The sequence below is a fragment of the Miniopterus natalensis genome, chromosome 18 (assembly GCF_054644295.1).
Source record: "Miniopterus natalensis isolate mMinNat1 chromosome 18, mMinNat1.hap1, whole genome shotgun sequence".
Classification (NCBI taxonomy): domain Eukaryota; kingdom Metazoa; phylum Chordata; class Mammalia; order Chiroptera; family Miniopteridae; genus Miniopterus; species Miniopterus natalensis.
In genome coordinates, this window is record NC_142098.1 from 39,580,744 (window position 1) to 39,641,691 (window position 60,948).

The following is a 60,948-nucleotide window of genomic DNA, read 5'->3' on the forward strand; positions in this document are numbered from 1 at the left end:
AGGCTGTGTGGGGGCGGTACCCAGCCTGTTTTCCACCCCTGCCCCCCCCCCCCAGGTGCTGGCACTGAGGGGCAAGAGCACAGCTCAGGAACTCAGGAATGGACTGTGTGTCCTGGGTCCTTCAAGGTGACCATTGTTCTTTTCCCACCCCGTCTCAGGGGTGGCCTAGACCCTACACCCTAACTGAGCAGCCCGTGGGAACTTGTCCAGGTGGAATTCCAGACGTGTCTTTGAGCCTGAACCCAAGCCCAACCCTAACATAAGGGCATAAATGAGAAAGGGAGGGCTTTCCTAGGTCCACCCACTGAATGCTTGCCACAATTTCCATACATGCTATGTAGCTAATGTAAACTTTTACTCTGTAAAATATCCTGAACAATCTTTTCTTCTTACTACATTTTTTTCTGCTTTATTTATACTGTTGTGTAATATTTCACACTGTGTTATTATTCTGATTCATGAGACCTGTTCCACATTGAAGGACAATAGAGGTGGGATGCATTTCTTGGTGCATCCATCTGGGCTTATTGCATTCATTCAAAAAAGATCCACCGAGCATTGACTCTGAGCCAGAAACCATCCTGGCCTCTGAGGACCCAGCATCAACAACACAGCAAAATCCTTCGCAGAGGCTCTCGGTCCAGTGGGTGGAGACCTCAATTAGCAAAACAAAAACTTAAAATAGGTAGTTTGGGTTTTTTGGGTCTTTCTTTTTATTAAATTTATTGGTTAATGAGTTTATACAGCATGAGGCAAAAGTAGGTTTACAGTTGTGAGTATGCAAAATACAGAGCTTATTCTTGTATTATTATTTATTGATTATTGTATTACCTGCCACATGAACAACTGTAAACCTACTTTTGCCCCACCCTGTACAGGTGTCAAGTGTACATTTCTATGGTACATGATCTGTATATTGCATTATGTGTTCACCACCCAAAGTCAATCTCCCATCGCCATATATTTGACCCCCTTTACCCTTTGCTAGCCTCCCTTCCCTCTGGTAGCCACCACACTGTTGTCTGTGTCTATGAGGGTTTTTTATTTTTATTTTTGTTTGTTCATTTGTTGCTGAAGTTTTATATCCCACATATAAGTGAAATCATATGGTTCTTGCCATTTTCTGTCTGACTTATTTTGCTTAGCATGATATTATCCAGCCCCGTCCATGCTGTCACAAATGGAAGTATTTCGTCTTTTCTTATGGCTGAGTAGTATTCCATTGTATATATGTACCACATCTTTTCCTTTTTTTTTTTTTTTAATATGTCTTTATTGATTTCAAAGAGAGGAAGGGAGAGGGAGAGAGAAACATCAATGAAGAGAGAGTCATTGATCGGCTGCCCCCTGCAGGCCCCCAACTGGGGATCGAGCCCCAAACCTGGGCATGTGCCCTGACCAGGAATTGAACCCACGATCTCCTGGATCTTAGGTTGATGCTCGACCACAGAGCCACCCTGGGTGGGCTGTACCACATCTCCTTTATCCAATCTGCTATCAGAGGACACTTAGGTTGTTTCAGATCAAATAGCATAAACAATTTTTGCACAACACTAACAATTGTGCATAATTATTGTCCTGAACAGCTTCATTAGTATCTTGCCTACAACAGTTTATTGCTTACATAAACAATCCAATAATTTCAGACACGTTCAGTCTTTTCACTGTTTTGCTCTGTCAGCTAATGTTGTGATGAATTCAAACCTTGCCCAACATTTCGGCTTTACTAGGATTACTAGGTCAAAAGTGCTGAATAAATCTCTCGATTAACCTTCCTTCATAAACATGGTAGCAACTCACAGTTCCACTGGCCCAAGCTGTGGGTCTCACCGCACCTTGACCAGCACTGAGGTTTTTATGTTTTGTGTTTTGCTTGTAGATTTTAGATGTTCGATTAGAATACTGTTGAGGTTTGAATGTGACTTTGAAAAAATGGTCAAGTCAAATATGGCTGTAAGTCACGGATGTCTTTATTTCTGTGACGTTCCTGTTCCGGGCACAGGGACGGAGAGAGGGGCGTTTGGAGATTAGGAATTCTTTCTCATGGTTTCATATATCCACTTGCTGAACCTGCAGACGCGGGTGTAGGTGACCGGGCCGAAGGGTGGTCGACAAGGAAAATAATTGGAGGACACCAGGCCTTGCAAGGAACCCTGGCACATCAGGGGGCTCCCTAAGTCACCCTGGGGGGGAAACAGCAGATTAGCTTGGGGTTCAGAGCCGCCAGCGCTGAGGTCTCCTGAGCCCCGCGGTGATCTAGTCTGGGTCCCGCCCTGTCCAATGGGAAGAGAGGCATCGTCTCTGTGGACCAATGGGCGAGCAGGAACGAACGCTCCCAGGCCCGGACAAACCAGGTTCCTGAAGACATTGGCTGGAGCCGCGGCCAATCACAGCGAGGGGGCGGAGCTTTCTGGAAGTCAGAGCCCCATCCCTGTATTTTCCACCCTGAAGCCGGCGGCCGGGAGAAGGTGCATAGTCTCCAGGGGGTCGGTCCATTTTCTTGCTCGGGGCTGCGGGCCGGGGCTGTCCTCGAAACCAGGGGCGGGACCAGCGACCCACTTCAAAGGGTCCAGCGCAACATGGGAAAAATGGGCCCACCAAGTTCAAGGGCATGAACTTTTAGTACAGCAAGGAAAGCACCAAGTGTGCTCCGCTCTCCAGTGCGGGGCTCTGCGCAGTCACGGGCCAGGCCCTCACTGGGGGACACGGAGAACCCCCCCTGTTCTTTAGAACGCGCAACCCTGTCCCATCACCCCCCTATTCCCAAGACGCACCCCCCCGTCTGAGAGCCTGGGAGCCACGAGATGGGAGAACGTTCCCAGGAGGCGAAGAGTCAGAGAGAGAGACAGAGAGACAGAGACAGAGACAGAGACAGAGAGACAGATAGACAGAGAGACAGAAAGACAGAGAGAGAGAGAGAGACAGAGAGACAGAGAGAGAGAGAGAGACAGGGACAGAGACAGAGAGACAGAGAGACAGAAAGACAGAGAGAGAGAGAGAGACAGAGAGAGAGAGAGACAGAGACAGAGACAGAGAGAGAGACAGAGAGACAGAAAGACAGAGAGAGAGTTCCAGGGAAGGAAGGGGGGCAGAGGAGCGGGAATATTGGGGGTGAGCAAAGAGGCAGAGATGAAAAAGAAGCAGAGGCAGAACACACACACACACGCACACACACACTCTCACACACACACACACACGCACGCACTCACACGCACACACACACGCACTCACACGCACACACAGAGCCAGAGGGAATATCCAATAGAAGATACCGAGGGAAACAAGAAAACAAAAAGAGGTGTGCGGAGAGGCGAGGGGAGACGCTTCCCAGAGACAAGAGGGGCTTCCAGAAAGAGGAAGGGGGTCCAAAGAGGAGGGGGCTCCTTCTTTCCCCAGAGCCAGCATAGGTGCAGAGACAGCTCAGCAAGCCAGACCCTAGCTTAAGGCACAACGTCTCAGCGATTGCAACGAGTATTTTAATGCGGTACCTTGACAATAAAATTTGCCAAGAAAAAAAAAAATCCATGACAAACAGGGTATTTTAATCTTAGATAAAGTTGGGGCCATCACCGTGCTTTGATGAACCATCAGGAGCCCGAGGCCAGTGGAAAATCCAGTCAAAGCCGACTGCTATTTGTTGAAAATTCTATTTTTGTTCGCATGGATTTTTTTGGAGTAGATTAAAAAAAAATGTATTGCATTAGGATATATTTTATTTTGGTCACTGAGCTTTTGGTGTCCCCTTAAAACTGGGGCTTCCAGCCGGTGCCTCGCTGCTCTTGCCTTCATTTTAGTCCCATTTTTCCAACTCCAGTCCCTAACCTTCAACTTGGTGCTTACCCCCAGGGCCACGCCAGCCCCCATGGGCTCCCACTCTGACCCAGGCGGAGAACTGAGTAGACAGAGCCGGGGAAATGAACCTGGGGGGTGTGAGGGATGGCCCAGCACCAGGTCAGGCTCCCAGGCCCTGCATGGAGGGGAAGCAGGACCCAGGGCAGGGGAGGAGGGGACTCACTTTGCAGGCCAAGGAGTCCCTGTTGGGAGGCGCAGCACAGATCACGTATTTTTTAGACAGGACACGGTGAAACTCCCTGCAGTCCTCGTAGGAGATGAGGTTGACATTTGAACACATGAGCTCTGTTGAAGTTCTCACTGTTGGGAAGGTAGGAGGCAGTCAGAGGCTTGGGTTGCCGGACCCTTGGGTGCTGAAAAAAAACGGGGGTTCTGGATCTTGAATAAGGAGAGGCTGGGTGACTCGATGCTATGGTCACGAACTAGGACCTAACTATGGGACTCCTGGGTTTGAGGGAAGACTTGTGGGCCTGAGGGTGAAAAAGGCTGGGGACCACGGCTCTCATATCTGTAAATGGAGGTGAATGGGAGCCAGAATTTTTGTGTGAGAAGATGGAGGGTGCTGGGGGCCTGGCTACTTGGGTCTGGAGAAGGAAGCACCTGGGGGCAAGTAGTCTTGCGTCTGATAGAGGTGAGGGATAGGTCCTGGATATTTAAATATCTGGAGGTGCATCTAGGACCCAAAAATTCTTGGTCTGCATGAAGAGGTGACTGGGGTTCTAGACTCCTGGGTCTGTGAGGTGGAGGTTTGGGACCCAAGGATTATGAGTTAGGGGAAGGAGGGTTTAGAGCAGGGTCTTAAATCTGATGGTAAAAGGCCTGGTGACCTGGACTCCTGGGTCTGAGGGAGGAGGGGCTTGAGGGTCTGGGATCTTGGGTTTGTCACCTGTATCCTGTGTCTTAGAAAAATGGGAGCTGTGGGCACAGCCACAACCTCACCTACATCCATGGAGATGCTGCCCCAGCCAGAGACAGTACAACTTGTCTCAGGCTGTTTGCAGCTGGAGGGCACATTGACTATCCTCACGGAGGGTGACAGCTTGGCTGGGCTGCTCAGCTTCACAAGCATGATGTCATGAGTGTCTGTGGCTGTGTCATACCGGGGATGGATGAACGACTCTGTGGCCCTGATCTTCTGGGCATTTCCATCAACCAGAAGATCACTGCCCATTTGCACAATGTACTCACTTAAAAAAAAAAAAGCAACATTTAGAGGGAGACTGACTGAGAGAGGGGCATAGGGACCCAGAGCTAGAGGGACAGACAACCACAGAGAGGTAGACAGAGACCTAGAGTGTAGGGGAGAGAGGCACACACACAGATGGAAAAACAAAGACCCAGAAAGAGGCAGGGACAGACACCAAGAGTGAGAAATGGAGTCCCTGTAGCTCTCCTCCCACATACCTCATGTAGCAGTGGGCGACGGTGAGCACCCATTCCTTGTTGACCAGCACTCCTGCACAGTGGAACGCACTGTCCTTAAACAGGGCCACCTGCCAGGGTTGGAAGCCTCTTGGACATGGATATCCATTAACAATTACTACTTCAGCTTCCGGCACTGGATGGAGACATGGTGAAAACATCGGTAGCAGGCATCAGGGGAAGACAGAGGTCACAGCAGGATTCCCAAGACAGTGATGGAGAGAGAGAGACAAACAGAGATACATGGAGAAGGGCAGAGGCAGAAATGGACCACAGTGAAGACTCAGCTGCAGACAGAGATGGAGAGAAATGAAGGAAACCTGCTCAGAAACCCAGGACAATGTCTGGCTTGGAGGCAACCCCAGCATCTGATGGGAGAGACACTGAGGGCAGGAAGCAGCCTGGAGGGCACCCAGACCCCGGGAGTCAGGGGGAGCAGGAAGAGAGGGGCCACCGCCGAGGATCTTGTCTCCATGGGAGGCAGCTGCTGCAGGGGAGGGGTCCTGACTCAGGGACTCCTTGGAGAGAGGGGCCCTGGGGAGGGAGGGTGGGGACTGTGAGGCCAGGGGCAGGGGCAGGCCTCCCAGGCCAGCCTCACCTGCTTGTCTAGCAGATCCCAGGGCTAAGGACAGCACTAGGATCAGCAGGGGCTGGAGAAGTGGACCTGCCATGAGTCCTCTCTGAGCCTGTGTGGCTGCCACGCAGGGGAAGGGCCTCTTCTGCTGGGGCTGGAAAGACAAAGAGCTCAGGAAGCAGGAGTCCTGGTCCCCAGCCCCTTCTCCTCCCTCAGACCCAGGAGCCCCAGTCTGCACCCACCTCCTCCCTCAGACCCAGGAGCCCCAGTCTGCACCCACCTCCTCCCTCAGACCCAGGAGCCCCAGTCTGCACCCACCTCCTCCCTCAGACCCAGGAGCCCAGCTCCCCAAACCAATCCTTCCTCAGACTCAGAAGTCCAGGCTCAAGACTCCTTTTCACTCTGAACTCAGGAATTGGCTTCCTATTTTCCCCTGTCCATATTCTGTATCACAATTTCTTTTATGTCAAAGACCAAAAAGTCTAGACCTCAAGCCCCTCCTTATCAGAACCCAGAAGTTCAGGCCTCCTACTCACCTCCACTTAGGAACAAGAGTCAGCTGTCCCTGCCTCACCACAAATGAAACTTCCTCTCACCTGTGGTCAGCCTGGTCTGATCCGGGCTCCAGGGTGGGTTGGAAGTCAGCAGTGTCCAGCCCTGTGCAGAGTGGCCGTCTTATAGCACACTTGCCCCGCCCCAACCCCGAGACCTGGGTCAGGTGCAGTTAGCTCTGGGACACTCCTACCTGCACTTGCTCTTGTCTGGACCCCCTGAGGCAGCTAAAGCCGCAGACCCGCACTCAACCTCCACTCTCACTCCTGAGGAAGGGGCGGCGCTGCACCAAGGGGTTTGGCCCAGCACCTTGTAGCTCTACCTTTCCTGGTGGCAGGTACCAAGGGAGGAACCAGGTGCTGGTGCTGAGTGACAGGAGCAGGAGTCAAGGGACAGGACATCTCGGGGCATGGATTTTGTCCTGGGTTCTCCTCTGTGACCATTTTTCTTGCCCTCACCCTGTCTCAGGGGTGGCTTAGACCCTACGCCCTTACTATGAGCAGCCTGTGGGAAATTGTCCAGACTGAATCCCAGAAGTGTCTTTGAGCCTGCACCCAAACTCAGCTTTAACACAGGGGTGTGAGCGAATAAAAGTAGGCTTTCCTAACTCCCCCTGTTAAATGTTTATTATCACCTAGTCTGTGACATCTATAGATTTCCATACATACTATGCATTTATAACAAAAATGTCCCTACAACCCTGGCTGGTGTGGCTTGGTTGAGTGTTGTCTTGTGCACCCAAAGGTCGCCGGTTGGACTCCAGGTCGGGGGACATACCCAGGTTGTGGGTTCGATCCCCAGTTGGGATGTGTGCAGGAAGCAACCAATCAGTGTTTCTCTCTCTTTCCCTTCCTCTCTCTCAAATCAATAAAAACATATTTTAAAAATATGTCTGTACCAAGTATTATTTAATGTAAACTTTTCTTTATTCAATAAAATATCCCGAACATTTTTCCCCGTAGTAAAGTTACATTATTTCCCCTTTATTAATAATGTTGCATAACATTCCACACTACAGTATGGTTCTGATTTACGTGATTTGTTTCACATTGAAGTGCAGTTGAGTAGTTTTCATTATAATAACAATTTCTCGGTGTAGTCATCTTTGCTCCTTGTACTCATTCCAGAAGCATCCACTGAGCATTTACTCTGAATGAGTAACTATTATGGCCTCAGAAAACACAGCACCAACAAAACAGCGAATATTTTCTTCTCACTCACATTCCAGCGGATGGAGGCCTTCAGTAGAAGAGTAACTGAAAGTAAATAGTTTGTTAGGTGGCAGTAAGTCCAATGAAGGAAAATAAGACCGGAAGGAGGGGTAGGAGATTATTGGTTTCCTTCACTCTCAGAAGCACCCGGGGTTACAGGGTTAGATAAAACCCTTAGAAAGGCTCTATGTGAAGAGGGCATTTGAACAAAATCTTGACTAAGGTGGCGGATGCCTGCATGTAGCTGCTGGGGATCAGCAGAGCTGACAGGAAGGAGCAGGGGAGGGGCGGTCTAGCCCCTAGCAAAGAGTACTTTTTGACTAGAGTTGAATGAGCGAAAGGGAGAAGGGTGGGCGATGAGGTCAGAGACATCACAGGACTCATGACACAGGGATTGAGGACCAAGGGTTGAGTTTGGCTTTACTTTGAGCAAGGCAGGAACCATTGCCAGGTTATTGCCAGACACCCAATTTCTCAGAGTAAAATTGACCCCCGCTTCTAAATCAGTCCCCAAAATACGATCCATTCATCATCCGAGCCCAAATCTCATCTCAGTCCTGACCCCTACCTAACACAGTTCCACCTCTGTCCCATACTGTGACCCATAACATATATTGTTGATGTCTACCCAAGCATTCACTCCCCCCGCCCTTGTCAGGAACCTTTAGTTTGGATGGTCTGCTATCCTTATGTGACTACAAATAAGCTTGACTGCACCAAGCATGGGAGCCCATTTCTGCTGTCCAGGGATCAGTTTATAAATGGACATAGGATGCAGTTCTGGCCGATGAGGAGTGAGGGGAAGACCACTGGGTTACTTCTGGGAACTGCTTTCCTTTTTCCAAATAGAGACATGAGAAGAGTTTTTCTTTTACTCTGTTAGATGATGTCCTTTCTGGATATAAATCCTGAAAGCGAGGCAGCCCTCCTGGACCCACGGAGGAAAGTGGCCAGTCAACAAAGCCATAGCCCTGCAGATGAATAAACAGGGAGATGGAGATAGTCAGGGTCTTTGATGAGGTTGCTGAGCTGGTGCATTAATGCTCCATGGTGCCCCTTCATTTCATGTCATTTTCTGGCTTCCTTCCTGGTTTAAAGATTTTTTTTGTTTGTTTTTTGGTTCCCACAGCCAAACTCTTCCTTATTGAGACCTCAATGTTGAGTCCAAATCTCACTCACATCAGATCCCAAATCCAGTCTTAAACCATGAATGTAAACCTAATTCTAGTGAGAATCTGCATGTGGAATCTGAATTCACCAGCCCTGTTTCCAGGTGTAGCTCATTCTCCAGACCTCCTCTCAGACCCAAACCTTTAAACACTTGTGAAATACGTATTGAGCACCAGCTATATGCCAGGCTAGGCTAGGTGCTGAGGATACAGTGGCGCTCAAACCTGGATGCACAGAGCCCTTCCTTCAAAATACTGACAGTCAGGTGTGAAAAATAAAATAAAATGATTGATACATAAATGTAAAATTACAAGTTTAATGTGTGCTCCGAAGTAAAGACGTAGAGGATTGTGAAAGCACTTCCCGGAGGTTTTGAACCAGGAAGTTACAAAGAACTGAGTAGAAAGAACAATAAGCATAAACTAGAAAAATATATAAGAACTTGCAGAGCATCATGTAGAGAAAACAGCAGGTGCAAAGGTCCTGAGATGGAAGACGCATACAGATGGAGCACAGAGAACAGAGGGTGTCTGGAACCAGAGAACGAAGGACCTTGTAGGTCATGGTGAGTTGGGCTTTACCTTGTGGACAATGATGAACCACTTGGACTTTATTCAGAGGAGTGACGTATGACATTTGTATTTTCAAAATATCAACCTGGCTGCTCTATGAAGGAAGGTAAGACGTGAATGTGGAGTCATGAAGGGGCCATTGATATTGTCCAAGTGAGAGGTGATGCTGACTGGATGGAGATGGTAGCAAAAGGATTCAAGATGTATTTAGGAGGGAAAATCAACAATCCACGGCTATGGGTTGAATGGAAGTTGTGAGGGAGATGGAGATTTTAGGGCTTCAGTGTCTCTTGCTTGATGGACATGGGTGTCATTCAATGAGAGGGCATGGCCAGATCTGGTCAAGAGCTCATGAGAGGGTGAGAAAGACCCCAGTCCTTGATTTCAACCATAATTCCAAATCCAGTCTTTACTTTGACACAACTCTCAACTGCGATTTTTACACAAACCTGCGTCTTAACTTGCGACCTCAGTCATACCTAACCCTAAGCCTCAGTACTTTCGATCCTTGAACAATCCAATTTATACCTCAATGTGGCAACTACTTACTAACCAAACTCCTGACTGCAAATATCAACTCAAGCTCTATCTCTCACATCAAGCAAACTTGATCATGACTCTTGACTTGAACCCTGAACCCTTAAACATAAGTCATGCTCGGCCTTGACCCAAACACTAGATGTCACCATTGCCTCAATTCCAAATCTGACCCCAGGCACAACTCAGGCTGCAGCCTGCATTCCTGTCATATCCCAGGGAGTCCACATTGACATACTTCCCATTAAACCATCTCCATTTCACATCTGACACCAGTCCTAATACTATCACCCCAATCCCAGCCCTATTCTCATTTCCTGCCCAACTTCAACCTGAAATCTCAACGTCATTTTCGTGCCCAACTCTAACCCCCCAACCCTTCATCACCTCTATATACCACCTCGGCTCTACCTTTCACAAAAACTCTAACATGAATTCTACAAACTAACCATGTGCTAACGTTGATCTTATACTGATTAAATAAATCCAAGCTAAGTTCCCAAACCTACTTCTCAAGGTATTTCATTTATTTTAAATAAAATGATGAAAGGGAAATGGATGGCAGGCGAGAATTCTGCAACTGAGCCGCCCATGTGCACTTGAAACCTATGTAACCTTATTAACCAATATCACCAATACATTTTTTAAATTTTTTTAAAAGAGCAATGAATGGGCATGCAGCAGGCACTGAGTTTTTATAGCTGCCTTACCGCTTCATCCAGAGAATAAAGCAGCTTCGATCTCCTGTTGTACCTCCTGTGTGACGTGTCAGACGCTTGTCGGACCTTGTCACTATTTCTCACGCAAGTCCAAGTGACAATTGTCTTCCTTATTTTTATAGATGAGAAAACAGAGGTTTTAAAAAGGTGAGGTAACTTGAGCAAAGCCGTTCAGCTTAGGAGTCAGAAGGGTCAACATTTGAATGCTGGGAACATTTGAATGTCGCAGCCCATTCTCCGTGAAAGAAATTTCCCCGGGGAAACCCTCACATACTCTGAGTCTCATTTGGCTGAAAACAAATTCAGAATCGCAAGAGTCTGTGAATGATGCTGCTAGGGGGGCAAGGGTAGAATGGAAATATGATTTTCATGTGTTTCCTACCCTTCTCTCCCTTTCCCACCCTTTTATGAACGGAACATGTAATTGATTAACCAACTGTATATGTTTAACTGAGAGTTCTGGCTAAGGTTTTGTTGCAGTTCTCAGTGGACCAGGCGAAAACAGAGACTCTTCACCTAGCCCCGAGCTTGCTGACCTGGCCGCCAGGCATGCGGAGGCTGATTGACTGGGTCTCAGAGACACAGGATGGCTCGCACCTGATCTCCGCCTGACCCATTTCAGGGACCAGCAAAGAGGAGTTTCATTACGACCCAAGACCCCCACAGGGACTCAAATTCCAGGACTGAAAACCACCAGAAAGCCGCCCCTTGCACTCCCTATCCCCGTTTCCTTTCCCCTGAACCCCCCCCATATAAGCTTTCTCCTAACAAGCTTAAGGGGGAGGTGGGGGTTAGAGTTTTTACCGGTAACCCTCCCAGATTGCTGGCATCTAATATAATTAAACGCACACTTATAATCTGCTCCCTGTGTCTGCTTTTTGGCTAGGTGGTGACAGGTAGTGTGAGCCTGGGACTCACTTGACCAGTGGTTTCAATGCAACCAACCCCACTAGGATAGGGGCTCATACAGGCTGACACCTGGGGCCTGTCAGAGCCCCACAGGTAAGCGTCGAATTAGTGACTGGAAGTAGAATTTATTTTTCTTCCTCTTTTTAATAATACATTTTTATTTTAGTTTTCAATTACTGTGGACAGTCAGTATTATTTTATATTAGTTTCAGGTGTAATACATAGTGGTTAGACAACTTTACAAGGTACACAGTTTCCCCCTGACAATTCTGCTACCCACAGAATTCATCTTTCTGATCAGCCTTTAAGCAATAGACTTGTGGGGAAAATCGTCTACCAGGCACCTTCCTGAGCCAGGAGCTATATACTCACATCTCATTTAATCTCCACAGCAGGTTTTGGAAGGAGGGGTGCATTCATTCATCTCATCATTTACTCATCCAACAAACTCACTCAACAAATATTTATTGAGCATCAACATGAGCAATAGAAACACACAATAAATAAAATAGATATACCTCACACAGAGGAAACCAAGGCCCCCTCCTGCCCCCAAAATAGGAACCAAGGCTGCCAGCCTGCTCCACTTTCAGACACAAAAGTTAAGGCCCCCAGACTCTCCTCTATCAGACCCAGGAATCCAGGCCCCCAGGCCCTCCTCCCTCAGACCCAGGGATCCAGGTGTGCACCCCACCCCCCCAATCCCAGGATTGTGGGCCAGCAGCACCCTCCTGACTCCGTCCAGAAAGATCAAGTCTTCAGCTCCATCTTCCCTCAATCCAGGAGTGTGGTTCCTTCTTATTATTATTTTTTTAGCACAGTGAAAAGCTTTTATTTCATTCTTAACAATGCTTAAGTTGTTTTTACAAAGCAACTTAAATATGACTATAAGAAACCTAGAAGCACTTTACTTTGGTACAGTCAGTACGTTTAGAAAACCTCCGGTTGACTCTTTATTTTCGAAGGTTCAATGTGAACTGAGCAAGACCTCCAGGTGTTTTAGTTGAGTAACAGGGCTACTCAAGGAAATGAGATGGGAGGTCAGTGTCAGCACAATCTTGCTCTGATCCACGAAGGTGACTGCAGTGGCCTCGGCGTGGCTTGAAACGCGGGGATGCTATCCTCGGTCAGAGGCTCGTTGCCTACTATGCTGGCGCTTATAAGGCCTAACCATATAACCCTTTCCTGATTGCTGATTTCCGCATACATTTTTTTGTTTGTTTTTACCAATTCCGGACTTTTCAGAAAATGGCCTGTGACAATCAAGAATGGCCATTCTGCCCTGGCCCATGTGACTCAGCGGTTAGAGCGTCGGCCTGTGGACTAAAAAGTCCTGGGTTCGATTCCTGGTCAAGGGCATGTACCTGGGTTGCAGGTTGGACCCCCAGCCCTGGTCCAGGTGTGGGTGGGAGGCAGCCAATCTCTCTCTCTCTCTCTCTCTCTCTCTTTCTCTCCCCTCTTCCTCCCTCCCCTCCACTCTGTCTAAAAAAAATCAACGGCAAAAATATCCTCAGGTGAGGATTTAAAAAAATGAAAAGAATGGTCATTCTGACTCAGGCTGCTTTTGGTGAGCTTCTGTGAGAAGAATTGCAAAATTGAGGTTTTCTTCCCATTCTTTCATTCTGTCAGAAATGACGGATGTGAACAAAATCTTAGAATTTTATTAGCCAATGTTACCCCAATACATTCAATAAAAATTGAGTAAAATGTAAATCAGAGCACCCCCCTCCCCCCCACACACACACCCCATGAAGAAGTGAAGCCGCAGTGAGAAGCTGCTGCCAGGCCCTCCTGTTCCACTTGCAGTTTCCCAGAGGGAAGAGCCCGACCGACAGCCGCGCTCCTGGCGGGGTTTTGGGTCACAGGACACTCTGTACGCATATTTCGGAGACGCTGGAAGCCTCCTGTCACCAGCGCGGACTGGAGCAGATGCCCCACTTGGCGCAGGTCCCTGCAGGCCGGAGCAGCAGCCGAGAGCTCTGGAACACACCGGGCGCTCCCTGGAAGACAGCGCTGGGTGCGGTTTCTGGGTCTGCTGCTCCTTGAAGAGAGCCTGGGGTGCCCGGGGTGCGGGCACTGGGACGCGACAGCCAGGGCCTGTCAATACCGAAGCCTGACCCCCCGGAGGAGCAGGAGGAGAAGCAACCTGAGGGGAGCAGGCCCCGAAGGAGAGCAGGCACCCCCTGAACCAAGACCCCAAATTAGCACCCTGAAGCGAGCAGCAGCAGGCCCCTGGTTTCACTCTCCAGGGGTGTGAACTTTTTTTTTTTTTTTAAATTTTATTTTAGACAGAGAGGAATGGGGGGAAGGGTGTTGCTGTTCCATGTGCTTATGCATTCATTGGTTGATTCCTGTTTTATTTACCTATTTAAAAATTTTGTTGTTGTTAATCCTCACTTGAGGATATTTTTTTCCATTTGAGAGAGACGCATCAATTGGTTGCCTCCTGCACGTGCCCCGACCGGGCCTTGGGGATCGAACCTACAACAGAGGTCCATGCCCTTGGCCAGAATTGAACCCAGGACCCTTCAGACTGAGGGCCAATGCTCTAACCACTAGCAAAACTTGCCAGGGCTGGTTTCTTTTTAAAAAATATGTGTTTGAATTGATATTAGAGAGAAAGGAAGGGGAATGAGAGAGAGGAACATCCGTGTGAGAGAAACATTGGTCGGCTGCCTCCTGTATGGCCCCTGACTGGGCCTGGGCCCTGACCGGGAATCTAAGCAGCAACCTTTTGGTTCACTGGAGGGTGCTCAACCACTGAGCCATGCCGGCCAGGGCCGCTGGTTGATTCTTGTATGTGCCCTAACTGGGGATGGAGCCTGGAACCTCAGTCTATCAGGACCACGCCCTAACCCACTGAGCTACCCTTTCAGGGCCAGGAGTGTGATTTTTAAGACACTTCTTACCCAGACTCAGGAGTCCAGGCCCCAAGTGTCTCGTCCCCCAGACCCAGGAGTCTGGGTCACTAGCCTCATCCTGTCTCTGGATCAGTGACAAGTTGAAGGAATGTCTGGGGTATTTGGCCACCCCCCCCCCATAAAGCTCCATCACCTTCTCCTCTCTCCCCAGCATGTGACTCCAAGTCAATATTCAATCTAAAACTTTTATAAGTAACAGAACACGGAGTTGCACTAACTCCGGAGACGCCTGGCCCTGCCTCTCAGCTCCTGTGTAAAGTCTGCGGGTGGAATCCTTTGCAATGACTTGGGATCGTCTTGCTGAATTTTTAAAAAGTAAAGCCGGGAAATCTCTAGGATTGGCTAGAAAGTGCAATGGAGAGCTGCGTGTTTCTTTTCCAGGTGATGCAGGTAGTTAGCATCTCACGTAGATAGTTTACCAGGTTATGCGGGTAAAAGATACCGAGGAATGTCGGCGTCATCTCCTCCCAGTATCAAAATATTTGATCTAGAGATCTAAAAAAATGATATCATTCTGACATTTAAAGTATGTTATTACTTCAGATGCACAAAAACAGTGGACAGGGCTTCTCAAGGTGAAGGTTAACCTATCATACAGGGCTCAGGATGTGACTTCCCGCAATGACCCGCTCAGTTAGGAATTTTTATGATCGGAACATCTCGTTTGGTTACTTTCAGTTACTGAGCTTGTCAGACTTGCCAGATGGTCCCATTCCTGGTCCTATTTCTTTTCATCTTATCAGGCCTCGAATATCTCCTATCCCCGCTCCTCCACCCTTCCTCATATTGTAGAAATTCTACAGTCGCTGATTCCCTGCACAAAGAACATTAAGACCCCTCTTCGCACAAAACATACAAGCCAAGTCTCCGAGACCCTTTTCCCTCAGACCCAGGAGTCCAGGGCCTCCTGCCCCTAGAAGAGTCTGGATCTCCACTGAGGTCCTCCCTTTGGACTTTGGAGTCTGAGCAGGTATCCCTCATCCTACTTCACAGTGAAGAAATTGGGGCTCAGCAAGAGAAACAATGTGATTCACCAGGAAGCACCAAAATCAGGATTTGGGTTGCTGCCTGTCTGACTCTCACTTCTAGGGAGACTGTGGGAGGCTGTGGAAACATGCAAAACATGGCTCTGTCCCTTTTCCCTGGACGAGTCCCTTTCCATCTCTCAGCCTCACTTTCCTCATCTGCAGAATGGGGATAACTAACCAACAGATTTTTAAGCTCCAGAAGGGCTTGAGTTATATCTATATTCTCCATTGTGTGTTGCTAGTGCTCAGAGTGGTGATCAATTAATATTTGTTGAATGAATTTGTTGGATGAGTGAATGATGGAATAATCAAACTTATCCCTCCTTTGAAAAGCTTTTGTGGGCTCTCTGCTAATCAATGTTTGGTAGACGGCCTTGTCTGCTGAGCAGTGCCAGCTATGATTCTAAGACATCATGGGAAGGGTCAGAGTAAACAGACTTGGCCGTATTTGGCACTTGAACACCAGGGCTGCTTTGAACTCTGGAAAAGTGGATATTGTCACCATCAGTGACCGCTTCATTGACCTCAACTACATGGTCTACATGTTCCAGTATCATTCCACCCATGGCAAGTTCAAAGGCACAGTCAGTGCTGAGAGCAGAAATCTTGCCGTCAATGGAAAGCCAATCTCTATCTCTGGGGAACAAGAACTTGCACACATTGAATGAGGGGATGCTGGTGCTGAATATTCAGTGAAATCCACTGGTGTCTTCACTCCCTTGGAGGAAACTGAGGACCCGTTGGAGTTGGGAGCTAAGAGGGTCATCATCTCTAACTCTGTAGATTTCCCCATCCATGTTAGTGATAAGTATGAATCATGAGAAGTGTGACAACCTCCTCAAGATTGTCAGCAATGCCTTTTTTACCACCAGCTGCATAGCCCCCATGGCCAAGGTATCCATGACAACTTTGACACCATGGAAGGACTGGTGACCACAGTCCATGCCATCACTGCCACCCAAAACACAGTGGGTGGCCCTTCTGGGAAGCTGTGGCATAATGGGTGAAGGGCTGCCCAAAAGATCATCTGTAGGCCCAGAGCCCTCTACAGAGGCTGCCAAGGCTCTAGGCAAGGTGAACCCTGAGCTGAATAGGAAGGTCATTGGCACGGCCTTCCCCATCCCCACCCCCAATGTGCCGGTCCTGGATCTGACCTGCCCCATGGAGAAAACTGCCAATGACATTGACATCAACAAGGTGGTGAAGCAGATATTGGGGGACAACCTCAAGGACATCCTAAGATATACTGAGGACCAGGTTGTCTTTTCAGACTTTAACAGTGACACACACTCTTTCAACTTCAATGCCTAGGCTGGCATTGTCCTCAACGACCATTTTGTCAAGCTCATTTCCTAGTATGAAAATGATTTTTGCTACAGAAACAGGATGGTGGATCATATGGTCCACATGGCCTCCAAGGCGTAAGAGCCCCCTGGACCACCACCAGTCTCGGTGAGGAGAAGAGGTGCTCAGCTACTTGGGAGTCTTTGCCCCAAATCGATTAATCCACACACTGAGAATCTCCTGACCGCCACAGTTTTTATCCCAGACCCACTGGACAATAGAAGGAGCTTAAGGATCTCTACCTTGTCATGCACCATTAATACAGTTCACTAAACTCAGCCCCCCAAAAAGAAAAAAGCTGTTGGTGAAGATTAAATGAGATGTAAGCATATAACTGCTGGCACCAGAAGGTGCCAGATTGATGTTATCTTTATCAAGTCTACTGCTCAACTGTTAATAAGAAGATAAATTCCACTTTCAGTCGTTAATTCAACACCTACCTGTCTCCACCCACTGGAACGAGAGCCTCTGTGAAGGAATTTTGCTGCGTTGTTGATGCTGGGTCCTCAGAGGCCAGACTAGATTCTGGCTCAGCCAATGCTCAGGGGATACGACTGGAATGAATGAAATGAGCAAAGATGAAAACACAGAGAAAGTCATCACATCATCATTATAATGAAAGCCATTCAAATGTACTGCAATGTGAAACAGATCATATACACCAGAATGAAACTAGAGTGTAGACTATTATACAACAGTATAAAGGAAGGAGAAATGACCTAAATGTACTAAGAGGAACAATTGTTGAAGATGTTCTATAGAGTAAATAAAATGTTACATTAGATAATGCTCAGTACAGACATTTTTGTTACAAATACATAGTATGTATAGAAATGAAAGTATAATATGAGACACAGACTAAATGAAGCTGTAAACATTTAGTAGGTTGATTAGGAAAGCCTTTTTTTAGTCTTACCCCCTTATTAGGGTTGGGGTTGGGTTCGGGCTCAAAGATAGGTCTGGGATTCCACCTGGACAAGTTCCCACAGGCTGCTCAGAGTTAGGGTGTAGGGTCTAGGCCACCCCTGAGAAGGGCTGAGGGCAAGAAAATTGGCCACAGTGGAGGACTCAGGACCTAGCCTATTCCTGAGCTGTGCAGGTCCTTAGCTCCTCCTCCTGCCCCTCAGCATCAGTTCCTGGTCCCTCCCTTGGTAGCTGCCACCAGGGATTATGGAGCTAGAATGTGCTGGGGCCAAACTCATGACCTGGCCTCAGGAATGAGGGTGGAGACAGAGTGCAGGCATATGGCTTTAGTTGCCTCAGGGGTTCCAGATAAGAGCAAGTGCAGGTAGGGTAACCCCAGAGCTGGGTTCACCTGAACTCCAGGACCCTGAGAGATGGAGCGGGGCGGGTGTGCTATAAGAGGGCCACTATAAGAGGGCCACTATGCACAGAACTGGACACGGTTGACTCCCAACCCAGCCTGAAGACCGGATCAGACCCACCGCAGGTGAGGAGAAATCCCATTTTGGGTGGGGTAGGTGGGCCTGGATGGACAGCTGACTCTTGCTCCTGAGGGGAGAGCAGTAGGGGCCCAAACTTCTGGTTGTGAGGAGGGGCTAGAGTTCTGGAGTTTTGGGTCTTTTACCTAAAAGGAACTTGGGACAGAGAATTATAAATGGGGAGGGATAGGAAGCTCAGTCTCTAGGTTCTGAGTAGAAGGGTGTCTCCAGCCTGGACTTTTGAGTCTGAGGGAGGAGGTGGGTGCAGACTGGGGCTTCTGAGTCTGAGGGAGGAGGTGGGTGCAGACTGGGACTCCGGGGTCTGAGGGTGGAGAAGGAGCTGGGGACAAGAGCTCCTGCTTCTTGAGCTCTTTGTCTTTCCAGTCCCAGCAGAAGAGGCCTTTCCTTTGAGTGACAGCCAGAGGCTCAGAGAGGACACATGGCAGGTCTCCTGCTCCAGTCCCTGCTGATCCTACTGCTATCCTTAGCCCTGAGATCTGCTGGACAAGGTGAGGGCTGGACTGGGAGACCTAAACTTGCCTGGGCCACATAGCTCCCTGACCCTCTCCAGGGCCCCTCTCTCCAAGGAGTCCCTGAGTCAGGACCCCTCCCCTGCAGCAGCTGCCTCCCATGGAGACAAGATCCTCGGCTGTGGCCCCCCTCTTCCTGCTCCCCCCGACTCCTGGGGTCTGGGTGCCCTCCAGGCTGCTTCCTGCCCTCAGTGTCTCTCCCATCAGATGCTGGGGTCGCCTGCAGGCCAGCTGCTGTCCTCAGCGTCTGAGCAGGCTCTCTCCATCTGTCCCCGCCTCTGCCGGCAAGTGTCTGCACTCGGCTCAGCTTCTGCCCCTGCCCTTCTCCATGCCTCTCTCCATCACTGTTGCTGGGAATCCCTCTGCTGCGGCCTCGGTCTTCCCCTGCTGCCTGCTACGCATGTTTTTTTCATGTCTCCCTCCAGCCCAAGATACCAGGGCAAGGATTGTGAATGGAGTTCAGTGTCCAAGAGGCACCCACCCTTGGCAGGTGGCCCTGTATGATAAGGGTGTGTTCCAGTGTGCAGGAGTGCTGGTCAGCAAGCAGTGGGTGCTCACGGTCGCCCACTGCCTCCTGAGGTATGTGGCAGGGGGACACAGGACTCCATTGTTCACTCTGGTCCTTGCCTACCTCTCTTTCTCTGGTTCTATGTCCCTCTAGGTCTATTTTCCCCTCTCAGTCACAGTGTCTCTCTCTGAATGTTACCTGTTTTTTTTCTTTTTTTTGAAGTGAGTATGTTGCTCAAATGGGCAGCGATCTTCTGGTTGATGAAAATGCCCAGAAGATCAGGGTCACAAAGTTGTTCCTCCACCCTCGGTATGACCCAACCACAAACATTCATGACCTCATGCTTTTGAAGCTGAGCAGCCCGGCCAAGCTGTCACCCTCCGTGAGGACGATCAGTGTGCCCTCCAGCTGCAGACAGCCTAGGAGAAACTGTGCTCTCTCTGGCTGGGGCAGCATCTCCACACATGTAGGTAAGGCTGCCTCTGTGGCCCAGAAACCCAGTCTACAGCTCCCGTATTTCTAAGGCACAGGAGACAGGTGACAAACCCAAGATCCCAGACCCTCAAACCCCTCCTCCCTCAGACCCAGGGGTCCTGACCTCCAGATGCCTCCTCCCTTAGACAACGAGTCCTGGCCCCAGGACGCTCCACCCTCAAACCCCTTCCTCCGTCAGAACCAGTTGCCCAAGAGATAGGTCCCTTTTCATGACCGTATTATTGAGTCACTCAGCCCCTCCTCCTTCAGGGCCCCCATTCTTTTACATCAGCACCCACAGGCCCACCGGACCAAGCCTCTGACTGCCCCCTAACTTCCCCAACAGTGAAAAATCCATCAGAGCTCATGTGTTCGAATGTCCACCTCATCTCCTACAAGGACTGCAAGAAGTTTTACCCGACCCTGTTGAGGAAATTCACGATCTGTGCTGCTCCCCACGACAAATTCTCCGTTGCCTGCAAAGTGAGTCCCCTCCTCCCCTGCCTTGGGTTCGACTTCCCACCACGCAGAGTCTGGGGGCCTGACCCTGGTGCTGAGCCTTCCCTCACACCTTACCAGTCCTGCTTTCCTGCTCTACTCAGTCCTCTGCCTGGGCCCTCGTGGGAGCCCGCGGGGAGCCAGCGTGGCCTTGGGGGTGGGCGCCAAGTTAAAGGGTAAAAACTGGAGGTGGGAAAGGTGCGGTTGGGACTAGGGAAGGCAGTGAGGCACCGCCTACGGGCACAGGCTTTGAGGGGACACCAAAAGACGAAATATCAGAATTTTCAGCAAAAAGCAGCAGCCGGAATTGACTGGATTTTCCACCCAGTCTTTATTGAAAATTGGAATTCCAGATTCTTCATGGATTTTTTTTTCACATTAAATTTGATTTTTAAAATAGGCATTAAAATGCTCATTGCAGTCCCTGAGGTGTGCCTGCGGCTAATGTCCTCCTTATAGATCTTTGTGCCTGGCCCTAATTCTGAAGAAAGGAGGAGCCCCTTTTGTTCTGCCTTCCTAACCTGTGTGACCTCCTCTGCGTCGGAGAATCATCTTTCCTCATCTCTATTTCGGCTCCGTTTTTCCTTTTCTGGTTCTCCTGTGCGTCCTGTCTATGCTGGGATCTCTCTGTCTCTGTCTCTGTCTCTGTCTCTGTCTCTGTCTCTGTCTCTGTCTCTGTCTCTGTCTGTCTCTGTCTCTGTCTCTGCCTCTGTCTCTGCCTCTGTCTGTCTCTGTCTCTGTCTCTGCCTCTGTCTCTGTCTGTCTCTGTCTCTGTCTGTGTCTGTCTGTCTCTGCCTCTGTCTGTCTCCTGCCTGTCTCTCTGCCTCTTTCCCCACCCCCAATACTTCTGCTCCTCTGCCTCCCTCCCGTCCCCGTCTTCCCTCCACCCTTCTCTCTACCTGTCTCCCTCCCTCTCTGTCTCTCTGTCCGTCTCTCGCTCACCCTTTGCCTCTCTGCACTCCCACTATTTTTGCTCACACCTGCACCTCAGCCTTCAGGGGCGGCGAAATGGTGTGTGTTAGAGGGGTGACGGGACAGGGCTGTATGTTCCAATAAAATGGGGAGCTCTCCCTTGCCCCCCCCGCGGGACCTAATCTGTAATCGTGCAAACTGCGGGGACACAGAGCCGCACCCTCCGAACAGCCCCGCACTCGGTTTAAGGCGCTCGCTCGGTGTCTTCAACTTCATATATTTGGTCTGGTGGGACGTGCTTCTCGGTTGCACTGGATCCTGTAAATTAGGGAACTGGTCCTGCCCCCCCCCTCGGTTCCAGGACTGCCCTGCCCCCCACCCCGGGTACGAGAAGGCATCAGGTCCCCTGGAGCCGAGGCTCCGTCTCCCAGTCGCTGGGGAAAAGCGAGGCTCTGACTTCCTGAAAGCTCCGCCCCCTCCCTGTGATTGGCCGGGGCTCCAGCCAATGTCTTCAGGAACCTGGTTTGTCCGGGCCTGAGAGCGTTCGTTCCTGCTCTCCCATTGGTCCACAGAGACGATGCGTCTCTTCCCATTGGACAGGGCGGGACCCAGACGTGATCACCGCGGGCCGCCGGAGACCTCAGCGCTGGCGGCTCTGAACCCCAAGCTAATCTGCTCTCTCCCCCCCAGGGTGACTTAGGGAGCCCCCTGATGTGCCAGGGTTCCTTGCAAGGCCTGGTGTCCTCCAATTATTTCCCTTGTCGACCACCCTTCGACCCGGTCATCTACACCCGTGTCTGCAGGTACAGCAAGTGGATATATGAAACCATGAGAAAGAATTCCTAATCTCCAAACTCCCCTCTCTCGGTCCCTGTGCCCTGAACAGGAACTTCACAGAAATAAAGACATTCATGACTTACAGCCATATTTGACTTGACCATTTTTTTCAAAGTCACATTCAAACCTCAACAATATTCTACTAAAAAATTAAAATTAGGGGCAGAGAGGATCAATGGGGGACATCTAATACTTTCAACAATAAAGATTAAAAAAATTTTTTTAAATTAAAGTTAACAAAAATCTATCAGCAAAACAAACAAACACAAAAACCTCAGTGCTGATAAAGATGCGGTGAGACCCGCAGCTTCCGCCACAATTTTTATGGAAAGCAGCTGGGCAAGGTGAGTCCAGAGTCTTATTCAACAGTTTTGACCTAGTAATTCTACTAAATCCAAAATGTTGGGTAAGGTTTGAATTTATCACAACATTGTCACAGCAAAACAGTGGGAACACTGAACATGTCTCAAATTATTGAATTGTTTATGTAAACAGTAAACTGATGTAGGACAAGATACTAACAAAGCTGTTCAGGATAATAATTATGCACAATTGTTAGTGTAATGCAAAAATGTGTATGCTATTTGATCTTAAATGAAAACAAGGAAGATACAAAACTATATATGCTTCCTGGCCCATGTGGCTCATGGTTAGAGCATTGGTCCAAGCACCAAAGGGTCACAGGTTCAATTTCTGGTCAAGGGCACTATACCTGGGTTGCGGGTTCGCTCCTCAGCCCCGATGGGGTCACATGCAAGAGGCAACCAGTGGATGTGTCTCTCTCACATCATGTTTCCTCTCGCTCTCTCTCTACCTCCTCCCCCCTCCTTTCCACTCTCTAAAAAGCAGTGGAAAGAATATCCTCAGGTAAGGTTTAACAACAACAAATGTATATGCATGTGATCCTCACCATATAAAATGAAATATTCACAGAATAAAATCTGAAAGAGCATGTACCAAACTGCATGTGGACGTAGCCATGGGGTATCTCCTTCCTTCCATTTCCCTTTCTGTGCCTGTGCCCTTTTAGAACCTGAAAAATACGGGTGGGAACCTCTGAAGAGCTAAGGTTGGGGAGAGGAGACCTTAAGAGAGAGACAGGAAAAGAAAATGTAATTGATTTTGAACCCTAACTCTGCCTCCTGCCCCCACTGATACAATGGAGTGTTTCTCTACATTTCCCAGGCTCAGTTTTCCCATTCCATAAAACGAGAGAGAGAGAGAGAGAGGGAAGAAGAAAGGGAAGAAGGAAAACAGAAAGGCCTATTTCATAAGTGTGCAAAAGGGTGTGAAAATGGTTCTGAAGGCCAATTGTTTCTAACTTTCTGGATTTACTTCCCTGTCTTTCAATAACATCTTCCCACTTCTTGTGAAGCTGTCCCCTCATATCTTTTTGGTGAAACTGCTTATACTTCTCTAAGCCCTCCCACCCTTTGGGAATAGATACATGGCCCAGGCTAAAGTAACAAGAGCACGGTCTCTTCCCAGGAAATAATGATTGATTTAAGGGGAGGGATCTGTTCAAGCTGGACCAATCAGAGTTCTTCCCTGGGATTAATATCAAGATGCCAGGAGTAGGAGGTCATTGTTTTTGCTGGGTTTGCTTAACTGGGTCTATCTGTAGCTGCTATGTTCCCTCCAAATCTACAGAGGCTAGAATGAGATACACAAGAGATGAGGAACAGCTGAGAGATGTGGGAGAGGGAAACAGAGGCAGAGAGAGGCGGGCAGAGTGAGAGAGAGTGTCCCAGAAAGACAAAAAGGGGTGCTGACTGACTTAAGTTACCATTTAAACAACTTGAGACTCCTGTACCCATGCTACTTCCTCTGTCATCATGGAGCCATGCCCACAGGCTTCTTAGCCACCTGTGAATCCAACCTCTCTTATGCATAAGCCAGTTTGAACTGAGGCTCTGACACTTATATTCCATAGGTGCCTGACTAAGGCTGAAATAAGCTCCCTGTCTATGTGAGTCCTTCAGGGTTTTGTCTATGTTTTGTCCTCTGATCCTCTGCCAGATGCCACAGTCCACAATTCTATCCCTGAGTTTTCTGTTGACCTTGGACAAGCCCCTTCACTGCCTTGACCTCACCCACCCACCCACTTAATACCAGAAACCAATCTTCAAGTCCTCTCTGGTTTATATTCCACTGGGGACATTTAAATATTACCTAGATGTTAGGTGATATGAAGGAATTATTCTTAACTCTGTATGGTGTGATAAGTTTGTTGTGTTTGTTGTAGAAGACTTCACTTGGGGTGGTAAACACACAATACAATATACAGATGATATATTGTAGAATTGTATACCTGAAACCTATATATTTTTATTAACTAATATCACCCTCTTCTACCTCCCCCCTTCCCCCTGGCAATCACCATACTGTTGTCTGTGTCCATGAGTCTTTTTTTTTCTTTGTTTAATCCCTTCACTCTTCTCCTCCAGCCCCTAATCCCTTCCCCTCTGACAGCTGTCAGTCTATTCTCTGTATCCACAAGTCTGCCTCCACTATGTTAGCTTATTTTGTTCATTGGATTCCACATATAAGTGAAATCATGTGGTATTTGTCTTTCTCTGACTGGCTTATTTCATTTAGCATAATGCTCTCCAGGTCCATCCATGCTGTCACAAAGGGTAAGATTTTTCCTTTTTTACGGGTGAGTAGTATTTCATTGTATAAATGTACTGCAGCCTTTTTATCCACTCATGTGCTGATGGGCACTTGGGCTGCTTCCAAATCTCAACTATTCTTTAGGTTGGGATGAGCCTTGGGTAGCCTCTGCAGGCACACATCCCTGGCACCAGGGATTTAGTGTCTGGCATAAAAGGCTTCCTCCCAACTTCTGGTATTAGGGGACTTTCCTGGAGGTCAGGGAGGCCCCTTGGGGAGAATCACTCCATCCACAATTCTCATAGAACTTGACTCTAAATACCCACTGATTGGATAGGGTTGGTCACCTGACCAGAATGCAGTTGAACCATTGGCCATTCAGTGACCTATGATGTGGCTGAAGGAGAAAAATTGAACTGGACCAATTGGATTTTCTTTCATGAAAATACTATCTGAGAAATCCTGGGAGCTCTGGCCAGGTAGCTCAGTTGTTTAGAGCGTTGTCCCATACCCCAAGGTTGGGGGTTCGATCCCCAGTTGTGGCACATACAAGAAGCAACCAATGAATGCACAAATGAGTGGAACAACAAATCTCTCAATAAATAAATAAATTCTGGGAGAATGGAGCAGTTGATGGTTGAAGGTAGAGTGGAAAGGTTATGAAGTAGAGCGAGAAATGGAGGGCATGAGGGAGCAGACACTATGAAAACGCAGAAGCAGTAGAGAAAGGAGTTATAGTGTCCAATAGGTGAGTTAAATGGTTGTTAGCAAGAAAGTCATAGAATGTACTGGAAGAGCCAGGAGATGGACGTAGAGGAGAGCCAGTCTCCACCTTGCTGCAATTTATTTATAGCCTCACAACAATTACCCACTCTACATACATCTTTCCCAACAACTGTCCCAAATTTCCTCTTCTCTACACTTCAATTTGGACACCGGCACCAATGTGCCCTTGCATCCTTCTACCAGAGCAATTGATCCCTGACGGCTCTAAGTTGTGAGAAAGATTGCTGTTTCTCCTGTAGGAACAAAAATCGGCCTTTTAGACTTCTGAGGGCTGTCTTCACCTGGGTGGTGGTTTATGGGTATTCATGATTGCATATTTAAGCTGTCAATATACTTCCTCCGCCCTACTCTGCGTATCTCAAAATTTTAACAATGGGGGAAGAAGAATCTCCCCTCAAAGGGTAAAAACACTTTCACTGCTCAGGAAAAGGAAACATAAATTCTTTCAAGCCTGACTTTCACAGGAAAGGCCATTGGATATTAGAAAACTCTTACATGTCTTCCATCCCCTGAAATTAGCTTTTCTTTCCTCCAAGTCCTTCCAAGTAAAAGGGGTCCCTTCAGGCAGTGGTGATGGCCAGAGTGGCCACGGGGTCCTGGTCTCTCTAGAGCTCCTGCCAAGCCTCCCATCAGAGCACAGATCCTGTCCCTCCACCCCTCCCAGCAGGGCCAAAGCAAGACAGGCAAAGAGCCAGGCCATAGTTTTGGGTTTATTGAGGGGGATCCAAAGCTTGTCCTAGGCTAAGCTCCTGCTGCCCATGGTCTTCTTGATCCAATCCAGGTAGCGGCAGAGGTTGGTGTAGACGCCAGGTTTCTGGGGCTGCCCACAGGGGTCCGATCCCCAGGATGTGATACCTTGGAGAACGCCACCACACACCAGTGGGCCCCCGGAATCACCCTGCGGGGAGGGGGTAGGGGGACAGTTTCACCTACGATGCCCAGCTGTGCTCAGCATTTAGCACCAGCTCTGTACCATGATTGGTCCGCTCCAGCCACTGGGGATAAGAGCATTGTCCCCTGGTTCCAACCCTTGGCTAGGATGAGGGAGAGGTTGAGAGAGAGGGGTGGGGCCTTCCACATACAAGAGAACAGACAGATCATGTAAGGACCACGAGGGAAATCCTGGCCAATGAGAGAAGAGAATGCTCTGGAGGGTCCAATCTAGAGAGAAGACATCAGGACCTGAGCTGATGTGTCCTCCATTCTTGGCTTTTGGTGAACGGATCACTGAATCCAGTTACCAAACACAGGAGAAAGGAGCAGGGTTCTGTGGACACACACACACACACACACACACACACACGCACACACACGCACAGGACAACTGCAGGAAACTCTGAGGGAAGAAACCATTGTCTCTAAGAACCATCCAGAGAAATTGGTTTCAAGGCAGGATCAGTGATGGAATGACTAATGACCGTGTTCCTGGCCAATGGGGAAGAAGCAGTGGAGCATTGTCTTCAGGGTCCAATCATTGGCAAAGGGGGTGAGGCTTCCACGAAGGGGACAAAGCCAGGAAGAGCCCTGAGGACGGAACGGAACGGCAGCCAGTAGGAAAGAGAGTGTTATATCTATGGCAAACCCCAAGATCTGTCACTTGGGGACCGGGCGTCTTTGAAGGAGCACTGAATTCCATGACACCACTCTCTGGAAAACTGGGAAGAGAGCGTTGCTCCCCAAGAAACCAATCCCAGGAGCAGGCAGCTGTGCTGGGGACCCAGTCAGGTGCCAAACCAAAGTGGCCGACTAGCTGGTTGATGGCAGAGTGGGCACAAGTGTCAGGAAGGGAGTGGAAGGTTGTGTGTCCTCTGGCCTCAGCCCCTCTCCTTCGTGGAAATGTCCTCTCACCCCCTTCACGACTCCCTCTCTGAACCTCATCCTGCAGACAGGGGTGTCCATAAAAACAACGACTATTCAAGGCTTCTTGTTCCCATGCTGTGTGACCTGCAGGGAGAGTATGGCCTTCTCTGAATCTTCTTCCCCCTTTACAGAGATGGGAACAACCTCTCTGAGCGCTAACCTTTCAGGGTCACCCGCTGCCATGCCTCCAGCCTCTACAGGGGTCAAGGAGGAGGGGAGGAAGGGGTTTCAGGTTGGTTAATGCAGAAGTAACTTTGATCAGTTAATTAGGAAGTCACTCACCTGGCACGAGTCAGCCCCGCTGCTGTCACCTGCACAGATCATACCCTCTGTGACTTTCCCAGGGTAGACATCTTCACACCGCTTCTGGGGAAAGATTTCTACATCTGCACAGTTGAGGGTCTCAGGAAAATTCTCTGGGGGTGGGAGAGGGGGTAGATAGAGGTTGTAAGTTCCCAGAGAGAGCAACCTTGTCCCTCTATCCCTGTCTGGATGTAAGAATCAGGGGGCTGGAGGAGTTGGAGGTGCCCCCTTGTGGCACATCTGTCCCACTTTCTCTAGTCTTCCCACCCCCAGACCACTAGGTTCTCAATCTCAGCTAAATCCTACTTCTCCCAACAGTCACCTCCTCCTAGAAGCCTTCTCTGACCATCTTAATTAAAACACCACACCTCTGAGACTCCCTGTCTTCCTACCATCCACGATATTTCAATACAGCCCTTAACTCTAGCTCGTATTTCATGTTATATGTATGTGTTCATTGCCCATTTCCCCCACCTGGCGTGCAACTCTGTAAGGACAGGACTCATACAGCACAGCACCTGGAGCTGCCAGATCCTCACAAGTAAGTGTTGAGTTAATGACTGGAGCCCGGCGTGGCTCAGCTGTTGAGCATCAACCTATGATCCAGGAGATCGAGGTTCGATTCCCGGTCAGGGCACATGTCAAGGTTGCGGGCTCCATCCGCAGCAGGGAGCGTGCAGGAGGCAGCCGATCAATGACTCTCATCACTGATGTTTCTGTCTCTCTCTCCCTCCCTCTCCCTTCCTCTCTCTCTGAAATAAACAAAAATATATTTTAAAAAAGAAGAATTAACGGCTGGAATTGGAATTCATCTTTCTTGTTAGCCTTTGAGCAACAGATTTGAGGGGGGAAATGTCTATCTGGCACCTTTAGGAGCCAGAAGCTATATGTTCACATCTTCACACAGCTTTCGAAAGGAGGGATGGATGGACTCATTCATTTCATCTTCACTCATCCACATAATCATCCAACAAATATTTTCTGAGCACCCCTGTGAGCACTAGGAACACCTAATGAATAAAATACATGTAACACGAGCCCTTATGGAGCTTAAAAGTCTATCAGTTAGTTTTCCTCATTTTGCAGATGAGGAAGGTGAGGCTGAGAGATCGGACCTGCTTGGTGCACAAGCAGGTGGGTTTCCACAGCCTTCCCCGGTCTCCTTAGAAGTGAGAGTCGGACAGGCAGGGACCTGAATCCTGGCTGTGCCGCTTCCTGGTGAGTCACACCGCCTCTCTGAGCTGAGCCCCAACTTCTTCACTGTGAGGCAGGACAAGGGGCTACCTGGTCTCCAAAGTCCCAAAGGGAGGACATCAGTGGAGGTCCAGAGTTTCTGGTCCCGAGTGAGGAGGGAGCTGGGAACCTAGACAGTGGGTCTTGGGATAGGAGGGGCCTGGACTGTGAGTAACCTGGCATCAGTATTAACGGTACAAGAGGAAAAAAGGGATGGGAAGTCTGGTTTTTTGAGCCACTGCAAATCCGTTGTATCCCATGTCTATTTTTTAAAAATATGTCTTTATTGATTTCAGAGAGAGGAAGGGAGAGGGAGAGAGAGAGAGAAACCTCAATGATGAGAGAGTCATCGATCAGCTGCCTCCTGCACGCCCCCTGCTGGGGATGGAGCCCGCAACCTGGACTTGTGCCCAGACCAGGAATCCAACCACAATCACCTGGATCCTAGGTCGATGCTCAACCGCTGAGCCACGCTGGCTGGGCTGTGTCCCAAGTCTACTAATGAGATTATATAAAATCCTGCACAACGGAGCTCTCGTAACATGGTACCCTCCACCGTAAAGGAGGGATGTATTCATTCATTCATTCATTCATTCATTCATCCATCCATATTTCTGAGCCCCGCTTAACAATGTGTTACTTTGCCTTCTTTCTCCCAGCACTCTTGCTAATGTTCTGGCCTTCAAGGTTTCTAACGTGGGCCACTTGTGAACTGCAACCCCATCATTTTTCCCTCCTCAGCTCCTTTTAGGGGTAGAGTTTTGCCAATGGTTTGGGGTCCACTGGGCAAACCAGCTCCTCCTTCCCTCCAACTACCTTCGGGGCTGGTGACAGTGCCCCAGCCCGAGATGGTGCACTTCTGGCCAACTTGAGGGCAGTGATCTGTCAGATTGATGGGCTTCACTGTGGGCCCTCTGGATGCTGGATCACGTAGCCGAAGGAGCATCAGGTCATGGCTGTGGTCGTCGTTGTTGCCGTTGTAGCAGGGGTGTGGGATGGACTGGGCCACAGCCTTTTCTTGCGCTGGCCCGTTCTTGTCCTTCAGGCTCTGCTCTCCCAAGTGGACCGTGTACCTCCTGTGATGATGGGGTTAGTGTGGGACCCAGCCCCATCATTACAGCTCCCTCATATCCCAGAGTCCAGGCCCCCAGCTGCCCCTCCCTCAACCCAGGAGTCCAGGCCCCGAGCTCCCTCTTCTCTCAGACCTCCTCTCTTAGAGGCCTGACCCAGCTCTCTCTTTCGCAAGGCAAATCAGCAGCCCCTGCTTTCACCAGGCCCAGCCCTCCTCTGCCCCAGGCACCCACTCACGGTTTTTTACAGTGGGCTGCCGTGAGGACCCAGTAGTCATCTATGAGGACACCCCCGCATAACAGCTGGCTGCCCTGAAACAAGGCCGTCTGCCAGGGCTGCGAACTGGGCTCGCACTTCTGACCCCCCAGCACCTTGTTCTCCTGTGCCCTCCAGTGTCCCGCAGCAGGAGGGAGAGAGTTGGGTCGCCACCCCTGGGACACTGTAGGGGGATGAGGGAGGAGGAGTGAAAGAAAACCACTGTGGGTTCAGAGGGACACACCCCAGGTTCTTGGCCTGCCTCCTCGTGTACTCACACACCCTCACATGTGGGGCCCCGGCTTGCACATGCTTCCAAGCGCATACACACATACATTCATTGAAGCCCATGAGTCATCACACAGAATCACACACCGGAGCATGCTCCCACATGCTCCCACACGCGTCCACATGCTCCTGCACTCTCCTGTGCATCTGCAGCCCTCAGCAGGTGGCCCGGAAGGCTTGATGTGCTCAATCAAATGTGTAGCGTCACCTGACACACTCCTACCTGCTGCCCCCAGGAAAAGCCAGCCCACAGGAGCCCCCACATGCGATCACACTCCACACATCCGACACCCCACCTCGGGTGCCCACACAGCCCCCATGGCCTGCACCCACGCCACCGGTGCCTTGTGGGCCTCCTTACCTGCGCAGGCTTCCAACAGCAGGAGCAGGACTATCCAGGTGCGCATTGCAGCAGGTGGTGGGTGTCCCTGGCTGGGGCCTGGGGGAGCGCAGCTGAGAGGGGTGGGGAGGAGCCTGCAGTCCTGGTAGGATGTTGGGATTGGGGAGGGAGCAGTGCATCCAAAGCTGTTCTTCGGGGTCCTGAAGAAGGAAGGAGCTGGGACCCAGATTCTTGGATCTGAGGTGGGAAGGGGCAGGGCCCCAGGTTCCTGAGCCTGAGGAGGGAGGGCACTGGGGGGGTCTGGATTTCTACTTTCCCAGGAGGAGAAAGTTACTATCCTGTACCCCTCCTGAATCTTGGGGAAGGAGGCTGGAGCTCAGATTCCCAGGTCTTGAGAAAGGAAGGAATCTGAGGTTAAAGTCCTGACCTGAAGGAGGAGGGGCCCCAGGTCCAGATGCCAGCGTCTGAGAATTTAGAGTCCGGGGGGCGGGGTCACCTACTGATTCGGACCGAGAGGAAGAGGTCCCAAGGCTTCAACTCCGCCTGGTACAGGAACCTGGGGCCTTTTAACTGGGAATCCCCGCCTCCTGCTCCGCCCCCTCGGGCACCTGCGCTGACCCAGCACCCCTGGGCTTGACTGAGGAGAGGCTGAGGGGCTGGAGGGAAATTAGTGAGCGAGGAGGGGCTGGTATCTCGGGTTCACAGGCCAGGGAGGGGAGCTCAGAGCTGTGACTCCTGGGTCTGAAGCAGAAAGGACTGGGGGCTCCGACGTCTGGGTCTGCGGGAGGAGGGAGCTGGGGGCCCTGAATCCTGGGTCTGAGAGGAGGGGGCGGGATCCTTGACCCCTGGTCTGAATGAAGAGGGGGCGGGAGCCTGGACTCCTGCATACCAGGGAGGAGAGGGTTTGGGGCCTGGGCTTTGGGACTGAGGGAGAAGGGGGGGGGGGATGCTGCCAGTAGCCCCGAATAGAAGACAGGCGAGTCTTCTTGGTCAGGACATCTGAGGGCGGGTCACCCTGTCCTCTGAGAGGCACGGATCTGGGAAGGCAGGTTTGGGAGGCACCTTGACCTTGTTTCTCCTTCCCCTGGGGGCGACGGGACCAGAGTGAGCAAAACCCACTAGGCTTGCTGCAACAGGGCCGATGGAGACAGACTGCAGGCAGGACCGATTAAGGGCTCAAGGGACGTTCCACCGCGGTGGCGGCTCCCTCCGGGCCCTCCACCGCCCATCCGCGGCCCTTGCTCCATTCCACAACGCGGGCGAAAGCAGAAAGGGCTCCGCGCCTTTATTGCAAAATCATCGTGGGATCTGAAGACATCGAGACCCTCCCCTGGGCTTCTCCCGGACGGTCCGGGGCAGGATTCAAACCCAGGACACGCCTAAGGCGGGGCCGCGAGGGGCGGAGCCAGAGCCTGCGTGCGTTCCCCGGGGGAGCCCGCCGCGCCCTGACGTCACGGGGCGGGGCCTCTGGCGAATAAGGCGGGGCCGCGCGGGGCGGAGTCCAGCGGGGACGTCTCATTGGGCGCAGCCCGAGGGGCGGGGCCACCTGGCCGTGCGTGTCTGGGCGGAGACGCCAGGTGGCGGTGCGCAGGTGGGGCGGGGTCTCGGGGGAGTCGCGGAGAGTCCTGCGGCTCCATCCAGACGGGGCGGAGCCTAAACTCCAGGAAGCTTCTCGCGGACAGCTGAGGACAAGGGTGGAGCCCTCCGAGGCCGCAGCCCCCGCCCTGCGCCCACCCTCCGCCTTCGGTCGCCCACGCGAGGGCTCAGTTTTCCTTCATCGTCTTTTTGATCCAGTGCACGTAGTGACACACGCTGCTATAGACGGCGGGGCGCCGCGGTCTGGAGCAGGGCTCCGAGCCCCCCGACACCACACCTGCCAGAGTCCCATGGCAAATCAGCGGGCCCCCGGAGTCACCCTGTGCACGGGAAAAGAGCGGAGAAAGTGTTGAGCCAGGCTAATTATGACATTTCACAGACCACTCCCTCCTGGGGACCCCCCCCCCCGTTTCTAATTCCTCTGAAACCCAGACATTCAGGTCTCCCATCCTTCCTCCCTCAGACCCAGGAGTAAAAACTTATAGCCTCCACTTCTCCCTTGGACCTAGCATTCTGGGCCCCTAGCACCCTCTCCCCCCAGGACTTAGAGTCCAGACTCCCCCAGTTCCCTCCTCTTTTAGATCCAGAAATCCTGATGCTGGCCCCAAACTCTCCCAGGACCCAGGTGTCCCAGGAAGATACCCACCCTCCACCTCCTCCCCAGAGTAGATCTCACCTGGCAGGAGCCCCGGCCCCCCTGCCACAGGCCCGCACAGAGCATGTGCTTGGAGATCTGGCCTGGATATGCCCGATGGCAGAGTCTAGGCTCCAGGATGCTGATGTTGGCACACTGCAGCGTGAGCGGGTACTCCACTGTCGGGAAAGGGGTCATAGAGGATCAGCAGCTGTACCCATCTCACTCAGCACCCTCCCACCCATTTCTTAAGGAGAATCCATGGAGCCATCACATATGATTCACTAAGATAGAAACAAGAGACAGAGACAGAAGCATAGCATGAAAGAGACACAGATGTATATGAAGAGGGAGAGAAACAGAAAGGTGCAGGGAGCCACGAGGCACGTATATAATCTACATGGAGAAAAATAAAGGCCATGGCAGGAGCTAGAGACCTCTTAAGGGGAAAGCAATTCTCAGAGGAGGCCATGAAGAAATAGAAATGGGCCCAGAGATATCCACGGAGAAGGCCATGAGTTATAGGGGAGGAGACATTTATAGGGAGATGGTCATTGATACTGACAGAGATAAAGACTTAGAGATACTTGGTAGAGATAGAGGGAGTTCAGCATAGAGAGATAGATATGGATATAAATATACATTTATCCATGTATATAGTGCATGGGTGCAAACTCAGATGCATACAGGGGCTTGATTGGTAAATAGAAGTGGGATGCTGGGCACTGTTGTGATTTGGTCTGCAGGGGGCCACCTCCCCTCTCTCTATCCAACAAAGGTTGCTCTTTGAAGAATGTGAGTGGGAGCCTTGGCTTTTATGTAAAATCTCTCAGGTTTTAGATGTTGGCAACAGCAATTCAGACATGTTTTTTGAGACATTTTGAAATCCAGCACTTATGTGGGGAGCCAGATTTGGCTAATAGCTTGTTAATTTGTGACTCTGAGAGATGTAGGCCTTATCTGGATTCTGCGATACATATATTTTCACATTTAAACATCCTGAAATCAAGATGTGTCTTCCAGTAAATGGTGTCACACAAGGATCAATGGGACCTCACCCCCCCCATTCAGTGGATTGTGAAATAATTATGCACCTTATAATTTATAGCACCTTAGATTTGATGGAATATATAGCTGGAGAGATAGATCAATAGATAGAGGATAGAGATGAAAAGGCAGAGACAGAGAAGGAGGAGGGATTTAGACCCTCAGCATGAGATGTAAGGGAATGTGTCATGGACAAGGCTGTACCCATGGGGCTGGACACAGCCCCCCAGCCTGAGATGAGGCACTGGGTGCCTGGGGAGACACAGGTCTGGCTGAAGTTGAGGGGCTGCACGGCAGGTCCCAGGCGTGCCTTCCTGGGCAGACGGATCAGCATGATGTCATTGTTGTGATCTTGAGCTCTAAGGTCCTGGTTGAACCCAGGGTGGGGGAAGAAGTCCGTGACCCGGAACAGCTGTTCTGGGCCCTCCCATTTCCAGAGGTGATGCTCCCCGAGGCGGACCCACAGATACCTGCTGGGACAGGTCTCAGGGGTCAAAATGAGTATCCACCAGGGTATTGTGTGACTCTCCACAAGCTACATATCCTCTCTGGGCCCCCATCATATGAGTGACCCAAGAGTGCTGTATGATTTTAAGCAAGGCAAATACCCTCTCTGGGCCCCTGAGCCACACTCCATCCCTTTGTCTGCCTGTGTTTTTGTAGCTCTATCTCCAAAACTCACACTCTTTCCTAGGTCCATGCCAACAGAGCCACCTGCTTCCTTGCCCCACCTGGTGCATTGTTGGTGACCTGTGTCCCCTGGAACTGTGTAGGCACATGGGGGCTCCACCTACAACACAGAAAGAGCCAACACCCCTGCCTCCACAGGTTTGGTGGCTTCTGTGGGGAGTGACTATGTGTCTTCCAATTTGTATGCAGGAAGTTGATGAGATATGGAAAATCCCCAAGTTTGGGGTCATCTGTGGCCTTGGGCTTTTCCTGTCTGCCATATCTCTAACCCCTCAATGCATTTCCTCCTGAGGTGTAACCCCAACCCTTCTAACCAGTTCTAGTTCACTTGTTCTTCTCTGGGTCCATGCCCTGGACAGCTAGGGACCTTCTAGGAGTCTCCATATCCACCCCCAGTCTCTGACCTCTCACATTAGGGACCAGGCTAATGACTGAGAGCTTCGGGTTTGAGGAGCATGAAGTTATTTCTATCTCTGTACCCCTCTGTCACCGTGTTGCTTCTGCTCTGTGTCTGGGAAACTAGTCTTTCTCCCCTTCCCCTAACTTGTCTTTGCCCCTTAATCCCTTCTACCTCCACATCTCTTTGTTTCTCCTTCTTTGTCTTTGGGGCTGAAATCTAGCTTGGTGTACAGACCTTGAGCTGAAAGAGGCCCCATCATGGAGCAATGCATGATGGGAAATTCCCACATAGCATCCTGTAGCAGCACCTGTGCTTCATTCCTGGAGGAAAGAACACCAGACAGGATGGACAGCCCATCTTCGGAGATACGCAGACAGGATTTCTGCCTCAGGTAGATTCTAGGATTCTACTAGGGTGCCCAGAATATAAAACTCTCGTACTCTAGGAATCTAACACACTAGGAACCCACACATTCTAGAATTCTATAAGGCTTGAGTTCTAGAATGTTATGAATCCACGATTCTAATGTTCTCGATATTTCTGGATCAGAAATTCTAGGATTTTAAAATTGAGTTAAATCTAGGACTTAACGAGCCTAGAATTTTAGTATTTTTGGACAATAAGGTGAGAATGTCATCATCCTAGAATTCTATAAATCAATGATTTTGGAAATTTAAAAATAGTTGGAGACTATAGTAGAATTCTCTGAATTAAAGGTGTGGGGATTTTAAGAATCTGGAATGATAGCATTCTGGGATATTAAGTCCAGCAAATTCTAGAGGTTTATAAATATAACCTTCTAGAATTTTCTTGGTTCAAGATTCTGGAATTTTACAAATCACAGTATTCTAGGACTATGAGCATCTAGACTCAATGAACCCAGCCAGAATACTCTGAATCTAAGATTCTAGTATTGCTCTATCCAGTACAACTAGTTCAAGTAGAGATGTGTCATACATGTAAAATACATGTTTGATTTCAAAGGCTTACACAAAAAAGAGATATTCTTAGATATTTAAACATTGATTACATGTTAAAATAATACTTTGAGTATATGAAGTTAAATCTATTATTTCAATTAAATCTTCTTGTTTCTCTTTTACTTTTGCAATGTGTCTATTAGAAAACTTAAACTTACCTGGCCAACATTATAGTTCATTGGCAGGGCTGCTCTGGCCTTCTAAGATTCTAGAATTCTCTGAGGCTAATGTAGAATCTCGTGTATCCCAGATTTTAGGAGTCTACAATTCTGGATTACCCTGGATCAGAGTCTAGGCTTCTAAGAGTGTAAATTTCGAATCTTAGACTCTTAGAACCAAATTATTTAAAACTCTAGTATTAGGAAAAGTTGACTCTTTGTAGTTCTGAGTTGAACTTCTGGGAAGAGAAATAGAGGCTCAGCCCTTCTTGATTACAGTCCCTTCCACTTCTACCAGAGTCCCTTGCCCACCTCACCCTTCTCTAACCCCAGCCCCCTCCCCAGAGTGGTCACTCACGGCTTGTAGCAGTGGGCAGCTGTGAGCAGCCAACGGTCACTGATGAGGGTCGCCCCACAGAAGAGGTGGGTGCGGTAGAAGAGGCCAGCCTGCCACGGCTGCGAGTTGGGTTGGCATTCCTGAGCCCCAATGGCTCTGGTGTCGGCCCAGCTGCTCCCTGGGGGCAGGTGAGAGGCAGAGGGGTCAATGAAGAGCGAGGTGGGAGGACTGGGGAGAGATACTGTTCCTAGAGGGCAGGAACAGAAGGCTGGAGGAGCAAGGGCAATGTGGGGAGGCTGCTGGGGCCAGAGAGGGGCAGCAGGATGGACAGGATGGACAGCAGCAGCCTCACCTGCCAGGAGAGAAAGCAGAGCACAGACAAATCCCAGCTTCATGACCTCTGGGTGCCTGGGTCCTGGAGTCTGGCTCTGGTGTCCCTGCTTCTTTATGGTAAGCCATGTCATCTCCTTCCTCCTCCCTCGGGCCACCCTGTGATTAATTGGGGTTGGGAAATGTCACTGGGGGAGGAGGAATCCCTGAGGCCTTGGCTGGAGGCCTTGAGAAGGAGGCCATGCAGGAGGACCCCCTGCCAGGAAGAGCTTACTCCTTGCTGGGTCAGGGCTTGGCTAAATGGGGAGGGGGGCCTGGGATATAGAATCCTCCCGGGTGTCTCCAAAGAAGGGGCACCCTCATTCCCCATGACCTCCGGATGCAGGATCTGGGTTCAGGATATTCCATGGCCTCAAGGAGGAACAGAGTGAGGAGGAAGATCCTTAAGGCGGGGTCCTGGGGTGGAAGCAAGTTTATCTTGAATGAAGCGGTGGTGAGCTGGGACCAAGGAACAGGAGCACTGCACAGAGATCAGGCACACAGGCAGACAGGATGGGCCGAGGTGGGGAAAGACAAAGAAGTAGTTGGGAGAGGGAGGTAGAGATACAGAAAGATGCGGGAAGAGAAGACTCAGACTGAGAGGCAATGACCACAAAGGTGCTTGAGAAATATGGGCCCAATGGAATTAACCTACACTTGTCATAACCGACTACCTTCCTCACGTCCTCCAGCGCCACAAGGACCCGGGTGGCCAAGCTACCTGGGACCCAGCACTTTTCCCTCTCTCTTATTATCACCAGATCTTGGCCAAGTCCAGAGAACATTCTCTCATTTTTCAATGTCATCCATCTCCTTCCCTCTGTTGTCCTTCCCATCACCCCATTCTTGTTGCCTCTCTTCTTCTCCCTCCTCATCAGATGGGCAGCCCAGGAAGGGCCAAACCCACGTCTGACTCATCTCTCCCCAGAATCACCCAGTTTAGCCAGGGCTCACGGGAGGTTTTAGGATATGTTAATTGAATGAGTGAATGTCTTTCTCAATATCCTTCTTTTCCTGGTGAACTCCTACTCATACTTCAAGACCCAACCTAAATACCACCTCCTACAGGAAGCCTTCTCTGATTTCTCCAGGCGGAGTCCATCTCTTCCTCCCCTGAGCACTCACAACCTCTTCCACTTGCCGCAAGGCCTGATTAACAAGCTGGGCCTGGCATTCCTTGGAATGCATCCTCACAATGGTATAGCAGTTTGGAGCATGGATTCTGGACCTGGACTCCCTGGCTCCGAATCTCAACACAGGCAATTATTAGGTGTGTGAACTTGAGCAGGTCACTGGGCATCTCCCGGTGGCTCTATCTAATGAGTAGCAATAGTAACCGGAGTTGTAAGGGGATAAGTGAATTCACACTTCTGAAGCATGACAGTGTCTGGCACATTGTAAGCATTCCAAAAATATGTCTGTCCATCTCCCCCAGAGCCCCGCACTGCCTCCCATGACTGGAGTTGTCCTACTCCCTGTCTACACAAGCAGGTCTTGAGACCAAGGGCTGAACACCCACTACTTGCTAAGTGCCATCCTAACTGCTTTAAGAACATCTTGATAGCTACCTTTATGGACTGGTTACCCTCTGCCTGGCAGTCAGGTAAGCACTGCACCTATACTCTCTCACTTGCTTCTCACAGGAGTCTTCCCAAACTCAATGTCACAGGAAGTGGGGAGGGAAATTGAGGTAGCGCATTCAAGTAATTTGGTCAAGGTCAAACAGTACGTGATAGAAACACATTTCCTTCTGAAACCGGTGAACTCCTACTTGTCCTTTAAAACCCCATGCATCCCTGGCCAGGTGGCTAAGTTGGTTGGAGCGTGGTTCCATACACCTAAAGGTTGCCTGTTCAGTTCCCTGAGTGGGCACGTGCTTAGGTTTCGGGTTAGAACCTAGGTCAGGCATGTATAGGAGGCAATCAATCGATGTTTGTCTCTCAAGTCATTGTTTCTCTCCCTTCTCACTTCTCTAAAATCAATAAAAACATATCCTAGGGTAAAGATTTAAAACAACAAAACAGGCCCATGCAATGCCCCCTCATCTGAGAAGACTTCCCTGATTCCTTTGAGAATAGACCTTGGTCCCTCTTCGGGCCACACTCTACCTCTTTCTCTTACAGCATTGATCAACTTGTGTTATTGTTATTATTTTTTAATTCAACAGTGTATTGAGTGGCTTCTGTGTGCCAGGTACTGTTAGAACACCACAGTGAATAGATTAGAGTCCCTGCCCTCGTGGACTGGGTGGGAGAAGGGAGGGGACAGATCATCAGGGAGTAAATAAATAAATGAGATCATTTCTGCTATAATGAGTGCTGCAAAAGGAATAAAGCAATGGATTGGTGACTTGAGGGGACACCTCTTTAGCCAGGGCAACCCTGGAGGGCCTCACTGAGGAGGTGACCTTTGCATGGAGACTTGAATGCCAAGAATGTAAGGCTTGCCTATCTCCCTGACTTGACTAGCATCTCCTTGAGGGCAGGGCCCAGTCTGATTCATCTCCAGGAACTGATGTAGGACTGGGTTCAATAAACACGTGCAGCATGACTAAAGAAATGGGTGAATTCCCTTTAAAAATGAATCAAGTTTTCGAGTCCCCACCCACTTCCTCGCATAACCAACTCGGCCCATGTGCCTCAGTGGCCTTTCCTGGGCATGCTAATAGGAGCAGGGAAGGAGTAAGGGACTGTGCACCAGTCCTCTGTGGCCTGTGAGGGCAGGGACCTTGTAGGTACCACTACGCTCCCAGCCCAGCACCGGGCCTGCCATGTAATAAATACTCAATAAATTGTTGTTTGAATGGGGAAACAAGAACCACCTGCGATGAATGGAAAACTTCTGTTGTGCGTATGGTCAGCTGATGTAAGTGGAGCTTCGAGGGCATTTTTAGCTCTGCCTGGATTCTGGGTATAACTTCCCCACCTCCCCACCCCCACGCCTGGCATAGGAATATTTACATGGAGACAGTTTCTGATAGAGACGAACCCATCTTCCCGCATTTTCAGAGCACAGTCTCAAAGACATTTTGGGAAGGGGCGTGGATGATGGAGTTGGACTTGGGTGCTGGGTGCTGGGTGAGGGATGACAGTGGAGATGTGCTGAGCTGGGATTGCAGCCCTTGGCTGGCGAGGGGATGCAGATGGATCTAACAAACAGAAAAAATCCCCCTAAATTTCAGAGGGCTTCTTTGCGTGGACTTAACAACAAAGGCGAGGAGAGTTCCTCTGGTCTTAGAGGCTGGGATGGAGACAAGGTGAGGTCCCTTGGGTTCCAGTGGCCCCAGGAAGGCAGAGAAGGTACCAAGTGACTCAGAGCCGGCCCAGCTCCTGCTGGGACAGCACCAACGGGTGCTGGGTGGCCTCAGAGGTGGGAAACAGTGGGAGGGGAGAGGGACGTGGTTCAGAGGGGTGGACAGTGCGATGTTCCCATCAGCCCCGAGGAATGGAGATGGGGATGGTGTGTGTGTGGGGGGGTAGGATTGGGGATTACACCTGTGCGTTTTCCCCAGGACACAGTCACACATGCTGTCACCAGGACCTGTTCACAGGTCATGATGTTATCATAGGATTACATGGGTGGGATCCCTCCATTGCTAGTGGGAGTGGGGTTCTTGCGATATCTTGAGAAAAAGAATTTTTAAGACTTGCATGGGAGGGTGAGTCATCTTTATTTGTGCGAAATTACATCCCTCGGTTTCCAAAGTCCTGGATCTCTTAACCCAGTCCTAGAAAATGTCCAGCTGGAGCTTCAGTAGAGCCAGAAGCAGAGCCGGTGTCCAGAGTCTCAGTTTCATGGTGGAACTGAGTCTGGTTCAGCATCAGGCCAGCCCCAGTCCATCAGTCCATTGCACAGGGGGGTGCGCCCCCCGCAACAGGAGAGCCAGGGGTGCGAGGGGGCCAGGAGAGCGAGAGAGGGCTCCCTCAGTGTAGGAGTTCAAGCCTGCCCGCTGGGCAGTGGCCACGCCTGTTCTGGCCGGTGCCCTGCCCCAGGTGTGACTGACAGATAAGCACCGTCCCAGTCACCCAGACCTCACTGGGCACCAGTCTACTGTCCAGTCCCTTTCCCCACAATCACCCAGACCTCAGGGGGCACAGTCTATTGTCCAGTCCCTTCCCCCTGCAATCTTGGAGAGAGAGGCCGAGAGGATGCTAAACGGCAGCCTCCCGGCGCAGGCGGCAGGCCTGTATTATCCTGCTTTCCCGTCACTCCTTCCCGGTTAATTAACAACCAGGTTGTTACAATGATATCAAGGACACCAAATAACATTTAGTGAGAGCTCACACCCGCTACGCTAATGCTTTACTGAGAATGACCATAAAGATCTGCACACGTACACACACGTTATACCATTGTCTCCTCACGACACGTCTACGAGGTAGGCACTTCTTTGTCCCCATTTTTTCAGGGAGGGAACTAAAGCCCAGAGGAGCCCCTGGCTTGCCCAAGGTCACGCAGCAGGGAATGGTGGAGGACGCCAGGCTGGGGGGTGACTGAGAACTTCTCTCGGAGACCAGGTGCCCGCCGGCTTCCTGGCTCCCCTTGAACAGAACTTTCCCCGCACTGTCTGCGCTCCGCTGGGGAGGAAGGGGAGGGGAGGGGGATGTTCACAGGCAGGGATGGCGGCAGGGGTCTGAATGGGGCAGGGGGAGGTGGCTGGGCCGTCTGTGCAGGAAGGATGCAGACGGTGAAGCGGTGGCTGGGCCACTGGGTCAGTGAGAGCGAATGGTCTTCTCGATCCAGGAGGTGTATTTGCAGATCTGCGTGTAGACAGCTGGGTGCTGAGCAGAGCCACAGGGGTAAACACCCCAGGAAAGGACACCCTGCAGGGTCTCATCACAGACCAGGGGGCCACCGGAGTCACTCTGGGGTAAGAGGGAGAGATGGAATAAATATACCAAGATGAGGGCTGCCACTTGGGGGCCTGAGGTAATGATGGCGCAGGAAGGGGTTGGAATTAGGAATGAGGTGGGGTGGGGTGGGGTGGGGTGGAGCTGGACCGGGGCTATGGGTGTTGGGTTGGGCAGTGAGAGTGGAGACAGGAGGGAGCTTAGGTTCTAGCTCCTGATAGGTGAGGGGATGGAGATGGACGTACAGAGAGACACGGGGTGGGGGCCTAGGAATGGCTTAAGGGATAAAGTTCAGGATGGCATGGGAAGAGGGTAGGGCTGGGGGCAAGGTTGGACATAAAAGATGGGCCCAGGGAGGCAGAGTGGGACGTGGGGGATGTGAATGAAAAGGGGGATGTGTAAGAAACTTGACAAGCTCAGGGGGCTACAGGGCAGGATGACCCGCGCAGAGACTGAAAGGAACCTCACGGGACATTCTGATCACAAACTCCCAACGGGCAGGTCATAGCGGGTCGTCACATCGCAGGCCTGCGGCTTCCTTAGCGAAGTTCAGTCTTTACGTCACCAAACCCTGCCCGTGGTTCTTATGCATCCAAAACAACATTCCAAACCCCTCGGAGGTACAGGGCTGCACCAGATCGACCACAGAACTCGTTACCTTGCGGCCCGCGTGCCGTCCCTGAGCTATTTACTGTAAATGTGAGAGGTTAACTGTCCTGTACCCCCAGTGGAAGAGAGGTCTGGATCTCCCCGTGTTACTTTGAGTCCACTTCTAGAGATTTCCCGCTGTGCTTTCTCCTGCCTCCTTCACCTACCGCCAGCGGATTCCCTGCAGCCCTGCTTACTTCTCTCTTTGATTCTGAACACATGAAACAGACGGCGAAACTGCGATTCTCCGGAGCTTCTCAATCTGTGGAGGTCTCGCTTCCAGGCATGTCCTCAAAATTTTTACTCAGATAAACTCATAAAATTTGTATATATATTTCGGCAAACTTTTGTATATATATTTCGGCAAACTTTTTTTGACAAACAAGAGCTTGTCAAGTTTCTTACACATCTCCCTTTTCATTCACATCCCCCACATCCCACTCTGCCTCCCTGGGCCCATCTTTTATGTCCAACCTTGCCCCCAGGGATGAAGTTGAGGTAGGGTTGGGGGAGTGATGGACATGGGGATTGATGTGTGTTTGGGGTGGCTGTGGGGTTGGGGACAAGGGTGGATCATCTGCTTTCTCATAACCTCCCTCTGCTCACTCCCACAAGTCAGAGACCCTCCCTGGGCAGCCCTTACCTGGCAGGGGTCCTGGCCCTGGTCTAGTCCCGCACACATCATGTTGTTGGTGACTACGCCAGGGTAGAAGACGTCACACTCTCTGGGGCTCAAGATAGTGACCCTGGAGCAGCTCAGGCCCTTGTTGTACTTCACTAATGGGAAAAAACACCAGGTTGCCTTGGGGTCCAGCCTAATTCTCCAGGACCCAGGAGTCCAGACACCCAGATTGTTCCCATCCCAGGTCCCAGGCCCCAGGCCCCAGGCCCCAGGCCCCCAACCCCCTCCTCCCTCACAGAAGTCCTGACCCCCCCTTGCCCAAGATACAAGGCCCTCAGCTCTTACCTCTTCGGTTGGCCGTGGTGCCCCAGCCAGCGACCTGGCACTGGTCTCCAGGCTGGGCACAGCGGCGGGGCAGGCGCAGGGTCTGGATTCGTGACCCGAGCACAGCTGGCCTAGCCAGCTTCAGCAGCATGAGGTCATGCTCATCTGTGCGCCTTGGCAGGATGGGGCCTGAGCCATGGCGGTATTTGGGGTGCATAATAAAGCTAGTGGTTCTGCGGAGCTGCTCTCCCTGGAGAAGCAGCAGGTGGTCATCCCCAACTCGAGCCCACAGCTGCCTGAGGAGGGAAGAGACACATGGAGGCAAAGCCTTTGTAGAGACTGACTGGACAGTCCCTGGGAAGGAGGGTGCAGGCAGTGGTGTGGTGGGGGGGGAGGTTAGACACTTGGATCCTACAAGGGGGCTGGGACTCCTGGGTCTGAGGGAGGAGGGGGCTGGGGACCCACACTCCTGGGTCTGAAGCAGGAGCGAGTGGAGGAGAGGAGAGCTGGGGACCTGAATTCTTGGGACATGAGGAGGAACAACCAGGTGTTGGGGTCCCTGGCTTCTGCTGGGGGTCTCCCTGGGTAGGCCTATCCTTTCCTGCCTCCCTCAATAGGGACTCATGAGATGAGCAATTTCTTTTAGTTCAAAATTCCTAACCACGCGAAACCCTGAGTTCTGCCCTGTTGCGCACAACTATCTGCACCTAAGTGGAACCCAAATAGAATCAGGTGGACAGAGGTGATGGATGGGCCTAGAAATGCTGAGAAGGGCCACACCGCCCCCTGGCGGCCACGGCAGCGCCCCGTCTCTCCTTCGGGAAGCTCTCCAGGGCTCCCCGCAGGGGCGCGGGCCCTCCCCGCCCCCGGACCCCCGGGGCGCCCCCAAAGAGCTCCCTTACTTGTTGTTCCCGCAGTGCGCGGCCGTGAGCACCCAGCTCTTGTCCACCAGGACACCCGCGCAGTGGAACGAGAGGCCATTGAAGAGGGACACCTGCCAGGGCTGCGAGCCGCGCGCGCACGGGGCGCCAGAGGCCGCCAAGTCCAAAGCCGTGTCGTTTTGGGGGAACACCGCCTCTGCAGCTGGGGACAGGAGGTGGCGATCAGAGCGGGCGGGGCAGGGCGAGGGCTGGGTTTGGGGTCCGAGCGCGGCCACGGGACGGAGCGGGGGTGGGGGTGAGAGGCAGCCAGAAACCAGGGAGAAGGTGGAAAGTCGGGGGCGGGATGGGGGGTGTGGGGGGGCGGCTCCTGCTGGAACCTAAGGGAAGTGGGCGAAGAAAAGAAGGCGTGAAAGGGGAAGAAGGCGGGGCCGGGGCGGAGGGGAGAAAGGGGACCCACAGGGTGGGTCTGGAGGGGCCGGGCGCACGGGGGGCGGGGGCAGGACGCGGGGCGGGGCAGGCGAGGGGTAGGTCGGGGGGCGACGCCGCGCGCTCTAAAGGGGGCCAGGGCGCACAGCTCTAGGCAGGACTTGGGGTGAAGCAGGGCGGAGCGAGAAGGGCCCCGCACGGAACGGAGCGGGGCGCGGGGCCCCGACGTTAAGGGCGAGGACAGGGCGCGGGGAGGAAGAGGGGAGCGGACGCGGGCGGCTCGAGGGGCGCGGCCGGGCGGGACGCAGCATCCAGGGCGGAGCGGGACGGGAGCGGGGCTGGCCGTCGGCGGCCGAGCGCCGGGGTCCCGAGGGCGGGCGCGGGCGCGGGGAGGGCGGGAGGGCGGGAGGGCGCGGGCGCGGGGAGGGCGGGCGCGGGCGCGGGCGCGGGGAGGGCGGGAGGGCGCGCGGCCCGTCGCCCCCGTCTCGGCGCCGCCCGTCGAGCCCTGACCCCCGCCTCACCCCGCAGTTGCGCCATCAGCGGCAGCAGCAGCAGCAGCTTCGCCGCGGCCCAGGCGGCGGGGAGGTGGAGGTGCTGGGGTCTCATGGCCGGGACCTGGGTGAACGGAAGCCTTAGCGGAGACCCTCACCCGGCGGCCCGCCCGCCCCAGCGCCCCGCGGGACCCGCGGCGCCCGCGCCCCAGCACCTCGGGGGCGGGCGGGGGCAGTCCCGGCGCGGACAGCGGTAATGGGCGCAATTATCCTAATGAGGCCCCTGGCCGCGTCCCCTGCCCTCCCCGCGCCCCAGGGGAGCGCGCTCCGGCCCGGGGCTGCCCCGCGCAAGCCTCTCAGCGCGTGGGGTTTCGCCCCCGTTCCCAGCGAGGGAAACGGAGGCTTGGGCAGGGCTCCTGCCCGCGATTCGACGGTCCCCCCAACCAGAGGGAGGTGCACCCCGCCTCACCTGGGAGTCGCGCAGGAAAAGCAGAGTGGAGACCGGGCCGCGCTTCTGCCCCTCGGTGCGGGCCGCCAGGTTCCTCTGCCCAGGGACCCCTGGCCCGTCCTTCCCTTTTAACCGGCGAGAGCCCGGAAACTCCCCCACCTTGCCCCCGGGGGCTCGCCCCCTCCTTTTCCGTCTCCCTAATTACACCGTGGGTGCGGCTGGCATCCAACCTGGGCCCCAGATTCCTGCCCTGGGAGGGACCGAGGAATACAGGCTTCTCCCATTGCCCAAAACACCCTTTTTGGAGCTGGGTCCCGTGGGGATTTCCCTAGGTGCCCTGCCCCAGGAAGTGTGCCCAGGTGGGGAGAGAGGGTGCCCAGGGAGCCTGAGGGCGGTGGGGACAGCGTTGGGGATCAGTGGTGGTGAGCACAGCGGGGAATGTAAGCGGGGAAATGCGCAGCCCCGAAAGTAAACAGACAGGGAAATGCACCTCTGCAGTCACAACACCAGAAGAGCCAGCCGGCTGCCAGGGAGACAGGGAGGCAGAGATAAGAGGCTGAAGGAAAGAGTAGGAGCTACAGGGACAGAAAAAGGACACGGGAGACAAAGGGAGAGGAGACTGCTCCCCGCTTGAGTCCAACCCCACGGCCAGGGCAGTGGGCTCAGTGTGTGTCCCAGTGACCAGCGTGTCCCCCCCCCCATGTGTAATCCCCATTTGTGGTCACTTCACATCCCCCCTGCCATCCGTGTGTTTCCAGGTGACAAGCAGGCCCGTGAATCACGGGCTGCAAGGGGCGTCCGCATTTTCTCAGCCAACTCCCTGGTTTCAGGCGAGGAATGGGAGGCTCAGAGAGGGCAGTGACTCACGGGAGGTCACACAGCCAGTCTGCCTAGCAGCCAGGAGGCCCCAGTTCCAGCTCGGGCTCTTCCTCCTCATGCCAGCTACCTCTCCCGCCAGCGTAGCAGAATATTGGAAAGGAACCTTGGGTGCTGGACTGTTTGCCTGGCGACTTCTCCATGAGGCCACACGTGGCTAAAGTGGGACTGAAGAATGACACTTCTGGTTTTCTGTAATTTTGATTTAAAGCCACATGTGGTTAGTGGCTACCGTGTTGGTCTGCGCAGGTCTCAGCGAATTACCTACCTATCTGGAGGTTGGGAACAAAACAATGACGGCTGCCTTTCAGTCAGTCTTCTCTGCGCGCGCAGATGGGCTTCACGTGCTAGGGTACTTTTTGCACTCGGGACTCTACAGGCAAGGAAACTGAGTCTCGAGGCAGTACAGCTCAGTAGTTAAGAAATCAGCCCTGCTTCAGACTCCTTGCTTTTCTACTTACTGGCTGTGTTACCATGAGCAAGTAACTTCATTTCACGGTGCCTCAGTTTTCTCATCTGCAAAATAGGTATAAGAGTAGCACCGACCTCACGTTAACTGGGGTACGTGAACTGATACATTTAAGAGCCCTTTAGCCAAGGGCTGGCACTCAGTAAGCAGGCAGGAGATTCATCCTAAATATTTATTGAAATCTTGTTCCACTACTGTCTTTGGGTTGGGGATACCACAGTGAACCAAACAGCTCTTAATAATCACTCCCAGAGTCACAAGTTAATGCGAGGTTGGATTTGAACCCAGGGCTCTTTAATTCCAATGAGTTGTTTATTAAGTTCCAACATCTAGCTAGTCAAGGAATCCCAAAGAAAGTACTGAAAGGGGTGGTGGCTCAGGCTTCACTGGGAGCAGAATGAACAGGAACCACATTGCCATGTAGGCGTGGGGGTGTAGGTGAGGACGGTGAGCTGGTCCCGGCTAATTGTTCTTCATTGTCTCCCGAATCCAGTCCACGTATTTGCAGACCTTAGTGTAGACACCGGGCTTTCTGGTGACGGCACATGGGTCCTGACCCCAGGAGATAATGCCTTGAAGAGACCCATTACACACCAGAGGGCCTCCAGAGTCACCCTGGGGATGGGGGGGAGAGAACCAGTCAGAGAGGACGGGAGGCCTTGGAAGAGGGGAAGGTGTTGGGCGTGGTGTGAGGGAAGAGGTAGGGATGGTGGGTGCAGATGAAGACACAGTTGAGGTTGGAGACCCAGGCCCTGCCCTCTGACCTGGCACGAGTCCTTGCCTTCCTCCTGAACGCTGGCGCACACCATGGTGTCTGTGATGTTGCCGGGGTAGGCGTTCTCACACTCCTTGTGATCGATGATGGTGATGTTGGCACATCGCAAGGTATGGGGCAGGTGCACTGTGGAAACGGCAGGAAGGGGTGTGGAGCACGAGAGCCTCCTGGCTCAGTGCCCTACACTGCAGGGCTTGCTCTGCACCCAACACCTGGGAACTTGCTCTGAATCCAGTCCCCATGCCTGCTGACAGCCAACTCATCTCTCTGCCTGTAACAACAGCTATCGAGTAAATTCTTAGTTGCTCTATATACTTTATCTCTAATCCAGCCCTGGTAGGTGGGTGTAATTATTCTCATTTTACAGAGAAGAAAACCAAGGTTGACAGAGGTGAAGCCACTTGCCCAAGATCCTACAACAGCAGGTATGGATCAGGGACTGAACTTCCCATCTGTTTCCCTGCAAGACCCAAAGTTCTGTCTCCACCTCCCCCCCTCCCGACCTTTACTTTCCACTCCTCCTTTCACCTGATCCCACTGCTGGCACCCCAATATAGCCCCCTCTTTTATCACTGTGACTCATTTGGGAAGATTCTTCTGGTTTCCTATGTCCTTCTACTAAATCATGACCACCCTGCCCCCCAGCACGTTCCCCCGTGGAGCTCCTACACTGGGGGCTGGATGTGGTGCCCCAGCCGGAAATGAGGCAGCGGGTGCCAGGGGTGACGCAGCGTGATGGCAGGGCCAGGGCCCTCACAGCCCAGGTGATGATGGCTGGTGCCACCATCTTCACCAGCATGATGTCGTTGCGGTGGTCTTTGTTGGGTAGGCTGTTGTTGAAGTCTGGGTGGGGGAAGGACTCCGTGGCCATTCGGGTCTGCTCCCAGCCGTCCCGTCGCTGAAGGTAGTGCATCCCCAGGTGAACTATGTATTGGCTGAGGTGGGAGAGATGGTGGTCAGAGATGGAAGGGTAGGGAGAGACGGGAGGTGGGGCGAGAGACACAGGGTGGTGGTGTGGGGAGACAAGAGTGCACCTCCACCTCCACTTCCAACCTCACCCCCGGTCCCATGGAAGTCCCCTTCCAAACTGTATCCCCACTCAGCTTCCAGCCCCATTTTCAACCTCGTCCCAGTTCCAATATCACCCATCTCTCCTTCCTCAATCCCCAGTGGCCTCCCACGACCAATGCTAACCACCCCACCTGTGTGCCCACCTTTCTCCCCCATTCACATTCTCCCCATCCCCCAGCCCCTCCCATGCATCTCTCCAACTCCAGCCCCCTCCCATCCCCGCCCCAGCCCCCGCACCCACGGCTTGCGGCAGTGAGCAGCTGTCAGGAGCCATTTGGGGGCGATGAGGGTCGCCCCACAGAGCAGACGCGTCTTCTGAAACAGAGCCACCTGCCAGGGCTTGGAATGAGGAGGACACTCGTACCCCTTGATGATCCTGGTCTCTCCCCCTACACGCCCTGGAGGGGGTGGGGGCAAAAGAGGGGGCTCAGGCATGAGAGGGCTCCCAGGGGAGTCAGAGGGCGGGTATCTGTTCCCCGGCCTGGTGTCTCTCTGGGACACACTGTATGGATGACTGCATTGAATGATTGGCATAGCGGTTGGCCAATAGCCACTGCCCTGAGCTCTTTGGATGGCTCCCACTCCAGCCTGGGGACCCTGGCCCCTCCCCTGGGACCCCCCTGGGCCTCTCCCCATTCTAGCATCTATAGGGTTTACACCTGCTAAAGCCAAGGGCCTCCAGGACCTCATTATGGCTCATTTGTCTATTCAGACGCCCTCCAGGTTAGTCTGTATTTTGAATATCGGCCCTGTCCACGTCCAGGCACAGAGGGTTGGGGGATGCTAGAGGTGTGAGAGGGAGGCCCCTACCTGTCCCCGTCACCACCGTACCTGTCACCAGAGCAAGCATGATTAATTGCAGAATCGTCATGGCCTGGAGCAGGGGGAGGGCAGGCCCCAGGTTCTTCTGGAAACAAGGAAGTACAGGGGCCAGTTCGCTTTATGGGGAGATCGCAGGTCGGCTCGTGCCCTCTCCCGTCTCCCTCGCCTGCTCCTGCTCCGATGGTCCCCAGGGAGAAACAACAGGGCTTGAAGAACCCCCTGGTTCTCACAGCACCCCAGCCTCGGATGCCTTGAAATGAACCTTGGGGACGGAGGGCGGCCTTGGAGGGACCGGACCTCAGCTAGAAGCTCCTGGCAGCCCAGGAGGATGGCTGGGAGAGGCTTTGCCTTGTTTTAGGTCAACCACCGAACCTCTGAGGTTCATTTTGGAGAATGTTTTCTCTGTGCCCACCTGAGGCCTGGCTAGGGCCCAACAGCTTGGAGCAGGAGGATAATGGGGATTGGCATCATTCGGAAACCACCCAGGGTGACGTGGGCCCTTCACGGGCTCCCTGGGCCGCAGAGGCAGGTCCGCCTGGGATGGTGTTTTGGACCCTGCCCTGCTGCACCCCTACCCCTTGGACGGGCACCTGGACAGAGATGGGCAGGGCTGAGCACAGGAAGAGTCAGTGTCCTCAGCTGCCCTGGCCAGCGGGGGTAGAGGTGGAGGGCTGGGCTCAGGGACAGAAGCTGGGGTCAGAGGTCACTGGGGTTGGGGGCAGCTGGCTAGAGAAGCAGAGAGAAACAGAGAACCTCCACCCAAGCCTAGAAAGATAGAGCAGAGGGAGAAATGGTGCTGAGGCCCAGGAGGCCTGGTGCGCTCCGTGGGGTACCACCTGGAGTGGGACCTCCCCTTCCCTCCCAGACTCACAGGCTCTGGGGCTGGGGCTCCTGGGGCCCACAGTGGTGGTGGCAGCTGCGGCAGGCTGGGGCAGGCTGGGCCGGAGCGAGAGGCACCAGGCAGGCAGGCGAAAGGGGGGTGGCCCGGATGACTGGGCCTCCTAGCCCTGCCTATTGCCCTGGGGGCGGGGTGTGCGAGGGGGCCCTACCCAGACAGGCCTTGGGCCTCAGGCAGGCGCTGCCACCCGCCGTCAGCCTCCGTCACCTCTCCAAGCCCCTCTTCTCTCTGCTCCTCTCAGGTTCCCCTGTGCATCCATCTGTCTACATCCTGCCCTTTTACTCTGAGTTGCTCTCTTCATCCGTCACCAGCTGCCTTTCTGTAATTCTGTGCGCGTGTCATTTCTCGGTGCGTCTGTGCGACAGTGCCTTTCTGTCCTTCTGTCTCTGTTTTCATCTGCCAGTCCCTGCAGGTCTCCTCTCCTGCTCCTGCTTTATCCCTGTTTGGGTCTGTTTCTGCCTCGGTCCCTCCATCTGTCTCCTCCCCTCCCTCCCTCTGTCTCTAAACCCCTCATCTCCTCCTGGGCCTGCCCCTCCCTCCCCACAGCCTGAGCCCAGGTGGGCCCCTGGCCTCCTTTTGGGCCCCTCCCTTCTCCATTCCAAGGAGGGGGAGAACTGGGGCGTCGAAGAGGTGGGGCTGCTGCCGGGCGAAGGGGCAGGACAGAAGGGTGGGGGAGGCAGGTCGGGGCCTGTGGGAGTCAAGGCCCGAGAATGGGAAATCAAGGCTCCTCTGCCGACCCTCCCCTCTGCCCCTCTCTTCCTGCTCCCAGTCTGCCAGGAGCCCCAGCGTCCTTGGAATCCAGCCGTGGCACTTACTCACTGTGTGGCCTGGGTCCGATGACTTCTCAAATCTGAGCCACCTCGAGTGACAATCCCTACTTCTTCAAGCTTGTTATCGGTTGGATCTCCTCCCTGTCTTGCCCTCCTCTCTCCCCTAACCAGATGCGGAGCAGGACTGCCAGGTAGGCCTGGGTTCTGACAGCAGCCGGCCCTGGCCCCACACTTCAGCTCTGCCTCTTCCTACCATGGTGACGTAGGACGAGGGACTCCACCCCAGTGAGGCTCAGTTTCTTCATCTGTGACCTGGGGGTGACAGCCCTGCCTTGGGTGGTTGGGGTAAGGACTTCAGGACAGCCAAGGACAGTAGGTTCTCAGCAGATGTTCCCACGGCTGTCATGATCACACCTCAAATTCCTCTTCCATTCACTAGGGAGAGGTTCTCTTTGCATCTCCTGGAGAGGCAGTGATGACAGACCCCAAGGGGGTGGGCAGGACTATTTTAAGACATAGGCTAGTTCCTTTTGCCTTCCCACCTTCCATGATCAACAGCAGGAAGACCAACCCACATCCCACATTAAATCATTAAATATAACCCATGCTCCACTCCAGCAGAACCAAGTTGCCATTGGCTAGTTGGAGGAATGTTACGTTTTATAGCCATTTAATTAAGTAGTCATGAATTTTGATTTCACAGTTGTCATTTGGTATTTTGCAGCCAGTAATTTTTACCCTTCTTCAGATTCTTATGCTTACGGGCTCTTGAAAACCTTATAAGCATTTGGTTACTGTTCCTGTTGTGTCAGATGGAGAAAAATGTTCCTTATTTTTATTGATATAAGTAACTTTCTCTACACCATCTCTATGTGACCCCTGAGGGAAAACCCCCACTCTCTCTGATCTCTATTTCTACACCTGTGAGTAGGGGAATGAATGAGCCCCCCCTCCACCTCAACCAGCACGGGGATACCAGATAAACAGACATCACCCCTTCTCCAGTTGTATTTATTCCAAATAGTCAGATACTCCCTCCTCCCGGAACCATGGGTCTTAGAAGGGCTGGCTGGAGTTGAAGTTCTGAGAAGACGATTCCTCAGACCAAGAAGAGTGAGAGCTGGGGTTGACGATGGAGGAGGTGTTGGAGCTCAGAGTGGCCCCAAGCTGAGGGCGGAGGTGGAAGGAGCAGGTCAGTTGTTCTTCATGACAGCCCGGATCCAGTCCACATATTTGCAAATATTGGTGTAGACTCCTGGGATGCCTTCTTGCCCGCAAGGCCCCACAGACCCCCAGGACACCAGACCCTGAAGGACTCCTCCGCACACCAGGGGGCCACCAGAGTCACCCTGGAAGGAAAAGGGGAAATGAGCATGGCCTGAAAATGGGAGAAATCCTGTTCCAGTTTTCCTCTCCCCAACCCATTCCTGGGCCTTGAGAACTGTGGCTCCAACCTGGTCATCAGAGAAAGAGCACAGCCAAGTTCTGGAAGGACAACAGCAATGGCTGGACCATGGAGAAGGGCACACGGCTCTAGGCACCAAACCCAGGGATGGTGGGCGGGAGTCCACCAAGGGTAGAGTTCCCTCAAAGACAATGGCTGGGCCCTGACCAATGAGGGAAGAGTATGGGCACAAATAATCAGTCCCAGCAAAGGAGGGCGGGACTCCATGAGGACAGTGGCTGGGGCCTTGGCCAGCAGGAAGGGGCAGGCCTCCCCTCTGGAGGGCCCAAAGGGCAGGGTAGCAGAGTTTGAGGGTGAGAGAGCCCTAGGGCCCCCTTTCCTGCCTCCATCCTGGAGTCTCACCTGGGCCGGTATCAACTGGAGGGTGGTACGGGGAAGACTCAGAACCGGAGAGGCAGTAGGTTACCTGCCTGAGCCCCCCATGCCCGCTGGTTCTGCATCTGCTCACCTGGCAGGCATCCATTCCCAGGTTGCCTCCCGCACACACCATGTTGTCCGTGATTCTCCCGGGGAACACGGCTCGGCAGTCGGCATTGGAGACGATGGTGATGTTGAGACATTGGAGCCGGTCTGGGAACGGGTCTGGGGGGGGGAAGATGGGTGCTGCAGGCTCCTTCATAGCCACGTGCCTCTCAAAGAAACTCAGTCCAAATCTGCACCCCATCCCCTCCCTGTGACCTCCACTGTAATCCTTGAACCTCCAAATTTTAGATTTATGACTTTATTTCCTAGTGACCCTTGACCGCAGTCCATTGGCCCTGACCTTTAACCTCTAACTTTGAGTGCATAACTCTAGACCCTCCTTGTCCCTCCAACCTCAGGTTCAATGAACACAGACCTGACCTCCTCCTTCAGTTTCAGCGACTGTGACCTTTGACCTTCAATCCTATCATCCTTTGATCCCAACTTGACCTCACATCTTGTCTCCCGACCCCGTATTCCTTGTATTCACCTTGAGCTCCAACCTCAGTTCTGCACCCTCTAAGCCATTGGTCTCTACTCCAAAGTGACCTCTGATCCTAGGTTATTCGAACCCTGACTCCATGACCCCGGTCTCTGGCTCCACCCCCAAACCCTATGGCTTCCAATCCCAGACCAATGACCCCTGGTTTCCATCCTTAGATTGTGCCCAGCTTTTGCAACATGTGGATCCCATGACTTCAACTCGTCAGTGACCTTGACCACCAGAGTCCATGGCCCATGACTTCATGGCCCCATTTATATATGCCTTTTGCTCCAGTCTGATGATCCCTGGCAGCACTTTGACCTCTAACCACATCCCTGACCCATGACTCCTGACTCCAGATTCAACCCCTTAACCGCTTTGACTCTCAGAACCTGATCCAACATCATCTCTGACCCCAAACTACAATCCTGACCCTTTTGACCCTTTAACGATCCTTCCTCCGAGATGGTGTGACTCCTGACCTCTCGCCCTATACCCAGACTTTTGCCCACTTTGACCCCTGACCCCAGAGCCCCCTTACTCCATGGTCGGTTGGTGGTGCCCCAGCCCGAGATGTGGCACTCGGTGCCAGCCGCCGCACAGGTGGTGGGCAGGGCCAGGGGCTGGACGCTGCGGGTCAGGAGGACGGGGGTGCCCAGTCTCAGAAGCCGCAGGTCATGTTCGTGGCTCTTCTGGGCTCCCTGGTAGCTGGGATAGGTCATGGAGAAGCCGCTGCGCCGGATCTGCTCTGTCCAGTCCAGGTGGCTGAGGCTGTGCTCCCCCAGGCGCACCCAGTACCTGCTGGGGTTACATTGTTGGCTCAGCGGGTGGCTGCCCCCAGGCTCCCAGGCCCTCCTGCCTCCGTCTGGTCTGTCATCTTGGTTCCTTGTTCACTTGCTCTCGTTCCCTGTCTCGGATGCTCCCTCAGTCTCTTAGACTCCTGGTCTCTATCTCCATCTCCGCAGCCCCCCCTTCGCCCCCTCCCCCGCCACTGCATCTGTGTCCCTTTCTGATTCTCTTAGCTGGTGAGGCCCACAGGGGTAGGGGCAGCTGTCAGTATTCATTCTTCTCTGCTCTGTCCCCACCACCTGGGAGGTTGCCTGGGCTGTCGACTGAGTGAACGCTCTCTGTCCTGCTTGTGTCTCTCCCTGTTCCCAAATCTCCCCATCTCTTTGTGTCCGAAACTTCCCTTTCGCGTAAAATCCAGAGTGTCAGACCTAGAAAGCCCCATCGTACCATTTTACAGATGGGACCACTGAGGATGCACAAAGTGTTTGGGTCAGACGTGGGCCCAGGGCCCAGCCAGGGTCAGGAAGTGGTTGAGTTTAGCCACAGATGCCATGTAGAAAGGGAGTGGGACTCGAGAGGATAAGGGGAGGTGGGTGGGCAGGTTCCAGACCCTTCCCTGCCCTCCACCCCGCTGCACCTCAGCCAGCCCCACCCAGGCCCATTGCTGAAAAAGCCCTACTTGTCTAACCTCAGGCTCTCTTGCGGCAGGACCATCTCCTTTCTCCTTGACGCTCCCTCCTGTGAGCCCCTACCCCCAGGGCTCTCCTCTCATCACCCTCCTTGCCCACTCCAAAAAGCGACCCACACAGGGGGCTTACCTGCCGCTGCAGTGGGCGGCTGTGAGGACCCACCGTCGGTCAATGAGGACCCCCCCACAGCGCAGGTTGGCACCTTCAAACAGCCCCACCTGCCAAGGCTGTGAGTGAGGCTCACACTCCGTGCCATTATAAATCTTCTCGGAGGCCCCGTGGCTGAGCCCTGAGGACAGGGGAAGGGGCCAGAGAGGTGAGGTCAGAGACCCACAGATTGTGGGTCAGAGACAGGAAGAGAGATACAGAGATGGTGAGACACAGAGAGAGAAAGAGGGGAGAGAGACGGAGACCCCGAGAGAGCCAGACACAGGGAGACACCCAGCGATGGAACACGAGTGATGAAAATACACAGTATGACACTCAAGAGATACAGAGAGGAAGAGAAAGGGAAACGGAGAGATGCTTAAAGACAGAGGGGAAATACGGATGCAGAGAAAGAGAGGAAGGACAGAGACATAGGGACGGGGAGACAGCAGGGAGATGAGTCAAAAGATACAGGGAGGGGTGAGAAGGCCCTGGGAGCTGGAGGTAAGTGGAGGCACAGAGCCAACGCCCCTCCCTGCCTCCCTGCCAGGCTGGGCCAGAGCCGAGCTGGGGAGATGGGGGTCCCCTTGCGGAAGAGGGGGGACTCTCCTTTGCCCTGGGGAACTCACCAATAATACACAGGAGCAAAAAGATGCTGGTCCCCACGGCTGGCCACCTCCAGGTCCTGGGGGAAAGGTGAGGGGTGCTCAGAGGTGGCCCTTCCCCTGTCAGCCAGCCCCTCCCTCCCTCCCCCTTCCCACGTCGGCCCCAAGAGGAGGGGGTGCCCCTTCCCTCTCCCTGCCAGTCTCCCGCGGCCACCCGGCCAGCGGCTGCAGGCCCCTGCTCACCTTGTCTCTCTGCCCGCTGGGCCCTCCATGTGGCTGCCGCCGTCCCAGCCCGCCTGTGCTCTGTTGTCTGTCTGCCAGCCTACCTGCCTATCTCGTCGCCTGCCGGCCGGCCAGCAACACTCCACTGGCCGCCTGGCTTCTCAGCCGCCTGTCATGCTGCCTCACCTTCCCCCTCCTTCTGTCCGTCTGTCCCAGGTCAGCAGCTGAGACAGCTTTTAACTCTCTTTGTTCCAGCCCATTCCATTTCCTGGTCGAGGGTAAGAGACACGGGGTGGGGCGCCCCCTAATCCCCTACAAACTCTTCCTCACTCTAATGACACTTAATTGGGCTTCAGGGCTTCAGGGAGGAAGGGGGAGCAGGGGAGAGACCCAGGAAGGCTGTGGGGGGAAGACCCTGCCCCACACCTTCTCCCCTCTTCTCCAAGCCAGCCAGCAGCCCGCCCCTTCCAGCTGGTGACTCAAGGTGACCTGGGAGCTGGGTTCTAATCCCGACTCCAGTGACGAAGGCTCAGGGAGGGTGGGGCAAGGACACCCGGGCCCCTCCCCATGCAGTGCAGGGAAAGGTCAGGAGGGTGGAAGTGAGAGGCAGGGAAACTAAGGCAGAGAGAGCCCGGGGAAGGAAGGGATTTCACAGGAGGCGGCAGGAAGAGACAGGAGAGGTTTTCCAAACTCTGTGAAAGTCTGATTCTAACTGAATTTTTTTAAAAAAAATTTTACTTATTGATTTGGGGGCTGGGGAGAAACGTCAATTTGTTGTTCCACATATTTGTGCATCCGTTGCTTGAGTGTTGCGTGTGCCCTGACTGCGGATCAAACTCGTGACCTTAGTGTATCCGGACGACGCTCTAACTCACCCAGCCACCCGGCCAGGGCTCATTTTTCAAACGCACAGTCAACGTGGTTCCCAGCTTCAAGCAGCACAGGCCTTCTTATACATGTGAGGCCAATTTACTTAATTCCACAAAAGGTTTTTCTTTGCATAAGGGCTTCCACTGAGAAAGAGATGGGAGGTTGGGGGGGAGGGAGAGAGAGATAGGAGCGGCCTCTCTTTCTTGTGTGATCTGAGGTCTCCTTTCCTCTGAATTCAGAATCACAAAACTTCAGCTTTTAATTTGTTCCGAAACCACCTAACTCAGCCTCTCCCTTTTGGTGGATTTTTGGGAGATCTGGTTTATTGGGATGCAATTTACATGCAATAAAAGCCACACTTAGCTTCCATCAGGAGCTGCCCTTCTGGAGCCTGGGCCCAGCGTTGCCCAATCCTCTGACGCTTCCAGAAAAGCAGGAAATTCAGATTTATGTGGGGATGTTTCCCAACTTAAAATATTGGCCAACCTGCCCCCCTAAAACAACCACCACCACCCCCAAAAAAACAACTATGGATCCAACACAGTCTCCTCCCTTCCCACTCCCCCCTCCCTCTCCTTCTCTCTGCCTTTATTAATTTTTTTTTTTGAGTAAAATTCACATAACATAAAATCCGGCATTTGAACCATTTTAAAATCTACAATTCAGTGGATCCCACTACATTCACATGTGTGTGACCATCACCACAATCTAATTCGAGAACATTTTCATCACTTAAGAGCCCTCACGCACATTAAGCTGAGGTCCACCAATGGACAGATGGGCTCCATCCACACAGTGGAATATTATACAGCCATAAAAGGAATAAAGCAGTGACACATGCTACACCATGGATGAACCTTGGGAACATGAGGCTGAGTGAGAAAACACCCCTCTCCCCCCCAAAAATGGACTCAAGCGGCCACATGCTGTAGGACTGCGTTTATCTGAAATGTCCAGAGCAGGCAACTCCACAGACACGGAAAGCAGACTAGCAGCTGCCTGGGACTGAGGGCAGTGGGGGTGAGGAGTGATTGCTTCGTGGTTCTCTTTGACGCACAGGTGCAGCCTGTGGCTTCTGGTTAAAGCCACTCCCACTTTTAGTAGCTGGAGGCGCAGAGAGCAGGGATTGGCTGGTAGCTCTGAGCACCTTTGTCAACTCCCCCAGGAAGCCCTCGGGGCTCTCCAGTCCCAAGCCTCCCACTTTACTCTTGGGTATCGTCATTGAACCCGCCACCCCACCACCTGGCCATAGGTGTGGAAACTGAGGCACCACTAGATGAAGTCACGCACACAGCTGGCAAGTGGCAGAACCGGAGTTTGAACCCAGGCAGGCTGTCTCCAGAGCCTGTGTTTTTCATTGTTATCCAAATATATGAAGCAACCAATGACTGACTGACTGAGTCCTTGTGTGAACAGATGAACGTGAGCCCTTTCCTGCAGGTTTCAAAGAAAGGCTTTAAAAAAAAATTATTGATTGATGAGAGAGAGAGAGAGAGAGAGAGATGGATTGGTTGCTCCATGTATGTGCCCTGAATGGGGATCGCACCCGCCACCTTGGTGTATCGGGATGATGCCCTTACCCACTGAGATACCCCGCCAGGGCAAGAGGATAGCTTTTGGAATCATACAGACTGGGTCGAACATTCAGCGCATCCCACGACTCACTGAGGGCCAGTGAGCCCACTTGCTGGTCCTGACCTTGGTGGGCCCATTTGAAAAGTGGGGCTGGGAGGAAGCTAAATATCTACACAAAGCTTCCTCTCAGGATCATCAAACATGCTAACAAAGATGGGTGGGGATGTCAGGTAGGTGAGCTGTAGACACTATCAAAATTATCCTTATCAATTTATTTTTTATTTTATTTAAAAAAATTTTTAAATAGATTTTTACAGAGAGGAAGGGAGAGGGAGAGAGAGAAACATTGATGTGAGAGCATAACATCGATCAGCTGCCTCCGGCACATGCCCCACTGGGCATTGAGCCTGAAACCTAGGCATGTGCCCTGACCAGGAATCGAAATGGCACCCCCTTGGTACATGGGACAGTGCCCAACCAACTGAGCCACACAATGACTAGTGGCTACCATACTGAACAGCGCAGCTCTGGATGGAAGTTCCTTGAAGTTAAGGTCTGTATCTTATGCTTCATGCTCTCTTTTACAAATAATTAATAAATGTCTCTCTAGCTCTTAAAATTTTTTTCTTTGCATTTTATTTTTTCAATTTTAATTTTAATTTTTTAATTGCAGTTAAGTGTCTATTAGTAGATGACTGGATAAAGAAAATGTGGCCCAGCCCAGCTGGAGTGGCTCAGTGGTTGAGCATCGACCCATGAACCTGGAGATCAAGGTTCAATTCCTGGTCAGGACATGAGCCTGGGCTTCGGCCTTGATCCCCACTAGGGGGTTCACAGGAGGCAGCCGATTCATGACTCACTCTCATCATTGCTGTTTCTTTTTCTTTTTTCTTTTTTTAAAATATATCTTTATTGATTTTAGAGAGAGGAAAGGAGAGGGAGAGAGAGAGATAGAAACATCAATGATGAGAGAGTCACTGATCGAGCCCGCAACCCGGGCATGTGCCCTGACTGGAAATCAAACCCTGATCGCCTGGATCCTAGGTCGATGCTCAACCGCTGAGCCACGCCCGGCCGGGCAATCATTGCTGTTTCTATCTCTCTCTCCCTCTCCCTCCCTCTCTCTGAAATCAATAAAACAATTTTTTTTTTAAAAAAGAAAGAAAATGTGGTACATTTATACAATGGAATATTAGCCATAAAAAAGGAACGAAAACTTACCATTTGTGACAACATGGATGGACCTAGAGGGTACCACGCTAAGTGACTTAAGTCAGACAGAGAAAGTTAGTTTCTTTATAAAAAATGTGCGAAGCTGACTTAGATGACAAGAATCTTTTTTCCCCTTGGATGTGAAGAAATATCAGCCACAACTTGATGCTACAACTTTCTCTTTTGTCTATCTTTCCACCTCTCGCATTTGATTCTCTGCTCATTCATTCAGTCACTCAACAAACACTCTGAGATCAGCCCCACAACCCTGTCTTCCTACCACCCTTCCCAGCAAAACATCCCCTTGGAGATCTACTCACTGCTTGCACCCTGTGGCCACACTCTTTTTGGGTTTCCACAGACTTTCATGTTGAGCAACCGAGTGGTCACCCGCCTGTCCTTTTCTTACTCAAATTTCCCACAGCATTCCACATGCCACCCGCTCCTCTCCCGGCTTCCGGACGCCAGGCATTTCTGGTTTTCCTCCTACTTTGTTGACTCTCCTTCCTGGCCTCCTGCATGAATAGGCCTTTTTTCCCTTCACAGGTGTCTGTACAAACAAGGGTGTTCCCAGGCCCCATCCTAAGCCTGCATATACCTCACAGTTTCACCTGTCACCTGTCAGTGGGGCAGATTGGTTCTCAGGCCTCTCCCCAGCTTCAGGCCTGTGCCTCCAACAGCTTCCTGAATGACCCAGACTTGGCTCACCTTCTGTCCCCCATCGGCCTGTTCTCAGACCCCACTCTGTCTGTGTGGCGGCCCCACCTCCACCCAGTCCCCTGGTTCAGACCCTCAGGAGTCCAATCTTATCTAGGACCCAGTTTCCTTTGTTTCTTCTGAGACATCCCATCAGCTCCCAGGATTGTCTTAACTACCCACTCGCTCCCTGTCTCTGAAACCTGTCTCCTGAGCTCCTGGGGTCCCAGTCCCTTTTGCTTCCAAAAAGCCTGACCTGGGTCTCCTGCCTCTTCAACCCTCCCACAGCCTGTCTGCTTCTCTCACCTTATCGTTGAACTTGTTAGAATCAAAGGTTGGCTTCAAAGCCATTGTCCCCTGTGATATAATTTATAATAAGAAATCTATGT

At 52.3% G+C, this 60,948-nt stretch overlaps 6 protein-coding genes and 1 pseudogene across 8 annotated transcripts; 1 reads left to right on the top strand and 6 right to left on the bottom strand.

Annotated features, from left to right (window-relative positions):
• Window positions 1-2,027: 2,027 nt before the first annotated feature.
• On the bottom strand, window positions 2,028-5,945 carry LOC107531778 (kallikrein-7-like). The gene is made up of 5 exons (XM_087827451.1): window positions 5,873-5,945; window positions 5,257-5,410; window positions 4,807-5,039; window positions 4,016-4,167; window positions 2,028-2,183 (listed from the first exon to the last, which is right to left on the bottom strand). The coding sequence occupies exons 1-5, from the start codon at window positions 5,943-5,945 to the stop codon at window positions 2,028-2,030; spliced, it is 768 nt and encodes a 255-aa protein (XP_087683577.1).
• Window positions 5,946-15,880: 9,935 nt separating this feature from the next.
• Window positions 15,881-16,823, top strand: LOC107531825 (glyceraldehyde-3-phosphate dehydrogenase pseudogene; annotated as a pseudogene).
• A 9,324-nt stretch (window positions 16,824-26,147) lies between these two features.
• LOC107531775 (kallikrein-8) lies at window positions 26,148-32,398 on the bottom strand. Its single transcript, XM_087827452.1, has 6 exons — window positions 32,227-32,398; window positions 30,788-30,860; window positions 30,116-30,280; window positions 29,624-29,883; window positions 27,554-27,687; window positions 26,148-26,309 (listed from the first exon to the last, which is right to left on the bottom strand). Exons 1-6 carry the CDS (start codon window positions 32,396-32,398, stop codon window positions 26,148-26,150), a joined length of 966 nt encoding a protein of 321 aa, XP_087683578.1.
• Window positions 32,399-32,524: 126 nt separating this feature from the next.
• Window positions 32,525-37,067, bottom strand: KLK9 (kallikrein related peptidase 9). Its single transcript, XM_016205973.2, has 5 exons — window positions 36,956-37,067; window positions 36,625-36,781; window positions 34,243-34,508; window positions 33,034-33,170; window positions 32,525-32,677 (listed from the first exon to the last, which is right to left on the bottom strand). The coding sequence occupies exons 1-5, from the start codon at window positions 37,065-37,067 to the stop codon at window positions 32,525-32,527; spliced, it is 825 nt and encodes a 274-aa protein (XP_016061459.2).
• Window positions 37,068-41,684: 4,617 nt separating this feature from the next.
• KLK10 (kallikrein related peptidase 10) lies at window positions 41,685-45,329 on the bottom strand. Its single transcript, XM_087827322.1, has 5 exons — window positions 45,245-45,329; window positions 44,319-44,499; window positions 43,438-43,712; window positions 43,114-43,247; window positions 41,685-41,837 (listed from the first exon to the last, which is right to left on the bottom strand). The coding sequence occupies exons 1-5, from the start codon at window positions 45,327-45,329 to the stop codon at window positions 41,685-41,687; spliced, it is 828 nt and encodes a 275-aa protein (XP_087683448.1).
• Window positions 45,330-47,469: 2,140 nt separating this feature from the next.
• KLK11 (kallikrein related peptidase 11) lies at window positions 47,470-49,724 on the bottom strand. Of its 2 annotated transcripts, none has more exons than XM_016205971.2 (5): window positions 49,685-49,724; window positions 49,095-49,251; window positions 48,452-48,717; window positions 47,772-47,908; window positions 47,470-47,622 (listed from the first exon to the last, which is right to left on the bottom strand). In XM_016205971.2, exons 1-5 carry the CDS (start codon window positions 49,722-49,724, stop codon window positions 47,470-47,472), a joined length of 753 nt encoding a protein of 250 aa, XP_016061457.1. The 2 variants fall into 2 exon arrangements, with proteins under 2 accessions (XP_016061457.1, XP_016061456.1); XM_016205970.2 differs by having other exon boundaries at window positions 48,452-48,822.
• A 2,812-nt stretch (window positions 49,725-52,536) lies between these two features.
• KLK12 (kallikrein related peptidase 12) lies at window positions 52,537-56,256 on the bottom strand. Of its 2 annotated transcripts, XM_016205972.2 has the most exons (6): window positions 56,228-56,256; window positions 56,009-56,064; window positions 55,362-55,521; window positions 54,296-54,555; window positions 53,257-53,390; window positions 52,537-52,692 (listed from the first exon to the last, which is right to left on the bottom strand). In XM_016205972.2, the coding sequence occupies exons 1-6, from the start codon at window positions 56,254-56,256 to the stop codon at window positions 52,537-52,539; spliced, it is 795 nt and encodes a 264-aa protein (XP_016061458.2). The 2 variants fall into 2 exon arrangements, with proteins under 2 accessions (XP_016061458.2, XP_087683449.1); XM_087827323.1 differs by lacking the exons at window positions 54,296-54,555; window positions 56,009-56,064; window positions 56,228-56,256 and having other exon boundaries at window positions 55,362-55,488.
• Between the last annotated feature and the right edge of the window lie 4,692 nt (window positions 56,257-60,948).

What these genes read in the sequence shown, in the direction of transcription:
- LOC107531775 (XM_087827452.1), bottom strand. Translation starts at nt 32,398, where the DNA reads ATGGAGCCGCAGGACTCTCCGCGACTCCCCCGAGACCCCGCCCCACCT. An exon ending in GCAGCCCACTGTAAAAAACC is followed by an intron (nt 29,884 to 30,115) that starts GTGAGTGGGTGC and finishes CCATCATCACAG; the next exon opens with GAGGTACACGGTCCACTTGG. An exon ending in GCGGGGCTGACTCGTGCCAG is followed by an intron (nt 26,310 to 27,553) that starts GTGAGTGACTTC and finishes CCCTCCCCGCAG; the next exon opens with GGTGATTCCGGGGGCCCACT.
- KLK11 (XM_016205970.2), bottom strand. Translation starts at nt 49,724, where the DNA reads ATGACGATTCTGCAATTAATCATGCTTGCTCTGGTGACAG. An exon ending in CATGCTTGCTCTGGTGACAG is followed by an intron (nt 49,252 to 49,684) that starts GTACGGTGGTGA and finishes CACCCCCTCCAG; the next exon opens with GGCGTGTAGGGGGAGAGACC. An exon ending in GCTGCTCACTGCCGCAAGCC is followed by an intron (nt 48,823 to 49,094) that starts GTGGGTGCGGGG and finishes TTGGAAGTGGAG; the next exon opens with GTGGAGGTGCACTCTTGTCT.
- KLK9 (XM_016205973.2), bottom strand. Translation starts at nt 37,067, where the DNA reads ATGACATGGCTTACCATAAAGAAGCAGGGACACCAGAGCCAGACTCCA. An exon ending in GCTGCCCACTGCTACAAGCC is followed by an intron (nt 34,509 to 36,624) that starts GTGAGTGACCAC and finishes CTGTCCCAGCAG; the next exon opens with GTATCTGTGGGTCCGCCTCG. An exon ending in GGGGCCGGGGCTCCTGCCAG is followed by an intron (nt 32,678 to 33,033) that starts GTGAGATCTACT and finishes TCCCGTGCACAG; the next exon opens with GGTGACTCCGGGGGCCCGCT.
- KLK12 (XM_016205972.2), bottom strand. Translation starts at nt 56,256, where the DNA reads ATGGAGGGCCCAGCGGGCAGAGAGACAAG. An exon ending in CCAGCGGGCAGAGAGACAAG is followed by an intron (nt 56,065 to 56,227) that starts GTGAGCAGGGGC and finishes CCTTTCCCCCAG; the next exon opens with GACCTGGAGGTGGCCAGCCG. An exon ending in TGGGAATGGATGCCTGCCAG is followed by an intron (nt 52,693 to 53,256) that starts GTGAGCAGATGC and finishes TTTTCCTTCCAG; the next exon opens with GGTGACTCTGGTGGCCCCCT.
- LOC107531778 (XM_087827451.1), bottom strand. Translation starts at nt 5,945, where the DNA reads ATGGCAGGTCCACTTCTCCAGCCCCTGCTGATCCTAGTGCTGTCCTTA. An exon ending in GTCGCCCACTGCTACATGAG is followed by an intron (nt 5,040 to 5,256) that starts GTATGTGGGAGG and finishes TTTTTTTTTAAG; the next exon opens with TGAGTACATTGTGCAAATGG. An exon ending in GGGACTCCTTGGCCTGCAAA is followed by an intron (nt 2,184 to 4,015) that starts GTGAGTCCCCTC and finishes TTTCCCCCCCAG; the next exon opens with GGTGACTTAGGGAGCCCCCT.
- KLK10 (XM_087827322.1), bottom strand. Translation starts at nt 45,329, where the DNA reads ATGAGACCCCAGCACCTCCACCTCCCCGCCGCCTGGGCCGCGGCGAAG. An exon ending in GCGCACTGCGGGAACAACAA is followed by an intron (nt 43,713 to 44,318) that starts GTAAGGGAGCTC and finishes TTCCCTCCTCAG; the next exon opens with GCAGCTGTGGGCTCGAGTTG. An exon ending in AGGGCCAGGACCCCTGCCAG is followed by an intron (nt 41,838 to 43,113) that starts GTAAGGGCTGCC and finishes CTCTTACCCCAG; the next exon opens with AGTGACTCCGGTGGCCCCCT.